General features: G+C 46.5%; 4 protein-coding genes across 5 annotated transcripts in view; 2 read left to right on the plus strand and 2 right to left on the minus strand.

Annotated features, from left to right (window-relative positions):
- LOC126548502 (uncharacterized) overlaps positions 1-2798 on the minus strand; it is a 19806-nt gene extending 17008 nt beyond the window's left edge. The window contains exon 1 of the mRNA XM_050196717.2: positions 2779-2798. Coding sequence (XP_050052674.1) covers positions 2779-2781 — 3 coding nt within the window. The 5' untranslated portion in view covers positions 2782-2798. The remainder of the gene's footprint in view (positions 1-2778) is intronic.
- Positions 2799-14064: 11266 nt separating this feature from the next.
- On the plus strand, positions 14065-57103 carry LOC126547975 (glyoxylate reductase/hydroxypyruvate reductase-like). Its single transcript, XM_055063445.2, has 9 exons — positions 14065-14320; positions 19342-19472; positions 19757-19829; positions 20380-20496; positions 27951-28042; positions 29454-29531; positions 33844-34003; positions 34971-35101; positions 56825-57103. Exons 1-9 carry the CDS (start codon positions 14241-14243, stop codon positions 56947-56949), a joined length of 987 nt encoding a protein of 328 aa, XP_054919420.1. The 5' UTR covers positions 14065-14240; the 3' UTR covers positions 56950-57103.
- Positions 43039-44752, plus strand: LOC126543181 (uncharacterized). Its single transcript, XM_050190319.3, has one exon. The coding sequence runs from the start codon at positions 43064-43066 to the stop codon at positions 44207-44209; it is 1146 nt and encodes a 381-aa protein (XP_050046276.3). The 5' UTR covers positions 43039-43063; the 3' UTR covers positions 44210-44752.
- Positions 57104-70086: 12983 nt separating the features above from the next.
- The window catches only part of Nmdmc (NAD-dependent methylenetetrahydrofolate dehydrogenase), a 68021-nt gene continuing 66360 nt past the window's right edge, over positions 70087-71747 (minus strand). For both annotated transcript variants that reach the window (XM_050196726.3, XM_050196725.2), the window contains one exon: positions 70087-70212. In XM_050196726.3, the coding sequence (XP_050052683.1) occupies positions 70097-70212 (116 nt within the window). In that variant the 3' untranslated portion in view covers positions 70087-70096. The remainder of the gene's footprint in view (positions 70213-71747) is intronic.

Raw genomic sequence — 71747 nt, forward strand, 5'->3', positions numbered from 1 at the left:
AAAACAAGACAAACGGAAGTTACATTAACGAGACTACGTTGTCGAGTCCCATCTCTAAATTTTTACATGCACCGATCTGGTCTGGCAATATCCCCATTGTGCCATTTTTACAATGCATTAGAGACGATTGAGCACTACTTACTGGAATGCCGGCGTTTCTCCTTCATGAGGAAAATGACATTAGAAATTAGAGTGCGACAGCTTGGCCTGCCATTGAACACTCCGGTACTACTGTCTTTCGGAGCGTCTGTGCTTGGGCACTCACACAGGAATGTGTGCTTCGCCTTAGAAAAATTTATTATTGAATCAAACCGATTTCATTGATGACCGTATTATTCTTTTCATTCCTCCTCTATTGCCTCATTGATATATTATAGATAATTATTTTTTTTCCTCTTCGTAGCATGCCAGTCTAGTGAACCGTTTCGATTTTCCCTCGCCTAAATTAATGTAACAAAATTTTAGATTTTTGCCTCCATTTTCTGAACACATAAGCAAAGTCTGCCCGACTCTTGGCCAATCCCCGCGAGTGGGTAAGCGCCAAACTCATCAAGGACATCATCATCATCATCATCATCATCATCATCATGATCTTCATCAATTTAGGCGCCCGTTCCTGGGTTGAGCATCGCCGTACCTCGGCATAATCGCGCGAACGCACTCGTGCCACTGATAGCGCGTTGGTCGTCGTCTTCTGCCACAGCTCGCTCCAATGCCGCTCATCATACCAGCGTTCCCATACTTCCGCACGCGCCCGTGCCACTGCTCGCGCCTTCGTCGTCTTCTTCCACAGCTGGCTCCGATGCCGCTCACCAAGCCAGATTTCCCATACTGCCTGTCCCTGTGCGAAGGCGCTAACGGCACTGGTCCACTGCCAGTCGGTGAGGTGAATTCGGTCTCAAATTCTTTGTCTCAGTATATCGCGAAATCGAAATGAAAACACGTATACAGCTGAAATCCAATTTCGCATTAGGGCATACCCTAATGCGAAATTGTCGCCGGAGATTCTTTTTCATTGGGAGCTCAACAACCATGACAAAAAAAAAAAAGTCCTGACGAACATGCTATACAGTCTTGGCGTGTTCCACGTACACTTTGATGGCCTGAAACATATATCGCATCTATGCCACAGTTTTTAATAAGAAACAATATGTCACTCTTTGGCAAACGCGGACACTGCAACCGACGTTGTGCCCTTCTCTAATCTGAACAGCTCTCTCTGGCTCACTCTGACAGCTTAGCAGTACAGATGATATGCCACGGAGATCGACAGCGAGGCGAAATCAAGTGCGCTCGATGCTCCGAATACAGTCAACGTCGACTATAGTCATCGGGAGCTTGAACTTAGTTCATTGTCGCTTCTTTTACTGACGATGGTTACCGTCTTTGCGAACGAGGCTGTGGAGCTTGAAGACGATCGTTTCGAACAACCGAAAGTTTGAGGCTTTTCTCCACAGTGAGCACATTTCACTTCAGGCTACGTTAGCAAGGAACAACGCGCAGTACGAAACTGGAGCCAAAGTGAAAAAAACTTTCCATTCAGAAGGAATGTTGCCGTGGGCCATGTGCCTTCGCTAATGCGCATGCTCACCATCATGATTGGCTGTAGCATATTCTTACGAACCAATGTAGCGTATGAACTTCTTTGTTATCCATTGTGTTTTAAGCACCAGCCAACCCACAGACTAGCTTCTCTATGCCTTACATTGTGGACAAGACATGGGGAAGCTTTGATGTCCTTTCCTCTGTCATTTCCTCGGACCTCCTGCGCCTCTTCCTGCACTATACACTGTCGGAGTATATAAAGATGAAACGTGCAAAAAGAAAATACCTCATTTAACGTTTGCAATTTTAAACACTGAATAGCTACATTGACTTCATGCATATCCAGTTTTCAGAAAGAGTTTTGATGTAAACTGACATCCTCTGCCTCAAGCATTTCCGAGATAAAGTCCGAGGCTTCAGTCCATTTGATGCATCGCCGACCAAGATTCCGAGTGGGCATCGCGCAACGACCGATTGCAACTCATCCTTCACTACCCCAAAATCGACGTTCAAATAGATATGGGACTCTCAGACTCTCTCTTTCAGCCGTTTATAATTGCAAATACTTTAGTCAGCAGGCAAACGTCCTGACCAAGCTCGCAATGGCTCGCCGAATGGATCAAGCGTTAGTGTTCTCAGGACACGCATGTGTCGTATAGGTAACTTCCTACATTTCAATCTCATTTCGTCACTGAGAGCGGCGCGTAGAAAGGTGAATGGGAGAACCGTTCATTCCAGGCTATGTCACTGGTCCTATCCACTAGTCGATGCTGCGGACAGCGACGGCATGCCATGTATGTCCGGTGGGCAGTCGCTGCCGCAGGCGATAACCGAAGAGCAGAGAACCATAAGCCGCTGAAGGGTCGAGCGTACGTATACCACACACAGAGAGACCAGACGGCAGTGGAGGGCGCACGCTCGAAATCGTAACCTAGCAGGAATGCTACTGACTGGGTAAGACGACAATGGTCCTTAAACAAGGCTTCAGGGGCCGAATTCACAAAGCCTTTCGTTCGTAAGCGTTGTTTATCATTGGCTGATCGCATTTGCTAATGATAGTCCCACATCACTATTGACTGGCTTGAACACTTTTAGTGCAAAAACGTTTTTGTGAATACGGACCCAGAAGCGGACCTTCCTCGAAGCACGCTAAGCTTGAATTTAAAGGGGATTTTCTACGCTTCCAAACGACCAGCGCCGCACTGAGCGCATTAGCAGTAGGGGGGCACTCACCATTGGAGACGGCAAACTGTTCCCGGACCACTCCAAAAGAGCGCGTCCGGCTTTTCCCCGTCGGCTGGTCAATATACGAAATCCGCCTCGTCCCAGGAGCCAATCGGAGAGGCGGGCTCTTTTTCATTTCGGCTAACGAAAATGTGGACCATTCGCACTTCCCTTGCCACATTTCCTGGTGTTCTTTAGACCGAGCATTTGCTTTTAGTTTTCAGGGCAGCCGAGATGGCACCAATTCCTGCTAACGGGGTAAAGAAGCACGTGATCCTATTTTGTGTGTTCCGCGGAGCAGAGAGCGGAGCCGTACACCGTTGTCGCCACCTACCACCGCCGCCGCCTTCACGCGTGAATGCATGCCTTCAGGCTCTAGCAAAGCGTGACTCGTGTAACCGCCCTGGAGATGCGCGGCCCGTGGACGGCTTTGTACCGACCGAAGGCAAGAGAGGAAACGAACGGCCTTTCTTAAGGAGTTCCCGCGGACGCGTGCATTGCTGCGGTCGTTCCGCAAGGCTTTCGCTTGGCGCCTGTCGTCACCAGCACACAATTCCTGGGGTTGCTGTAAACTTGAACGACGTTTTCGTGAGGGCGGCTGTTTGATGGGACGAAACGTTGTGACGGGCAAGCAGAGCGACAAAAGCCGCACGCGTTGTCCATATCCTCCGATGCGGTGCACGGTGAAGGCATGAGCTCGCAGCGTGAGGAGGGGGAGGGGGGGTGAGGGGGTAAGTGCGGGCGATTAATGGGCAAGCTTTTACGTAGAGGATAATGCGTAAAAAGCATAACAACTCAGAAACCCAACCGGTTCGAGCCACGCGCCGTAAGAAAGGCTAAGGGTCCGCGACAAACATTGAGGCGATGCACTGAAGTGCCTTAAGCGCGAATGTGCCTCAAGCGCAAATGTGCTTCAAGCGCACTGAAGTACTAATGCACTGAAGCACGGCATTTTGGATGGTAAAGTTATACAGTGCCTTTGGCTGTTAGGAATTACTCTTGATAACGTGCTATGCAGTTTTCATGCATACTATATTCTCGTTGTTGTGTATGTTATAGTCGGTCTGCTGAATAGTAAACAGCCATCCACCTGCATAGCTAAATATTTCCTCGTCCTCCCTATCTGCGTCGCAAACAACAATACCCCCGCGAGAGAGGCACTAATGTCGGTGAGGCAGCGTCATGAAAAGCCATTGCGTCGAAAAGGTATTGTTTTGATCGCGTGACATACATGCAATTACGTGACACCACGACTCAGCAAAGCAGGGTGCATGTCTACAAGAAAGGGGCTGTGATGACGGGGCCTAGGTAAAAGGCGATCGCCATTGACGCTCAGCTTCTTTGTTTCTCGCCTGATTGTACAATGATCATCTTTAGGTATCTTTTGAAAACTCGCCTCAGAGTACTCTGCTTGCCCAAATTTACGAAGCAATTGGTATACTACAGCGGTTCGTAAGAACAGGTGCTGCCAAGCGTGCTAGCGAATGTATTATTATCGACGGTGGCCGGTTACCTCTAAAAAAAGAAAGGAAAAGAAAAGGAGTTCTCGAGAACGAAAAGGTACGTGAACGTGTCCTTTTCTCATTTTCAAAAATAGTCACGCCGGTTGCGTTTGTCGTAATGTTTTTCTTCTACACTAAAATTTAAATACCGAAACTCAGACCGGGACGTCATGCATTGCGGATTTTAGTATTTATACTAATGTAGTGCCCCTCGTCGTCGAGCTTTTCATGCTGAAACACATATCCCTGACAAAGCCCTTTCTTCCTTTCCTTCCCCTATCCTCGCTATCATCCTGCTTTCACCGTTGCAAACGTTCTTGGTCACACTTGACACTGCACGTGCTTGCCTGTTTGCTATTCGCATGAGTGAGTGAGTGAGTGAAACAACTTTATTCGGTCCACAATAGACGCGATTAAACTCAACGTCACCTGGCTAGGCCCACTCGGGGACCATTAGGTGAAACCTGACGGCCCTCTCGCGAGCCCTCTGGACTGTCAGGATTTGAGTGGTCTGGTCCTGGGCCCTAATGAGCTTCATCATTTCCTCTTGGGTGAAAGGGGGACCGGCAGAGGCGCAGCCCCACAGGACATGCTTGAAGTCCGCATAACCACCACAAAGAGGGCAGTGCGGGCTTGGGAACCGTTCAGGGTACATTGTGTGCAGCGCCGCGGGGCTCGGGTAAGTGCTTGTTTGCAGAAGTCTGCACAGCGAGGAATGCGGCAAAGGCAGCTGTGAGTCTTCTTGATAGATAATTATGTTTGCAGATCTTGTTGTACGAGCAGAGAGGCTCGGGTCGCCCAGGAGAGGACGCGTTACCCAGCGCACGGTCAGTCAAACCTCGTGCAGGCGAGTGCGCCTCCTCGTTGGGGTTGAGCGAGGCACTCTCAATGGTTCCAAGGTGCGCAGGGAACCAGGCCAATGAATGATGTCTGATGTCTTTAGCATTTCGGGTGATACGTAGGACCTGGGGAGCCACCATTCCCATCTGAAAGGCTCTGACAGCGGCCTTGAAATCTGAATAAATCGTGTCATGTACACTGTCCGTCAATGCAAGAGCAATAGCAACCTGCTCTGCAACGCTGGAACTAGAAGTGCGGATGGTAGCACAGCTGAAGACTTTGGAATCACAGTCGATGGCCACTGAGGAGAAGACTTCTTGAGCGTATGAAGCAGCGTCTACGATGCATGTTCTATCCTTGTTCAAGCGTGCACTGGCGAGCAGAGCTTTACCCCTGGCTCGTCTTCGTCCCTCGTTGTAGGTGGGATGCATATTGCGTGGCATCCGGTGTATGGAAATAGTAATGTTTCGTTCGTTCTCTGTCCTCGCTTCACCGTTGGAACTTGAAGCTTCTCGGACGATGATCGGCAGTTGTTGATCAAACGCAGGCAGGAAGCGATGAGATCAGATGTACAAGAAATATTTATAGTTGAACTTTTCTATATACATGGCAGGTAAAACAAATACATTACAAACATGAACAATTGAGAAACAAAGTCTCACTCATCGACTGTCTCAATGACTGTTAGAGCCCAGACTCGTTTTAACGTACATAGTACGGAGGCTCACTGATCTATCAGCAATCCTGATTTCAGCCAAGTCTGAGGGACAGCATGTCGTCCCGATTTTTATAGCCCAAATATACAAAGAAAAAAAAGGCGGTAGGGCCGTCGGCCCGTCCCACAGGTTCAGTTGCCAATCAGAGTCAACCGTTTGTTAAGCCACAACCCAGAGGGATGGGCTTACTCTTAAAAATAAACATATTGGAAAACAAAGCTCTTTTCCTTTTTCCCCAAAACTCCGTTGCCCTCTCGTTTCTACGTAGTTAGTGACGGGCTCAGCAAAACACGCCAGGCCCGAACAAGTTATCGCTAGACCGCCTCAAATCCCAACGGCGTCTAGGCCGCAAATGTCTCGGAAGCAGGGGCATCGACACCACGTAGTGCCGCTGTACTCAAAGTTTGGTCGTGTGGGAGACGGATGGCCCTCCTTGTCCTTCAAACTTATTGTCTACAAGACAAAGTTCTCCGAGTGCGTGTTTACAAGACGCCGCCGTCCGAATGCACTCTTCACGTGTACACCGCACCCCTACAGCGTGCACTGTAAGCTGACCTTCGACACCCCACAGGCAGTCGCACCCAACAACACGGCTGGCGATTTCGTTCCGGACGCGTAGAAGAATAGATTCCTTCTCCGTATATGCGGCACGGGGTCAAGTTTGCTAAGCCCTTCTTAACCTCGCCGGCGCCTCCAATTAGTCAGGCACTCGGGCGCCAGGCCCACGATACCGTGTACAGCTGTCCCTTTCAAGGCAGGTCGGTGCGGCTCGTGTGACCGTCGGCAGACTGCCAACGCCCTGCGCACAATACCGACTTTCCGGAATCGGCACTCGCCCGCCTGGCGCCTGCCGCGACGCGTCATCCAACACCACGCGGTCCGTGACCCCACATAATACAGAAACGGTTGCCCCGCTGACATGGGGGGGGGGGGGAGTGAACCCCCTCTCTATACACACCGCACGTGGCCGATTCGTGACACTTAAGAACACGAACAATCAGAGCGACCTTACAGAAATCTTGGACCTTACGTCGTTGGGCAGCTTCACAGCGTCGGGACCGACGGCCGTGGGGTTACGTCCCGGCTTGCCAAGTTTGGCTCGGCCCGCTGTGGTACTGGAGAGTCTGAAAAACTGAGAAAACTCTTGGGCTTCAACAATTTCTTCGAACGTGTTGTGAATTCCCAAGTTGAGGAGGTCTTTTGTGTGCGTTCGGACGGGAAGGCCGAGGGCAAGCTTGAAGACTCTTCTGATTAGGGCATTGGTCTTCTTGCGCTCCGACACGAGCCAGTTGTGCATAGCCCCTGAATAAGTGAGGTGGCATAGCACGAAGGCGTGGATAAACCGGATCAGATTGTCCTCTCTGATTCCGTGGTACCTGTTGGCGATTCTTCGGATCAGGCCGAAGGCACTTTCGGTCTTGGAGCAAATGCGTTTGAGGGCGGCTCCATTGGCACCATTCGACTCGATAAACATTCCTAGGACCCTGATAGTGTCTACCCGCGGTACTGGGGAGCCATTACCGGTGAATAACGTAATGTGGCTCTCCGTTGCTGGCTTCCAGGACCGGTGAGAACCGCCTCTGGGCCTCTTCTTGTAGAGCAAGAGCTTGGATTTAGCGGGCGAGCGCCTTAGCTCGGTGGGGATAAGATACCGCTCCATCACATAAATGGCCTCTTCCAAAGCTCCCTCGACCTGACCCTCACATCCGCTAGGGCACCAGATGGTAATGTCGTCCGCGTAGATCGTGTGGTTAATGTTCGGGATCTTGTTCAAGGCCCTCGACAGGTTGATCAGGGAGATGTTGAACAGCGTCGGGGAGATCGCCGCCCCCTTTGGCCCAAGCTGAATTTTGTGGGTCAAAAACTCGTCAATCTTGATTCTAGTGGGCCTCGAGGAAAGGAAGGAGCGCACGCAATTGTACACCCACTTGCCGACGTTAAACTCTGTCAGGCTCTTGAGAATAAAGGCGTGCGATATGTTGTCAAAAGCCTTTTCCAGATCCAAGCCGAGAATTGCCTTAGTGTCAGCGGAGGTGGAGTCAATGACCTGGTGCTTGATCAGTCTCATGGCCTCCTGAGTCGAGAGCCCCGACAGAAAGCAAATCATGTTGTCTGTATAGTATTAGTTAGACTCGAGATGGTCAGCGAGGCGGTTAAGCATGGCGTGCTCGGCCATCTTCCCAACACAGGACGTCAGGGAGATTGGCCTTAGATTGTCAATGTTCGGCGCCTTACCTGGCTTGGCTATGACTACTGTGTAGGCCGCTTTCCAGCTCTTGGGAATGTGGCCGCTGCACCAAATTTCATTCATCTTGTGTGTAAGGAACTCGATTGAGTCGTCGTCGATATGCTTGAGCATTGTATTGGTTACCCCGTCGGGCCCAGGAGCAGATTTGCCTTTGAGGGATGCGAGAACCCGCTTGACTTCAGCCACGGTAAGATCCTCGTCCACAGATGGCACGTCGCGCCCTTCGTACTCAGGAAACGGGGGGGGGGATGCACCGGATCGTCCGTGGCCGCCAGGTACTTGTCTATGAGCTGCTCCGTGACCACCTCATCTGGAGTTGAGTCGGTGGCCAAATGGACAGCTTTCGCCAAAGCTCTATTCTGATTGGACTTGGTGTTGTCATCGTGCAGTAGGTGCCTGAGGAGACTCCAGCTTTTACCGTTCTTGAGCTGGCTCTCCACCGAGTCGCACAGCTCGTCCCATTGCTGCTTGCATAGTACCTTGCAATGAGCCTCTATCGTCTTGTTGATCTCGGAAATTTTCTTGCGTAGTCTTCTGTTACGGCGCTGAATCTTCCATCTCGCGAGCAGTGCCTGCTTGGCTTCCAACGGATGCGCGAGCCTACTGTCCATCCTGTCCACCTCCAGATCTGTTGTCACCTCCTTGGTGGCTCTAGCCGCATCCTCTTTTATCTCGTCGCACCAAGAGTCTAGGTCTATATCCTGGTTGAGGACGCGCTCGGAGCGGTTGACTCGGAACAAGTCCCATTCAGTGAACGTAAAGTTCCTCGTTTTGTTAAAAGCAGCCTTGATCACCGCTTCGATGATGCAATGACCGCTACCGAGGTCCATGGCTGTGTTGGTCCACTTGGCGTTTTCACATGTCAGGTCAGGTCTTGTCAGTTTATTTCCTTAAAGGCTCCTTTATCAGGGGTGTTACGTAAGGGGTGGAGTACATCTTGTGACAACAATTCAACATGATAACAAATGAAACATTTGAAAAGTGGTATATACCCTGTATAAACAAGTACATACTCGTGTCAAATTGTCAATTAGAAGAAAAAAGCAACAGTTATTTTGGCCGAAGAGAAGAAACAGTGGCAATGGACAATTGACTTCAGTAACTAGTGGAACATTTGAGAAACATGAGAACATGTGAAAGTTCCTTGTGGGCCAAACTTATTACCCTTACGCACTTCCCCAAATGGGCCTCGAGCCATCATTTAATTATATTTTCTGTCTCCGATGCTGCTCTTTACATGGAGCTTATTCACTATATACAAAGGATGGGCCAAGAAGCGAGCGAATAAGGACGAGCTGAGGTGAAAGCTTTAAAATTGTCAAACGAGGGAAAAGTGGAAAATTGTACAAATGACACTAAACATGTTAATTATAAATAGACTGACCCGCCGTGGGGGTGTAGTGGCTTTGGTGTTACACTGCTAAGCCCGAGGGGGCGGGAGCGAATCCCGGACACGGAGGCAGCATGTCGATGGGGGCCTAATGCAAAAACACCCGTTTACAGTACATTGGGTGCACGTTAAAGAACCCCAGGGGGTCAAAATTAAACCGGAGTCCCCCCCCCCCCCCCCCTTCACAATCATATTGTGGTTTTGGCACGTAAAAACCCAGAATTATTTTTTTTATTTTAAAGAGACTGACATTAAAAACGTTTGGGGAAGGGGTTACGATAGGAGAGAAAATTTGCTACGGTTTTTCAAACAATGGTATGGAGGACAATAATAGCACGGAATAATAATAATACCACAGCTTGGCCGGCGAACTTAGTGGGAAAAAACATAAAAGGCGAAGAAGCAAGAAAAAAAAAAGCGCTAGTAGTACAGAAATAACAAAGACGTACTAAATATGACCAGTCTGGTAATAGTGATGTAAAACGAATTACTTAAACAAAAAGACGATTTTCAGGCATTTGAAATATGAAGTCGATTGCCGCCACGAATTTTGAGGAGGACCAAATTATAATTTCAGGAAGGGAACATGGTGATCGGAGGAAGTCCTGAATGGCCATGCAAACATTGTAGTTGTTTTAAACCTGTATTCACATTATTAATCTCGGGAGGCTGCGGTAAATGGGTTTTGGAAGAAGGAATAAGAAGGAAAGCAAGAATAAGATTTGTGGAGAATTATCGTCATCGTGGGAATCGATGCGCTGAGCGGCACTCCCGAAGCTTCGTGCCAGTGGCCAGAGCCACAGGGTCGTCCGTGATAGTTGGAGGCCGCATGCTTCGGTACAGATTCGGTATTGCCTATATGTCTGGAGTAGGGTTGGTCGTCATTCTGTCAAGTGCTAAACAACGGCCCTTTGTAAAGGGCCAGGGTGTAGCGGGCAGGCCCAAAATAGGTATTCGAGGACCGCCCGTGTGCTGCAGGTACCTGTATGCGAATGATCGAAGCCACAAGGGTCTTCGTTACTGCGATAACGTTACACAAGGAAGGGAGTAAAGTACCTTCCAATTTGTACCTGCCGGAGCAGAACCTGCTACCCGCGGTTTGCAGCCTGAGAGGGAACGGGAGGAATATCCCGTATGTTGAAAGTGTAGAGAAGAGAGAGCTGTAGTGGGGGTATCTGGCTATACAGGGTTGTTACTCCCATCGGATAGTACTGGTGACTATGTATTTCCATATCTTCAGGTAGGTGGTTCAGTAATTGTTCGGATGAATTTAACTGACCTGATAGTAGCATGACACGTGTTAGTCGACGGGCCCGTTTATTTACTGGTATGCCCGCGGGACCCTGTATCTTCTGTAGGTGACAATCATGTCCTCGATCACGAAGAAGACGCACGTGGAGGTGGAGTTGTTTCAACACTATGGGTGAGTGGCTTAGGAGGCACGAAAAGCATCTTTCGAATCCATGAACACTCTGCAGTAATGTTTGTAATCTATTGCTGATATGCGATCTGCAAATTCAGCGCAAATTTGGCCAAGTCCAGAATGGCAAACAGTTGTACCGAAAATCCGTGGACGACGTCTCCACACGGCATCTTCGATATTTGTCGAAGCCATCGTGAACATTGACTATCGCTCTTGCCCTTCAGCAGATGCACCCACATAAACTGTATGGACCTTGCCAGAGAAATCATTGCCCTCGCGTAGTTCCTACTATTTTTTATCGTTGCGATTGGCTTACGTCTGTTTCCTCGCCGTTTGACCTTGTCCTCATGCTTTTCAGTAGCGGCTTACGGCTTGCAATTGGGATGCGATACGAGGGGGTAGAGGGAAGTACGGGTAGTCCAGGTGTCGTACATAATTTTCGCCAGGGCGATCCTCGTTGTGTTTGTGGACTTGAGGCGCAAAACGGGCACGATAATATCGTGCGTTGCGATGAGTTCAGCGATGTCACCCAACACATCGAAATGTTGAGGGCCGAGAGTGACGGGACCTATGTCAGTCCGGTTATTACCCCTCTGGCCTCGTGGCGCTCTACCTAGAGTGCGTAGCTGTGCTTTAATGAGTGGGTGGAAGGGGTCGCCGTCAGGATACGATCATGTACCAAAGTCTGCACAAAGTGCCAAGTGTCTTTTTCTTTGACACACCTTGCACTGTGTTGGCGATCCTGCGGAGAAATTGAGTGGCATGCTTGGTAACTTGTGCTTCAGTTGGACTACGTTGAGGCTGCACACTATTCATTCAAAAACATTGGCAGTATGTGGGTGACTTACTTTGTGAGGATGCGTGCCTGTTCGATCGAGAGATGGACGCTTGTTTTGTCTTGGTTATTTGAAGTGGACCTGCTTCCACCGTGGATAACCACGAACTCGGCTTCTTTTTTTTTTTCTAGCGCTACTGCGAGCCTATATCCTCTGTATGAATCTCTCGATGATAACAAATAAGGGTGTACGTAGGCCTCTCTCTTGATCCTCCAGGGAACCTTGCTAAGTCCATAGCTTCACAACCTCTGCCTCAATCGCATGCTCAGTGTCTGTGATAGATTTTTCTAGTTTTCCAAGAAGAACTTCTAAGATCGGGATTGAATAAAGTAGGAGCGATTACGGCTCCCCGGGGAGCTCCACCTCGGTTCTGTTGGTCAGAACTGAGTCTTGAAACGGTTGGCCCTCAAGGAAGACAGCAATGAAATTGTACCTGCTGTCTTTGATGCTCATTGCTTGTTCGACCAGGACTATGGAGGAGTGTGAAAGGCTGTCGAAAGCCTTTCTGGCGTCTACCCCAGTGACTACGCGAGGCCAAGCAAACGTTCCCCTTTAGGCACAACATAACGTCTTGAGCAGAAAGGACATTCCGGAACTCGTACCGAGTGCTCGACACTGTTTTCCTCTAACTACCATATTCCATATACCATACCATATACCATAGTATCTACATGTAAAAACAACATAACAACGGCATCCTTCAAAGCCAAATCGGCATGCGTGGCAGAGGCTCCAGCCATCGCCTTGGCCATTCAGGACACCGAGCGCCGAACCAATTCGGTTGTCATATTATCCGTCTCACAAGCGGCTTGCCGCCTGTTTCTAAATGGAACGGCAACCAAATCAATACTCAAAATTTTAGGCAATCAACTAGAAGGGCACCACACTATCATATAGTGTCCGGCGCACGAGGGACTGGCAGGAAACACGAGGGCTGATCGTATTGCTCGATAATTAAACGTCCTAGAAATGGCATGGCCTAGCGACGACCTTCCACCGAATTCTCGTGACGTCCTCCTACAGCAAAGGCAGGAGCGGAGACGTTTTGGACATCCTCACTCCGATTTAAACAGCCAACAGGAGAGGGACTGGCTTCGTATCCAGACGAATACTTACCCCAACCTGCACCACCTACGCAGAATGCACCCCACGAGGTTCACTGACGAGTGCCCGTGGTGCACAGACACACCAACAATAAAACACATCACATGGGAGTGCCCCAGGAGGCCTGCGCACATAGACAGCCCCATAATACATCAACATCCACTGATGAGGAATAGGCAGTGGGATGCATGGCTTGCGGACAAGGGTCGGGAGAGCCAATTGGCTCTTCTGGACCAAGCCCAGCGAGCCGCTCGTGCCAGTGGGGCCCTGGAATTGGGGCCCCAACCATCGTGTCTTATTTTCTTTATATTCAACCAAGTTTTTACTCACTCACTTACCATATCAATCTTGCGTTCGCCATGCTTTCCAAAAGTTTACACTGGCATGACGCATGAGAAACTGGTCCTAATGTGCACGCATATGCATCATTATTTGTACTAGCTGTACCTCTACAAATAGAACGACAAACACGAACAGCACATGGGACGCCCGCGATAACCGGCCAGTCGTCGTCGTCGTCGTTGCTGTTTCATTCAGTAACAGCTACATATAGCCTTTACGGGCTATTCATGTGCAACCACGCTGCGCATTCATTTTCTTTTTTTGCTTCCTTGAGCTTCTGAGCGTCTTTTTTTGAACAATTTAATAAGGAAGTGTTAATAGTGGCTAACAAATTAAATGACATCTCAGTGCGCATACTAGCACCAATAAAGACGAGGAAAATTATGAAGTACTGCAACGTTATTGACCACCTTCTTCGCAGTGGCGCTTCTGTGCGCAATATGTTTATTTCCGTAGCACCATAATGTCCTTGCGCTGTTTCCAAGCAGTGGCAACAGGAGTAAGAGCGTGAAGGTGCAGTGTTTTGCTGTCTAACGAGAAAAATGCGAGTGCATGGCACGGGCATGAAAACAAACACGCCACGTCTATAGTCATATGTAGTTCGGCGTCCGTTGCCCATGTTCAGCTTTTTCGCGAAAGAACCACCCTCAAACAAAGATATAGAAGAGGCGCTACATCTACTGTCGGATCCCCGCAGTAAGCATTTACCGGTGACGCTAAAGGTGCGAACTAAATTTAATTAAATAATATAACTCTGTTATTTTTCAGCATCTGCGCGCGTGGTCATCCACTACACTGATTTTGAGAATTAATCCAGAAAATATGTGCCTATAACATGGAGAGAGCGTGTTCACGGCATGGAAGCTTCGAGGCAGCAAACATCATCAGTTTAAGCTCGCGCCGACAGCTATGGCGCCCATTCTCGACCACCACACTTGAGCAGAGCGATGACAGATCGAAGCAACCATGCCTCTGGACTAGTGGGCGTAGCCAGCGCCGAACGCAGATCGCTCAAGCTCACTTTCATCGGCGACTTGGAAGGCGTGCGACGCCACTAAAGGATCAGCCACATGGCTATGCCCACCAAGTACAAGGTTTTCGTGAGCAGGACCGACATACCACCCAAGGCCATAGAGCTCCTGGAGACGAAGTAAGTCATACTCATGTGTCTACTACTATGGACCACACTACTACTGACCTGCTAGAAAGTCAGTGCGCAGAAGCGGTGCACACCAAAAACACAATTGTGACCTAGTTGTGGAGCGCCCGCCTCGGCTGCGGGACGGGCGGCTGTGGGTTCGATTCCCACGGCCGCCGGACCCCTACTGGTTCAAATGGTCACAAAGGTACACCCCCCCCCCCCCCTTCCCAGCCTGGCGTTCCGCTTTCTTCAGTGGTGATAGGCTTGGGAAAGGAGCCTGGCGCCCTAAATTCCCATCGAAACCCTTGTGAGTTCAACAGAAAGGAGGTTTGGGCCACTCCCAGGCGACAATTTCCCATGTGACGCCCAAATGCACCTCTTGAGGTGGGGATGACAATAGGGGCATTTGATTGCTGGTTGGACGCCTTGACGTTCTGTCACGGCGTCTGGCTCTGGTCTTGCCTTTCTCAACGTCTCCAACGTGCAGCTTAATTCGTGTATGCATAGGTGTCACGAAGGCAGCAGGCCTGGACGTTAGCGGGGGTACAGCAGCGCAGTCGCTTATCCGCGCCGCTAGCAGCTTCCAACTTGCGAGATTGGACTTTTCGGAGTAGCCGACTGTCAATCTCCTGCCGTATAGTAGCAATATTAATAAACGGTGTTTTGTGTCTTTTGATGCTGACAGGACGAATTTTTATGATGACAATACGAAGCTTTCTCGGATATCATTCTATTAATTCCGTCCGTCGATCACGATAGGTGAAATTATGGTGCTAAGAGATGCGTCTGCTTCAAGCAAAGCAGCGACTGCTTGTAACAGCGCCAGACAGATGTCGTTGGATTCTTTTACGCGAACCCGCGGTGAAGAGGCTCAGCAAGAAGACGGGATGAGACCGTATTCTTGAGCTGAGATCTGAGATTTTCAGCTGGGGTCGCCTTACCCTCCAGCGTTTGCTTTTGAACGCGTTCCTGGTACTGACATCAATATGGCGTATAATTCTTTGACGACTGCGAACTCTTGTTCAAGCTTAACCGCGTTTACATGCCTATTGACAAACAACTTACCCCAGGGAGGCAGGTTGACCCAAACTGGGCTGACATTCCTGGCCCGGCCGGCTAGCACTCACATGGGCCACATGCACGGGCAAATTTAAGCCCTGCAAGCCGACTCGATCTGGTTTTATGAAGTTCATGCAAACGTCCGTATTCATGAGCAGAATTAGCGTGGGTAACATCAAAGTAAAAATATCAATTGGTAAGAGCAATGAATCCCCCTTCTTCATGACCGAAATATTTTTGGTAGTTTGGCAGTCCGCTGATCTCAACTCCCACTTACACACATCATCTTCGTTGGGGTTAATGTTTAGCGAATCTCTATCGCGCCGGAACTTGCGCGAGTTTTGAAATCGCGGATGGCGAATATTTATATCGCAGCTCAACGTTGTAGTAGTAGTAGTAGTAGTAGTAGTAGTAGTAGTAGTAGTAGTAGTAGTAGTAGTAGTAGTAGTAGTAGTAGTAGTAGAAAACTCTATTTATTATTTTATGATGAAGTCCCAGAGGGTGGAGCACTCAGTCTAGAGCCCCATTGCTGCTGCTATCCCACTGGCCCGATCAATCAGGTAGAGTCACTACAGTCAGCAGCGAAAAATATTCAGTACCAAAGGATATACACTATATACTGGCCCAGTTTGCCACCCTTCTGAGTGGAATATTGTCTGTACAACATCATGGACGCTATAACGTAAAGCTATTCCAATCTGTAACCACCGTGGTTGCTTAGTGGCTATGGTGTTGGGCTGCTAAGCATGAGGTCGCGGGATCGAATACCGGCCATGGCGGCCGCATTTCGATGGGGGCGAAATGCGAGAGCACCCTTGTACTTAGATTTAGGTGCACGTTAAAAAACCTCAGCTGGTCCAAATATCTGGAGTCCCCCACGATGGCGTGCCTCATAATCAGATCGTGGTTTTGGCACGTAAAAACCCATAATTCTTTTATTCCAATCTGCTTCCATTCTATTTCATTCATTTCATCCACTAGCCCTCCACGATTTCTGAAAAAAATGGGCCACACCCACTACGCGCGTCTGTCACGCGATGTCGCGAAAACCGCAAAAAATCCCCATTTGATATGACGTGCATGATTATGCGTGATTAGACATGATTACGCCGAACAAAAGAAAAATAATCTTTTACGATTCTACGCCTTTCTCGCCTTTATCCCTTCTCTATTGTCAAAATTTATCGGGCTGCGCCTACTACACCTGTCTGTCACGCGACGTCACAATACCCCGAAAACTGACTCGTCAGAGTGATGTGCGAGCACTAAAGTTGCATTAATATGCCGAACAAAACTGTTTTGTGTGTGTGTGTGTGTGTGTGTGTGTGTGTGTGTGTGTGTGTGTGTGTGTGTGTGTGTGTGTGTGTGTGTGTGTGTGTGTGTGTGTGTGTGTGTGTGTGTGTGTGTGTGTGTGTGTGTGTGTGTGTGTGTGTGTGTGTGTGTGTGTGTGTGTGTGTGTGTGTGTGTGTGTGTGTGTGTGTGTGTGTGTGTGTGTGTGTGTGTGTGTGTGTGTGTGTGTGTGTGTGTGTGTGTGTGTGTGTGTGTGTGTGTGTGTGTGTGTGTGTGTGTGTGTGTGTGTGTGTGTGTGTGTGTGTGTGTGTGTGTGTGTGTGTGTGTGTGTGTGTGTGTGTGTGTGTGTGTGTGTGTGTGTGTGTGTGTGTGTGTGTGTGTGTGTGTGTGTGTGTGTGTGTGTGTGTGTGTGTGTGTGTGTGTGTGTGTGTGTGTGTGTGTGTGTGTGTGTGTGTGTGTGTGTGTGTGTGTGTGTGTGTGTGTGTGTGTGTGTGTGTGTGTGTGTGTGTGTGTGTGTGTGTGTGTGTGTGTGTGTGTGTGTGTGTGTGTGTGTGTGTGTGTGTGTGTGTGTGTGTGTGTGTGTGTGTGTGTGTGTGTGTGTGTGTGTGTGTGTGTGTGTGTGTGTGTGTGTGTGTGTGTGTGTGTGTGTGTGTGTGTGTGTGTGTGTGTGTGTGTGTGTGTGTGTGTGTGTGTGTGTGTGTGTGTGTGTGTGTGTGTGTGTGTGTGTGTGTGTGTGTGTGTGTGTGTGTGTGTGTGTGTGTGTGTGTGTGTGTGTGTGTGTGTGTGTGTGTGTGTGTGTGTGTGTGTGTGTGTGTGTGTGTGTGTGTGTGTGTGTGTGTGTGTGTGTGTGTGTGTGTGTGTGTGTGTGTGTGTGTGTGTGTGTGTGTGTGTGTGTGTGTGTGTGTGTGTGTGTGTGTGTGTGTGTGTGTGTGTGTGTGTGTGTGTGTGTGTGTGTGTGTGTGTGTGTGTGTGTGTGTGTGTGTGTGTGTGTGTGTGTGTGTGTGTGTGTGTGTGTGTGTGTGTGTGTGTGTGTGTGTGTGTGTGTGTGTGTGTGTGTGTGTGTGTGTGTGTGTGTGTGTGTGTGTGTGTGTGTGTGTGTGTGTGTGTGTGTGTGTGTGTGTGTGTGTGTGTGTGTGTGTGTGTGTGTGTGTGTGTGTGTGTGTGTGTGTGTGTGTGTGTGTGTGTGTGTGTGTGTGTGTGTGTGTGTGTGTGTGTGTGTGTGTGTGTGTGTGTGTGTGTGTGTGTGTGTGTGTGTGTGTGTGTGTGTGTGTGTGTGTGTGTGTGTGTGTGTGTGTGTGTGTGTGTGTGTGTGTGTGTGTGTGTGTGTGTGTGTGTGTGTGTGTGTGTGTGTGTGTGTGTGTGTGTGTGTGATAGCCGGAGACTGCCTCGTTCCGAAAGAAATAAAAGATGGCTACCAGCCGATCGTTGTGGCACTTGCTACTCGGAGCTGCCTAGGAGAATGACTTTCTCTGCTTATCATAAAAACTTTTGCATGTCAATATAACCTTTTCGAGCCCTTTCGGCACGTATGACATCGCTTTACCAACTCTTCTTTGCCGAGAATCCGTTTTAGCGGAATTTTTATTCTTCCGTTGCACGCCGCCGCGATTTTCGACCAGCCACCGCAAGCTAAGCAGGAGAAGCGGAATAACTGCGCACGCCGGCACCACCCTCCCCGTCCGGTTGCCTTACTTTCACTGCGCAAGCCAACCCATCGAAACCTTCTCCATTTCAACACGTTCCTCGTCTCTTGTCAGCCAATTAGATAAGAAAAACCTTTCAAGGTAGGCAATGATATTCACTTTGAAAGCAAACAAGCCACACCTCCTATAAACGAGGAGAGCGTTTGATTTGGCTGTTCAAACAACGCTGCGGGTAACCACCAGATGCTTCCGTTGGCGGTTACGTGAGTTTGAAGTAAGAAGATTTCAATAACAGAATGGAATAGTTTTACGTTATAGGGCCTCATAACCGATGCCGCGATGTGAAACAAAAATGCTCGGACAAGGAGGGAATGAAAAGAAAATAATCGTTGTTTGCTTCCTTGTTAATAAAACTGGATAAAACTGGAAACGCCACCTTCCTTTCTGAAGCGTGTATATTTATTGAAAAGGCGAGGCTGCCTAGCCAGGTACGGTATGCAAAGACAGCCAGCCAAGCGTAACTCAACAATGTAAAGATATCCTCCATCACAGCCGTTTCAGATACCTGCACCAGTATACCTGCACCAAAGAAAGAATTGTTTCGGGCTTTCAACGCACCCGACGTTCTGCGAAATAAGGGGGAAATAATCCTGCACTTTAGTGCAAGTGCGTTCAGCACAATGATGAATTTCGCAGCAAATTCGTAAGTACTTTAAGAGTCATTTAGGCAAACTCAGTTATCACTGGCGTGGAACCACATTTGTTCTTTCCAGAGCAACAACAGAAAAGAAGTTCTTGAATCATGTCATTACTAAATAGCCATCGTCGTTGGTGGCAACAAACGCGTATAAAACATGAAACAAACGACTGCAAGACAGCAGAGGCGTACCAATTGTCATTGGAGCCTATCAATGGAGAAAAGAGAAGTGGGAGGGGAAGGGACACGACACTTCCTTTTATGCGCCTCGCAAGTTATGAAGGTGAATGAAACGAAATTCAAAACGAATGGCACACTGTGCAAGTGGTGTGGTGACGCAGGTGCGACGTGACCAGCGTGCCTTGCACACCGACCAACTGGCTCGAGCTATGGGGCAAGTACGTGCACGGGATGGAGGCGCTCTTTATCCAGCACTTCGAAAAGATCAACGTGAAGACACTCGACATGGTCGGTAAGGGCCCGGCGCCGACAGCCCATCTATACCCAACTAAGGTTAAGCCCGCCCGAGCAACACGAATGGCAACTTACAGCTGCAGCTGTCGAATTCTGTATGCAGGCAGCAAGGCAAACTCGCAGGATGTACGTAGATCATGTTCTTTCGTTATTTCCCTCCAAAAAATGATCCGGTTCAGATTAACAATATACCGTAGGCCGTGAGGCAAGCTTTACCAGCTCTCCAAAATCAAAATACAATAAGTTGGCTGCTGATATTGAAGGGACCATTCTGCGGCACAGGCTCCCGTCTGCGAGTGGTGGCCACCATGTCAGTGCACCACGGCAACATCGACCTAGAAGAGTGCCGCAGACGGTAAGTACACCATTGCTAGCGTGCACTCTCTCCACAGTAAACAGCCATTGATTCTATACATATAGCTTGGCACCAACGAAAAAGTATTGAACCAGAATCGGTGTTGCAGGCTGCGCTTTCTTATAACCCAAAAATGTAAATCTACTTACGCATCTTTTTCGGGCCCGTACACACACACACACACACACACACACACACACACACACACACACACACACACACACACACACACACACACGCACACGCACACGCACACACACACACACACACACACACACACACACACACACACGCACGCACGCACGCACGCACGCACACACACGCACAAATGTAGAAATCTTCGTGAACTCGCCCCTTGGTTTGCACAAGGAGCACCCAGCAGATATGCATGGAGCTATAGGCACAATCTCATGGAGCGTTCCGCGCTCAGTATTTATACCAGAAGGGCACTGGTAAGCGGGCGAGCCGTTGCCCGAAGACGGTGCAGATGGCTTTGTGCCCAAAAGTGTTTGCCTCCAACCAGTCGTGTGCTGTTTTGTCTTCATCACAGCGGCATCCACGTCGGGAACACGCCACACGTGCAGAACGACGCCGTGGCCGAAGTCGCACTGGCGCTCACGATTATGGCGTCAAGAAGGATCGCCGAGGGATTCGACGCAATAAGGGCGTGAGTCTGAAGGCTCCTCTTTACATGTCGCTCTTCGTATCGGAAGAAAGCTGAAGAAAGTCATTGGGAAAATGCCTGAATATTCGGGAAAGTGACTGAATCACAGGCATTAATGTGAATTATTTAACTGCACTGAATGTGAATAGATACACAACTGAGCAAAACTGAATTATTTGTGTTCGCCTGATTGTGCGATAGGCACATGAAAGAAAGCATAGCCTGACGCTAAATTTCGAAGTTAATATAGTATAGTTGCTTGGTTCGGTTAATTTTCCAACCTAAGCCTGTTCCCAAGTTTCCTATACGTCCGTGTAATTGGAATGCGAGTGTAATTGGAACCACAAGGCATTCAACAAATTGGATTTGTAACTAGAATTTGATCGCAAAAACAACATCGGGGCTCTGATGCCTGTATGGTACATCTTAATGAAATCTGCAGTGGATATCAGACAGCCGCAGAGGACGATAACGTCTTGTTTCCGATTTCTCATAAATATATGATGCGCTGTTCTCACGCTGCAAGAAGTTATCTAAGACTTTAGGGTAATATCAGGAGCACCGCTTGTCAAAGATTGTGTCTCAGAGACAACGTCCTCGCCATCAACACGCAGGACGTGCCCTGAACTGCTCTTTTGCCGGCGTTCGCATCAATTTCTGTAGATTTTTCCTGCCTTTATGTTTGATCAATCCTTATCGCTTTCTGAATAACTTCAGAGGGTTCTTTCTCTAGCACGAGCAACGTGGAAAGCCAACAAAATGTTGTTTGACAGGTCCGAGAGTCCGGCTTATTACAGTTGGGATTGACATAGTTTTATTGTGGTCTGTGTCCGTGGTGTAAAGTATGGTCCCCTCTTAAAAAAAAAAAAAAAACACCCAGTTATATCATTCCGCCATCGATTACAGGCCGACTACAGATGATATACAGGGTGATCATTTTTAAGGCTGACCGAACTTTTCAAAATTGCCTGTGGCAGGTAGCACAGTTTTTGTCTTTGAGCTGAATTATTCGAAGAGACGGACATTTCTAGCGCGAGAAGTCGAAACACATAGTTGTCTAATTACCAGAAATTCACTAATAGACTTCTTAATTAATTACTTTGCGGCACATATTGCAATTTACGAATTGTAGCCGGTCAGTTTGCAAGACATATCCACTTGAAATTATCTTCCAGAAGGACAACAGTTTCGAGATAGTATATCCCAAACTGTGTGGGACGAAATTCATGGGCGTTCCAGTTACTTTTGTGCTTGAATGCATAAAAAGGAGTTTTCTTAAAGAAGTGCGTGAGACAACAGTGCATTTTTAAGGCGAGTTTGATGGCACATATCTCAAACTTGTGTCGTTCTGAAAATTCCTTCCAAGTAAATTCGCAAATTACAATATGTGCCGCAATGTAGTTAATTAAGAAGTTTATCAGTGGTGCATTTTAATTCGTTGAATATGTGCTTCGATTTTCCTTGCAAGTAATGTCCGCCTCTTTGAATAATCTAGCTCAAGGGCTAGAATTATGTTATCATCAACAGTGTTTAGAAATTCCGTAAAACTTAAAAATGATCACTCCGTATGACATGCTTATGGGATGTCTGGCTTCCGCGTCATATCAAGTTCTTCTTTAGCTAAGTTGAAGTAATATTGCAGTTTATTGGTTATGCTACAGTTTAAGTGTTCCAAAGTGCACCACACTTGTAAACATGCATGCTTTCTTTGTTTCAACGTAACGATAGTCGCTTATAACGCTATTTTCACTTTTACATGCAGCCCACCGCGGGTGCTCAGTGGTTCTAGCGTTGTGCTGCTGAGCATTGGCGTAGCCATGGGGGGAGGGGGGGGACCCTCCAAAATTTTCTGACGACCCTCCCCCTCTTTCCCACGGAACAGAAATTTTCAGGAGGTGAGCTCCGAAAGAACGACATGGATGAAAGGGAAAGCTTGAATGTCAAAGCAAGGCGAGGGCTAGTGGTGGTCTGAAGGGGGAGGAGGGAGTTGTCATGTCATCGTACCTAGAACTTAAGTTTATCCAGTTTCTGCGCAACCACTGACGTGTCTATGGGGAACCAGCGCTGGATAGGCGGCGCGTCGAAAAGAGTGCGTTGCACGCCGCCCTGGCGACGAAACGCGGCATATTCAAGCCTCTCGACCAGACGACACGTCCGCAGCCGTTTCATAGTTCGCCACACGGTTCGCCATATGGTTCGCATGTTTCCGTTTTCGCGCCGCTTCAAGTGGACAGTTTTCGTAAAGAAGCTAGCGTCATCAAGTGAAGAAATGACGAAAGAAGCTTTTTAAGCTTTATATATTTTTCACAGTGTGTCGCGGCGAGCACGTGCGTTTATTTAACGGTTGCGCCGTGTGCCGTTCCCATGCTTGTGTGGCAGCCTGCCTCGCAAATCTAGTAGCTACGGCGCCGATCTTGCTGCGCTATGGTTTCGGAAGTATTAGTTGGCCTGAAGACATTCCATACTTCTCTGGCTGGACATAAGAAATTCTGATGTTACTTGGCCACAGCAATCAATGGAGAAGAAAGCTTTATCGCATCAGCTGACTCGGGCAAGCAAAGGTTTGAGTGCTCCGCTGCTTGATCCGTAACAACCCTGGCTACATTTAGCACTAACTACATAAATTTACCGGATGCATCTCAGCGCCGAGTCCTCATCCGCATGCGCATTTTTAAAAACACAGGCGGCTTAGTCGCGCGTGCGCCGGCAGTATGCGCCCACAACTCGTATTACACGGCAGCTTCCCTGCCACATAACTCTTGGCAATGAAAGGAAACTATTTACCTTTCGTATCGTTCGCTTGGTGTGGTGGCATTGGATGGAGCTTGACGGTGGTATTGCGAAGGAAAAATGGTTGTTACACATGCCGGATGGTGCATGCTATTGCTCATTTTGTTTCCGACGAAATGCCGACTGCAGATTCTGCTGTTTGGCACTGGCTGCCACGGCTGACCGTATTCACTATCGAATAAACCAAGCATACACGCGGAATTCGATTTAGAAACCAGCCCGACGCCGCTTGACAGGGCGACAAGACGGGAACTTACTCCACTCGCCTGACTGCTTGGATGCAACGCCGCCTCCGTTCTTGTTCGTAGGGTTTAGATGGAAAAACGCAGAAGGATACATCTTCCCTCATTCCGACGTAGTTGTGACACTTGTATACGCAACAGTACCGTCGGCGTCCTTTTGTTTTCCTGCGACTTTCAGCGCACGCAACCACGCTACCAGCAGCAATCTTCGACCGCGGGAGCGGCTTCATTGTGCACGTTCTGACCGCCAGGGTGGCGCTGCAGGCGTCGTGAAAACTCCAGCGCTGGTTCCCCATAGTAGTATCTTCACCTTTTACCTATTCCCTCCACCACTTGTATGGGAACTGCGAGCGAAGAGTGACAAGGCTTTTATTCACTCGTTTCACGACTGCGTCGGTTCTACCCATTCTCTGCCTCCTTCCCACCTCTCTACCATTCTATCTAGCTTCCCTCTGGACTTGGGTATAGTAAAAGGGTAAGCGCTGCAATTTGTGCAGTGGTTTTGCGGGAGGTCACGGATAATTACAGCTGTCAAGAGGTTAATGTGGCGAACGACGGCCAGGGAGCTCCAGAGGGCATTGTGCACATTCGACGCGTTGCAGAGGTCCAAATGAGTTTCTCGCGTTTTCTTTCCTCTCTGCCACGCTCCTTCCATGTATATACACGCTCGGAACCACCCCTGACAGGGGTAAACTTTCGAGAAAAAAAAGCTTCGCTTTAAAAGAAGGCTGATTTGCGCATGACAAAATATATCAAGGACAGAGGTGCTCGGCCAGGGAAGCTAAGAAGCCGCCACAACAAACAGGTGGGAGTGTAGGTAGGAGAATGGCCTCGAAGTCCACGCAGAAACATAAATATAGAAATGTTAACGGCCGCCCAGCCATTCAACAAAGAGGTGAATGTTGAAGAGTGTGACAGTGACTAACGGAAAAGAATGTTAAGAAGGGGATCGAGGGGAGTGATCAATACGAGGAGGAGAGAACGCGCATAAAAGGCATGAAGAAAGAAGTTGCCGGATAATTATGGGGAGCATCTCGTACACTGCCCGATCGCTCAACACTGGACAGCCGTGGCCAGTCGCCTAGCTGAGGCTCACCTACCACATAGTAACATGTGTTGCTTACTGCGGAGAGCCTATACGCGCCGTGCACGCCGACGGACGCGCCACTGGTGGCGGCCTTGCGCAGAACACTCGGGAAAGCACGGCCGTGGGGAGAGGAGCCTGACGCGCGCCGCAGTTTGTGGTTTCGTTGATCGTGCTTCTCTGTCTTATTCACGTTTTCAGAGCAAGATAGGCAACACCATTCGCACGTGTGGGGTGGCCAAAGCTTCAGGGAATGTCGAAAAATAATTGTTGCAGGTTGGGGGACTCAAATACCGGTGAAAACGTGCCGGCGAAACGGTTCTAATCATTCCCGGCAAAGCCTCATCAGCGGAAGCAACGGTAGCAAAAATGGATCGTCGCTTCGAAGGGAAATTTCTTGTTCTCATCCTTTCCTTTGTCTCGTCGGTGTATTTTTTTCACTCGATTATAGTTAGACGCGTGAGCAACGAAGTTCGTCTGCAGTGCAGCATCAGGTTTAAAGGCATTTCGCTAAAGTTCGGAATGCTGGTTGCCGCTTATATTGTTTTCCGCTTCTTTACCGCGTTGCGCTAGCTAGGCAGCACGACTGCACGAGCGCATTGCGTTGTATGTTAAAGCTACTGATGTTTGCAAGAACTGAGATTGTTGGTTTCATGTGGCGCGGTAAATCCTCGCACCAGCTGTCGCGCACTTCATGTTTTTACATCTATTTTATGCGTGGCTTCGCACATATTTAACTGTTGCTAGTTGCTCCATGCATAACTCTTGTCGATTCTTTTGAGCTGCGAAGTTTTCACCCGGCCTTGTTTGTAAAAGGTATAAATCACGCTGTGTCTTATCGGAATGATACCAAGGAAGTGCTTCTTTAACAGCTTTATTTTTTTCGCCCGAGGGCATCTTAGATATTGTTTGCGTTTTTGGAAATGTGTTTAGAAAATGGGTAGTTCAGGGCGAGAATTGCTAATAGCTGCTGCATATGGTATTTTTGTTCCATTTCTCGCTGAAAAGTTCGCGTCCCGTTTGGGAAGTCATCACACCTCGATGCTGCCTGAGCAAACTTAACACGCCGAGTGATTTGTTTGTTTCACAACGTACTCCAACTGAATTCTTTCTTATACTTACGCTGCAGACGACTAAACCGGGCCTTGCCGCCAGCGCTCATGTACTTTAACTGGCGCTGCTCTGCCTTTAAATATATCATGTGGCACCTCTCTCTAGTAATATAAAGTACTGAAGAGTTAGTCAGTCTTTAGCTTTATACGTTTACAAGCAGCTCCCTTGGGGAACTTAAAATTACAGAAACTGCACGGGGACGGTAGTTCATCGGCGTATGCAGCAGAATTGCATCGGCGGTACAGCACTAACACGCGCTTTTATTAACGCGTGTGTTTGGTGACTTCGTTGGCTAGTGTACGCGTTTCCATCAATAAATTGGCAATTACTCTTCTTGAGGCGACTTCGACTGCAGTTATTTGGCGATGTCACATGTATTCATCGCCAGAAAAATCACAACGGCATATTCAGAGATTGTACCGTGCGGATTTGATTATATAGGTCTGCACTAACGACGGGTGCTTATTATTCAGGTACAGAAGCAGCATTGCGGCAGGGGTAGAATAAAAAAAAAAACATCGAGAGATCGCATCACTCAACAAAATTTATCGGCTAGTCAACATGAGCTCCACGTCATGTACATGGGATTCATGGCATTTGTCTGCGGGACACATGCACCTTGCACGTATGTGGACCATGTTATCCCAAACACCGGTAACATCGTGTTCATACCCGCTTGCACAGAGGTCAGCATCTTCCCTACAGCTGTCACCGCAGAAGCAGCCTGGCACCCGAACAAAGGAGAAATCGCAGCCGCGAACTTCAGCTATCCTTGCTGCAAAGGGTTGTCGTCTGCTACTGCTCCCGCGTGTACTGTTGGAAGCGCCCGCTAGGTGGCTTTCAGTGGCGCCTCTATAGGCGGTGCACGAGGCGTATATATCCTCACTAAACGTCTCGGCAATTTTCAGAATAGACGGGTGTCTGGAGACACGACGCTTTCAAATCTCTTGGAGCTACTAGCCTTTACTTTACTGCGAACAACGGATGCCGTATAATTTTCCCAAAGGCTTCTGAACAGGAAGCAGCCCTGCTTCGGACTGTCGACCTCATCAGTTCCCGAGTGTGATCAAATAACAATATGCGTCGCGTGATGACTACAATACCATGATCGCAAGTTGCTTCCAAACATCTCTTTAAACAAGTCGGACAGCAGATCACCAAAAGTGAGTGAAACCTGCATCCTATGATACTGAAGTTCTAGCGCAAAGCTTCGTTCCTTTATTTCTAAGTTTAGAATAATATAGCATGCCCACAACTCCGAAAGCGCGATTGAGAGACAGGAAATTTGCAAGATAGTGCCCGCTCTCTCCTGTACGTAGCCGTGGCCGCACCACTCAATAAAAGGTCTAGCTGAAAAAAGAAACAAAAAAACAAAGATGATCTCCGCTGTTACCTAGGCTGCAACAAGTCTGGCCTGCAAACGAGAAGACACACGCTAGTGCGCTGTCTTGTTTTTGTAAGGCCCCGTTTTTAACGCTGCTAATGTACCAGCTAGGTCATCGACACATACATAAATGCATAAACTCGTAAACGAAATTTTGGTTCATTTATTACCTTTTTTAAGAATACCAAAGGATGATAGCATAATTTGACGCGAACTTTGTCTTTGCGTATTGTGTGACCTCCATATATAAATAAATATATATATATATATATATATATATATATATATATATATATATATATATATATATATATATATATATATATATAGAGAGAGAGAGAGAGAGAGAGAGAGAGAGAGAGGGGGGGGAGGGAGGGAGGGAGGGAGGGAGGGAGGGAGGGAGGGAAAAAGGTGAAACAGGGGAAGGAGTGGGGTAGGTGCAACACCTACCCCAGTTCTCTAGAGGGTGTTGGTAGGTGTCGGCGGAACCCTCCTCCCCCTTCCCGAAATAAATTTCTCCCTACGCCACTGCTGCTGAGCACGGGGTCGCGGGCTCGATCCCCGCCGCAGCGACCGCATTTAAATGAAGGAGAAATGCAAAAGTCCTCGTGTACTGTGCATTGGGTGCATCGTCAAGAGCCCCAGGTGGTCAACGTTCATCCGGAGTCTCCCACTACGGCGTACCTCATAATTAGATCGCGGATTTCATTTAAATTTGAAATGCACCATATGCTGTAAGCGAACAGACTTGATCCTGTATTAAGCCGAATTCAGACTGGAATCATAGCTGCCGTAACTTGCGCGTTGCCGTTTTTGGCTAGGCATGACTTTCTGACCGTTACAGGGGGAACTGGACTCCAACCATCAATCTGTCCTGGATGGTCGGACCTGAGCTCGTAGGCAAGGTTGCCGGGGTCATTGGCCTGGGAGACATCGGTGCGTAAGCTGCTCCTGGAGCTTTTGAAATAACACTCACAAGCCTTATGCAGACACTCGCCTCTACGGCGCATTTTAAGCACCGACGTTTGTCTCCAGCGTACCAAAAACGCTACTAGCAGCTTTGCGTAAGTTTCCCGGACTTAAATCAGCATTTTGAGGTAGCCAACTCAGCGTATCAAAAACGATGCGCTGGGCTTTATGGCGTGAAAGTCACTTGGTTAAGGTAAGCTAGGCCGCTTACCCTTCGAGAGATGCGCCAGAGCAGCCACGTATCTTCGCTGGTATTGTGGCCACTGATGGAATCTCTGTCGCCGAAACGGTTGTCGGCCCCTATCACTGTCGCAAACGCCGCTGTCACCACTGCTGCCCTTTTCTTTAGGTTGTAGAATGCTGAAAGCCAATAAACTGCTAGAGTTGCAAAACTGCCTTGAGCGAAGGAGGAACCCGCAGTTCAAGTGCACAGCGCTTCAGGAAGAGTATACATTGAAGGCGAATATATTTTGGAGATCTTTCGAGAAACATGTAAGTTTAAATCAGGAAGTTATTTTGGGCGTCCAATTTGCACGAAGAGTCGGCGTCAGCAGCTTGCGGGACGAAATTTGCGTGATAGAGCCGAATTTCAGCCCATATTTTGCCCGCAGTCAGTAAAGCAGTAGAGCAATATATGCTTGCCGTGTACACCACTGCAAGTAGTAAACATATGACCTTATTCACAAAAACGTTCTAACGCTAAAACTGTTCGTAAGAACTAATGTCAGCCAATGGCAATGTTGGAGGTATTATTAGCGACGGCGGCCAGCCAATAATAAATGGCATTTACGAACAAAAAGCTTTGTGAATTCGACCCCTGAATTCCATGCTGTGCGCTGAGGGTCATGAAACATTCAGCTAGTTCGCAGACCCGCGCCCCGCAAGCTTTATACATCGAGTGTCCCTGTTGATTTGGTAGGTATACATCAGAATGTTCAGGAAAGTTATAAAAAAGAAGTTCAATAAATTTAGCGTGCAGCTTAAGTTCATCACAATCTCTGAACACCGGTAACGGGTGCTAGGAAGCTAGTGCCGGTTGAAAAAGAAATCAAAAACAAACAAAAATTCTACACTGATTATGTTTAACATACAGCGGTGTCTGCTGATGCTATAGTTACAAGACCTGAATTTATAGTACTCTTCTACTGGTCGAGGTTTTGATTTCCGGCCACAGGAGCAGCATTCCAATGGGGACAGAATGCAAGAAATACCCATGTATATAAAGTTCGGTGCATGTTGTGAAATTATGTTGTTACCTTCCACCACGCTGTCTCTCATCACCGTGATGCAGGTTCGGGAAGTGAATTGTCATTCCCACAGAACAACAAAATATACGCAACTGCACGTCAAGTTGAATTTTGTCATACGAATGTTCCAGGAATGGAAATTGTCAACCGGCTGAGGGCGTTCAAAGTGCGAAGCTTCTTGTACCACAACAGGCGCCCCAAACTGGACCGTAAGTAACTCTCGCGAGTTTATGCCATTGTTGAGAGGGCAGTCATCTCGTGTACACTGCACAATGAGCGCGCTCAATTTATTACGAAGGTTCACGCTCTCCCGCCGGGTGCCACAGGCACAGTCGAAAGAGGAACAGTGCCGTATTTTATTGATCAGGGTTCGTATTTTACAAGAATTCCTTTCCTCCGATTATTTTCATTTTTTATCATCTGTACGGCCCAGTGGCACATCCCGGAGAAATAGATGGCGTGCGGGCAAATCAAGAAGGGTAAAAATTCTTAGAGATTTGGAGAAGCCACCATTCATTGAAAGTTACGTCCGGGAGGGCTGTAACAGGAAAAAAGAGGACAAGAGAGGAGGCAGGATCGGTCATTCTCATTTCTCAGACTGGCAGAAAATAACGCTTACTTGTAACCAACATTTCCTGTTCGGGAGACACTGTAATTGCGGAGGATAATGTAATCTTAAACTAGCTTATACTTGCGCACAAGAAATAAGCGTGGGCAAGTAATCAAATAGTTGGTACAGTGTGAAGATACCAACAGTTCAGAGCTAAGGCAGGAATTAGGAATTATATTGCTAAAGGATATGAATGCCCGAACTGAAGATTTGGATGGTCTCGCAGTCTATCACGAGAAAATACTGCTTGATTTTATTGACCGGCAAAATCTCGTGATTATAAATAGGCAACCTAATTGTGATAGGAACCTGTCAACAGGCAACCGTTGATATATTACGCTCTGATGCCCAAGGAACTCTACAATGAATTCACTAGAATAAATATAGGCGAAGAACGAACTAGAAGCTTAGGATGGTTGGGTGATCCTAAAAAGGTTACCTTGCGCATGGATCACCCAGCAAAGAAAAAAAAAGCAGGAGTACAAACGCAGTACATTAAATTTAAATGACAAATGAACATACCAAAATATAGCAGCAATCATTCAGCAGGTCATTGAAAGTAGACCAAAGGATTGGGATTACGTTGAACTTGAGGGCGTCGTGATGGGCAAAAATTAAAAGAAAATGTCCAGTGAAAAAAAAAAAAAAGACGCAGTTTAGCCCGAAAGCCGAAGCATCGATTGCGATAGCAAATTAGTAGACAGTAGTACTGAGTAAGAGTAGTAGTTCTATCGGCCGTATAAACTTTGAAACATTCGCTTACTAACCGAATTAACAAGCACGGTGTCAGCGCGCACAAGCAAACATGAACACAAAGCTTGATGAGCGCGGACACTCACTGTCAAAGCGCTGGTGTGAGCAAGCGCGGCAGCAGCAGCAAGCGAAGTGACCTTCGTGCCGTCTATCGCTTCGACGCAAGAACGGCTAGAACACAGCGCGCACAAAGGTACGAGCCGTCTGCAGATCGCTTTCAAGATACAGCGCACGCGACCGCGACCGCCCGTGCAAAGTACGCTCTTGTTGACGCTGTTAGGGTGGCTAGGGTGGCCGTTTAGCCACCCTATGCTGTCGAGGCCGCCCCCCCCCCCCTCTCCCTCCCACGCTGCCTCCCCGCTTTCCTCCATATATTCCGCGTGAGATTGAGCCGCGATCGTCGGTTCCCCTTGCGCCCAGGCGCGAAATGCGCAGTTGCTGCCGGAGAACAACGCCGCCGCCCCTCCCTCCCATCTCCCCGCAGCCTTTCGCGCGACGGAAGACGGCGCGTTTGCTCTCCGCTTTCTCCACCGCACGCGCCAGATTGAGCGGCGATCGCCGGCTTCCCTTGCGTGCTTTCACTCGCACGTACAGCATATGACGCGCGGCGACGGTGTTATCGCCCTTAGATTTTATACGGAATATCACGGCGACGCGGCCGGCAAAAATTTCCTGCAGTGTCAATATAATTGCCATGGCAATAAAACCATGCAATTGCTGAAATAATAGAATCTTGGTCGCAATCGATGAGCGGTGCAAAGTGTCCAGAGAACGCAGATGAGTAAAGATGGCAGGACTGTCACAAGAGGAAATAGACTAACAATGGGAGACATATCAGCGCAAAAACGGTAAATTCAGATACTTGTTCAAGAAAAAACTAACAGCTCAAGTAATCGCTGGTTGTCGGGAAGGTGTGAGAAAAACAAGAGCGCACCAAAAAAATTCTGCAACTTCGTTAAATCTCTCGAAAGAATGAAGTCGCCCCTTATCATATCGACGACGCAGACGGAGGTACCTTGGAGGGGCAAGACGCGTTTAATTTTATTGCAGAAACCAATGTCGAGTAAAATAAAAACGGTGACGGAAACATATGTAAAAAAAAAAGGTGAGTACAGGAAACGAGGCAAATGCAGAAGAGAGATTAGAGCAGATTATTCTCAACTGAAAAAAAAGGCAAAACAAAAAAATTAGATCTCCAGCGCAAAGGAAATAGACGGAATACTCATGAGGCTAATTAAGAAACTAGGACCACATGCTAAAATTAAAAGTATTGCTAAAATCGTCAGAAACGTCATACCGGACGAGAACATTCTTGAGAGTTGGCGCCAGAGTAGAATGAGGAGCATGTGGTTCCTTCCGCACAAAAACATCTTTTATGCTTGTTTTTAACGATGAATGACCTGTGTTGTGTCAAATGTTGGGGAATGGAATGTATAAAAGATGGTTTTCACGAATAATATTTCAGTTGATAGTCGAGCACCGCTCCTGTGTGTATACGTGCGTTTGCTCTTTTCGTCGTTTCGAGGTGTTCAACTTGGAGCAGAATGAAGTCAACTTACAGCAGTAATTGAGATAAAACCAACATTAAATATTACGGACCGATTACGATGCCATCCTCAGAATTCATTCCAAGTGCCTTGCAATCTGCCCGGCTAAAATTCGTGAATTGCAATATTTGCCGTAAGTTGAAAGCTAAATTGTGAAATTTTGTTAATTAGCTGGTTACGCATTTTGATTTCTAGTGGAAGTAACGTCCACTTTTTCTAGCAGTCCGGTTCGAGGATTGTAATCGCGCTATTTGCCACAAGCGATATTGTAAAAATCATATAGTAAAAGAAAGCACCTAGTATGTAAGCCCGCCTTATTACATGCATCCGCTCCGTTACAATTACACGCGTTCGCGATCAATGCAAGCCCTACGCAGTCACAGCACTATCCACTAGTTGACGCTGTAGTCATCACCAGCGTTCAGCACGCAGCGTGCGCACCGCGCGCGATCTCCTAGGTAGTTTACACGAGAGAGTAATCCACTGCCCCAAGGGGAGCACATCACATAACGATATGATACATTTCTCAGACGTCGCGACCACGTGGAACTTCCGCTGAAGATGGGATAGTGGTACACTAGTGACCGTATATGGGGGTGCCGTTAGTCCGAGAGCCACAAAAAGCTTCCGCGGCTCGGAGGAGATTAGTCAAGCCTTGGGTTGTGCGTCTTCTCGGCGGCAGCACGCCGCTTTACGTATTTCACGCGAAAGAACGGAGAAGAGGTTCGCTGCAAACGACGTCAGGATAACCCATCCCCTGAGCTCCGCCGAGCGAATACGCGGGTACCATTATGGCGCACTTATAAAACGAGGCCAATCATAGAGGCGTGCTTCTCCCTGCAAGTTATTGTGGGGGAAAAACAGTTTTGAGCACTTACACCAAAGATTGCTCGCCTATAGGAGTGCTTTCGAGTGAGCAAAGCTATGGTCCAGCCATGGCGCGGCTCATGGTTGGACTCCTGTTAAGACACGTCGCAAATGCCGTATGCAGGCTGCCTTCCGTAAAGACAACCGTGCATGTTTATGCTGTTATGCTTGTTGGCTTCTCATGATATTATTAATAAAAATCGGGCCCTTCGGTTAACCCCCTTTCTTCTCGTTAAAGAGGCCCAGGCGGTCAAAAGTATTCCGAGACACTCTACCACTGGTGCCGCCCTCATGTAACTTGGACGTTAAAATAATCATACCCCCTAGGGATTAGTGCAAAGCATTATAACGAATACCTTAAACAAAGACGTGCTGTCATTTTATAATTTTGCAATATCAAGAAGGAAAGAATGTGTTTTCGATGGTACAAAATATTACGGATTGCCATATTGCTGCAGCAGCATATCAGTCAGCGATGGACTGCTTGCATTTGCTAAATAAATATAACATCAAGGACAATTTATTTGCATGAGAGTTTAGTTTTACAGCGACAGAACAAAGTCGACCGTTAAGCGATTAAGTTCGTCATTTCTTGGCGTAAAGCATGCTCGCATACCGCTATCTGCGATCAGAATCCATTACGCTGCCCTCTGTTAATTGTATTTAAATGGCATGAACTATCGACGCACTCTGACTGAAAACTTACGCGGCCTGTCGTTGTCCCTTTGCCGAATGGTGGCCCAGCGCTGCCGCACGACATCCAGTACACCACGCTGAAGCATTTGCTGTGCAACAGCGACATCGTGATCGTGTGCTGCCCGCTCAACGCGGATTCGCAGCAGATGTTCAACGAGAAGACCTTCCACCTGATGAAGCACACGGCTGTCTTCGTCAGCATCAGCAGGTGAGCAGAGCTTGTCAAGTAGATGTGCACGGGCCGACCGCAGAACATGCGCTTATCTGGTAAAGGATAACAGTCGATTAAGGAGCCTTCATGCCGCACTGGCAAGACTTGTATGAAGGCTCCCTAGAGTCGGTTGGAATTAAGGTTTACTCACTATGTGTGTATCAAGAAAAACCTCTCGATTCCCATTAGAAACAGTTTGCTTTTTTCGAGTTGGGAAGCGCTCCATTAATTACAATGCAGGAGCGCTGGCTCTGACGATCCGATTAGTTTACTCATGCCACCGTGAGTAGGATCGTACCCAACTATACACATGCGGTAGTCTTCATTACTCGTAAATGTTCTTCTCGTGTACCTTGAACAACTGAGCAAAAACATTGCGATTCGCGATGTACGCCGCACACCATCCATTTGCGACGACCACTTGCGAAACAGCCAACGCATGCCGACGGGCTGGGGGCGCCTCGAGGCCTTGACACGCGGGCTGCTGAGCTGTCTTACTGTCACCTCTGCTCGTGCGATGGACACCGTGACGAACGCTTTTGCAGCTGCCACCGTTGTTGAAGTTATACACGAGAAACCATGCGACTCCATGCGCTATGGTGTGCCAGTCAAAGTATCAATATCAGAAACCGCGTTCCCAGTTATATCTTTCATGGCCACGACGTGGTGTTGCGCAGACTCACTGGTGCGATTAGTGTTACTGTATATGCGCCCTCTGGGAGCGTAGAACAGTCACTTTATAGGCGCCGTTAGGGAGCATTCATACGCACACGCGCTCTAAGGCGTCGGCGTGCATATATAGGCGCCATGGCTGCGGAGCGACATCTGTCAAACGGCATCTGGAAATTCGAGTTAAGTGTGTCACCGCGCAGGATCGCGATGAGCACGAATGAGTTCATCGGGTCGAGAAAAATAAAGAACCATGGTGCCGGCGACTAGTCTCTCGCCTCACTCTGTCGTGCAGGCGAGAAGTGGTGAACGAAGAAGCGCTCTGCAATGCTCTCAAGTCCGGTGTGATCGCCTCCGCGGCGCTCGACGCTGCTGGCGACACCCCTATGGCCAAAGACAACCCACTCCTCAAGCTCCCCAACTGCAGTGAGTACGCGCAGTGTTACCCATTTGAGCCTCTTAGAGCCTGCGCTCGTCACGACGTCACGTGCGAAGGCAGAGAGGCCTTTATGAGAAGGATATACAGGCTGTCCCACGTAACTTGAGCAAAACATTAAGAATATGCAAATGCCACGCGTAGCTGGACAGAACCAAGGTAATGTTGTTTGCCGTCGTTTGGAGATACTCAGATTATGTCTTTCTTTCTATTTCACCTAATTAGTTTATTATTCTTGATTAATTATTCATCTGCTCAAATATGATAATTAGATGAAAAGTGTAAATGAGAAAATTGTAGAGCAACATAAAAACTCCCGATACAGCTTTCTGTTGCTCGATACGTGCTACATAAAAGCATTTTTCCGAGCGTGAATGAAGCCCGCAAATGCCCGCAAAGTGCCTCGAGCGGGCAGTCGCGCGGCAATCTTGCGTATATTTGTGGGCTTCTTTCACGCTCGGAAAAACACTTTTATGTAGCAGGCATTGAGCAACAGAAAGCTGTATCGGGAGTTTTTAATAATAATAATAATAATAATAATAATAATAATAATAATAATAATAATAATAATAATAATAATAATAATAATAATAATAGTAATAATAATAATAATCTTTATTACATCCAATCGTGTCGCAGTTACAAATCCAGCCCGCATAGGCAACATTGCTTGTGTGCGAGGCTGGGCAGTCAGCGAATAGTACTGATATGTGTACAAACGGAAATAAAACAAAAAAAAAACAATAAAAGAGAAATATTGAAAAAAAAAAGGCATTGACATTAAAGATAACTTCACAATCAGGTTCGTACAAAACAGGTTCGGATAGGTAACAAAATGGAAAAAAATGGTACATAGTATAAAGCCTTCTGAATTGTTCCGTCCTTGTATACATGCTTCAAAATGCCGAAGAAAAGGTTTAACAAATATGGGCATTACGTATCGCCCATGACCTTAAATGGGATTTTATTTGTTTCAATGTTCCTGCGATATCATTCTCATTCAAATTATTGAAATTAGCCGGCACGTAGAAAGCACGAGTCCTATTGCCGTAATTTGTGTATCAGAATCAGTTTTTATTGAGATGATTAGAAAGATTACAAGATGTTAATATACAGAAGAAGGTCCCGAAGTCAAAGACTGCAATGGGACCTCCTTTACAAAGTAAACGTAATAAAACGAAAATTACAGCAGTTTCAACAAATCGTTAACATGGAATAATTACAGGTTTTAGTATGAGCAGCGTGTTTGAAGAATTACACGTGCATAAATGTCAAGAAAAAAAAAGCACTGTAACATAATTTCGTTGACAACTAATAAAGTAAATGAGAAGCTGACGTGACACAGTATAATTTGCTAACTCGAATGTATATGTAAGGCAGAGACAGAAAACTAATGGTATGGCAATGAAAATGAAATGAAGGCACCCTGAAAGAATGGTAGTGAGTATGAACTAGGCATCAGTATTCGACAGAATGTACTATTTTAGTTGTTTCTTAAATTATTGAATTTTAAGTGTTTTTATATGTAATGGTAGTGCGTTCCAGAATGCGATAGATGAAAAATAGACGCTCTGTTTGCCATAATTAGTATGTATTTTGGGTAAAATGAAGTTCCTATTTATTGCAAACCGGGTAATATTAGTATTTATTAGATACGATTGTGGTATCAAGCTATCGCATCGTGTGTAATTGATTTGACGGAACAAAAAGGCACCTAGGTTACATTTAACGAGTTGCGTGACTGAAAGAATGTGATTAGTTCGTAAAAGGTATGAGGCGTGTTTGTTATATGGGCTAAATGTAATTATCCTAATAGCCTGATTCTGTAGGATTTGCAATGAGTTTAAATGGGTTACGTGAGTGTTTCCCCAGCAAGTAACGCAGTAGTTAAAGTGGGAATGAATAAATGAAAAGTTTAATGATAGTAATATTTCATGGTTAAATATGTTTCGTGCTTTTAGAAGTACCGTAATCCCGTAGGTAATCTTCTGTTTTACTTTGCTTAAGTGTTCAATAAATTTAAGATTTATGCCAATGTAATTACATGAAAAACTTGCAGTGATAGGACTTACGCCCAGAAAAATAGGAGGAATTGAGCGAAGTGTTCGTTGGTGGGAAGTGAATACAACAAATTTTGTTTTCGACGGGTTTATCTGTAGCTGGTTAGTATGGCACCACTCCAGCAGGCTGTGTAAATCACCATTAAGGTTAGATACTAAGGTTGTAAGACATTTATCGGAGTTAAAGGGAAGCTGAAAGGTTTTCCAGAAAAAATGAGTGAACATCTGTACATAATGGTTTTCAACCCTCCGAATTCGAATATCGTATCGAAATTGAGCGAAAGAAAGCGCAAATATATTTTATTTCGACGAAAAGTGCAGCAGCGGACACGCCCAGCTCGCGCGTCTCGTTTCCGCCTGTGATTGGTCGGGCGCCTCGTGACGTCAACACTAGTAACCGACCGCTGCCGCTACACATGAAGCGCGGTGCCAGGTAGTTTGGTGCTGTTTTTCTGAGACGGTAATGGAAAATTTAGAGAGACTGCGTTTTTCTGAGGAGTTCGGCGTTACTCCCTACATGTACGAGCCGATTGCGAAGAGCCGGCCTCTCGAAGAAGCAAATGATGCTGGTGCGAGCAGTGCTTTCGACGCGAACGAAAGCAAAGTCTTGGGATATCCTCGTGTTGGAAATGCTCTTTGGTGAGTATGTTTTTTGCAAAGCGATCTAGTGATCTCGCCGATCTTTCGCCGATCTAGTGAGCTCGTTTCCGGTCAAACAACTGTAGTGTTGTGTTCCTGCATGCCTCCTCGTGGAACGTAAGCGGGGATGCGATCGTCGGCATTTGTGCGCTGTCCAAAGCTGTCGGCAATCTACAAAGACGGTTTAAACGCGTGAAAAGCTTCCCGGTTCATGCAGTACGTGTAGTGACCTTCATCTGTTGACTACCACGTTGACTACCACTCACGTTGATTACCACTCACGTTGACTACCACGCACGTTGACTACCACTCTACATACACGCAGACGCACCAACAAAGGAATGCAGGGTCGATCGAAGCAGATTACGATGGCACGCACGCAGAAACAAGCGCGGTCAGGCACGGTCGCGGACGCTGCGAAGGAACGAAACACTAGAGTTGACGTCACAACACCGCGGTTTCCGGTCTCCGCTCGCATCGTCAGCGTCAGCAGCAGCGCGCGGCATTCGACGGGGTGCGGAGCTACAGCGCAATTTCAACCGACGATTACGTCGCTCCTAATTGAAAAAAAAAACCCAAATTTTACCTACATGGTTTATAAGGTTCCCGCATCCGTATATGAGCGTCTTATTGAATTCGACAGACTCTTCAGCTTCCCTTTAATGATGGTAGCATCATCTGCATAAAGTATACATTTCGAAGAAGAGAGGCAGTTAGGCAGATCACTGACGTATAATAAAAATAAAAGCAGACCCAATATGGAACCCTGGGGCACGCCAGTATTAGTGAACATGGTTTTAGAATGAACGCCTGAAATAGTTACTACCTGCATTCTGTCTGTTAAAGGAATCCATGGATTCTGAGGCGACACGAATTTCTTTTTGCATTTAACTTGATGGGAATGACGATCAAAACAGGACTTAACACACGAGGTACCACATATTGTTTAATCTGACGTAAGCTCCGAGATGTCACGTTCAAATTTTTGAAATTAGTAGAAAAACAACTCTTAGACATGGCGTCAAACAAAACTTGTTGCTCGACAGACATGTCTGACTGGCACATGCTCAGCAAGACATCTTCTCCATGACCAAGTGTGCCATACGAGAGGCTATAGGCCATTTTTTTAGGATGCTGTTAATTATCCTAAGTCTACTAGAAGAAGCAAAGGCATACATTGTAATTCCGTACCTTATGATCGATTCACCAAGTCCTTTGTAAACCATTTTATGAACATTTACATTACAGAAAGATTTTAGGGCATACAAATGAGCGCACACAGCACGTAAGCGTATTGACAGTTCTTCAATGTGAACATTCCGTGACAACGTGTCGTCGAAGTGTAGCCCCAGGTATTTTGTGTTTTTTACCAGAGTTACCAGAGGACATGAGCATGCAAGGCAGTCACTGGTGTGGAGATAAACAGGGGAAATATCCGTGACAACTTTATATGGGCTGTGAAAACATATCATGTTAGTCTTAGATTTATTAATAAGCATTTTGTTGTCAGTGAACCAATCAAGTAGTTTAGAGACATCATACTATAGTACTCTAGCGGCTTCGTTCGAAAATTTGTTCGATACAACCAAAGCCGTGTCATCAGCGTATAAATAATTTTTTTAATTTTAGTGGTAATCAAGCAAGATCATTCATGTAAATGTTAAACAAAAGCGGTCCCAATACGGACCCTTGCGGTACCCCTGATTTAACACACAACAAAGAACTATAGGACTCCGCCACACGGACACATTGCTGTCTACCTGTTAAATATTTTTTAAATGAGTAATACTGCCCTCTGAAACCACTTCTGCTTAGTTTTGATAGTAACCGTTCATGATCTAATGTGCCAAATGCTCTTTCCAACTCAACGAAAAGAGTCAAAACTACATTGTTTTTATCGATTTCGTTACAGATACAGTCATTAAAATCTTCTAACAGGCCCACAGTACTTTGTCCTGAGCTAAAGCCAAACTGCGCTGGGTTAATAAGGCTAAACTTTGCACAGAATGAGACCATATTAACATAGACTATATTTTCCAATATGCTTGCCAAAGACGAAAGAATTGAAATTGATCGGTAATTCTTGTAAAGCTTTCTAGATCCTTTTTTATAAAGAGGTCTCATAATACTAACTTTCATGTTTTCATGTATCCGACCGGTTTTTACTGTTTCATTTAAGATGTAAAGCAGCGTTGATTTGAGCACATCGAAATTCGCAGCTATATCTATTATACTAATTTTAGCAGAACCTGGAGATTTTGTTAAGCTCATGGATCGTATTATATGCCACCATTCGGCTTCATCAACAGTAGCCAGAAAAGCAGAATGAACGTTAGAGAACGTAGCATTGTTTCGGAGATTTGCTGGTATGCACTGTAGGATCTGGAGGACAATCCCAATTGCTGTCCCCCAGATATTGGACCTTGCCGTTGGGTGCGGGAGTTGGTCGAGGTTGAGGAGGACTTTGAGATGAAAACTGGAGGTTTATTTACATTATTTACAGTGAGAGTACAAAGAAATTAACAGTCTTAAAGTCATTACGGGCCGGCAGCAACTCGGACGCTGCGGCCCGTGGCAAGAAGCTCGAAAGAGATGAATGAAGGAATGCTCTCTTGCTGCTCCCGGTCTCTGGCTTTTAAACCCTTCGGTGTCTCGAAGACACGTCACGTTCGGCCAATCGGCGAGCCCGCTCAGGTGACGCCATTTTCGGCCAATCGGCGAGCCCGCTCAGATGTCGTCATTTTCGGCCAATGGTAGGCGCCCGTGCGATTGTGTCACACCCGGCGCCGAGGGTCGCTCCTTGGGCCCCAATTGTCCTAGTGCTTACATCTCTCTGCGGTATTGCCTTGCTGACTTGCAAGCGCCGTCACAATAGGCGGAAGGGGGCGACGTTTCAGTGCTACAAAGCAGCTTTGCTCGGGCCCTGCATTACCTGGAACCGTGCCAGGCTCCCGCTACACTTTCGGGAAGAGTCAAGCAGCGAGTAGCTCCACCTGCGGCGCACGAAATGGGGGACGCCAACTCGTTCGCACGTGCCGCGCCTCGGGAACGGGGTAGATGTGCTTCTGCGCTCCTTAATTAGCTGTGGCGCGATTCGATGTGGTCTGGTGAACTCGAAGGAGGCTCAGGAAAAGGTCCCGTATCTAACAGCACCCATTTGTGATGTTATATACTGACTCGATAAAGTGGTAGTTAAAATCATTCGCTATCTGGACAGTAGGTGACTGGAGAAAGGCGTCCGCAAGATTATTATCAATACTCTTATTTGCAGGTCTCCCTATTAGAGTGTTAACCAAGTTCCACGTTTTACCGGTATTACGACTGCAAGCTGAAAACTTGCCTGTGTGTTAGCGCTTCCTGGCTAGTCTTATTTTAGTTTTTACTTTGTTTCTAATTTGCCTAATTCTTCTCTTGCATCTTTGCCTAATTCTTCTCTTCTCTTTCTAAAAAGTTTGCTCTTAAAGCAGGAAAGCTCCATTATTTCGTTATCAATCGACGGGCTCTTTCTATTACTTCTTTTAAGCTTTATTTTCTTTTCGTGGCAAAGGTAAACCTCTCTAAATTCCTTTACAAACAGTTCGTAAGCCTTTAGCTGGATGTACCGTGTTAGAGAATCCCAGTTAAATGTTCTCACACGTTTATCTACTTCATTAGAATTCAAAACATAGTTCTCTTCAGTCTTTGTTTCAGTTAAAGCAACAGCGTCTCCTGAAACTGCTATAGCGATGAAGTAGTGGTCCGATACTTTTTCCTTAATAACACAGCCAAATGATTCATATTTGCACATTTTTGTGCATATACGGTCTATACACTACCTTGTTAAACGATGACCGAGAATTTCCTCGCGTGTATAACTCTGAATTTTGTTTTCGAGTCCGTAGCTTGCCAAAAGTGTTAAGTAATCAGATGTTGCAGGCTTATTTGTTGCAAAAATGTCTATCTTAATATCACCGGCCGAAATAATGCTACTTATGTCTGCGTACTTTTGGAGGAAGCTTGCCAAATTGCCTAAACCTTTTTATGTTAGTGCTCGGTGGCCTATAAACAGCACATACTGTAAATTCCAGATGTGCCTTAGTCATTAGTATAGTAACTACTTCAGCATCTTGAAAATCAAAGGACACTCTTTCACAATGCCAATCACTTTTCACATGGACCACTACGCCACCACCTCTTTTGTTATCCCTGCACAAAAATTGTGTTGCTCTACAATTTTGTCATTGACACTTTTCATGTAATTATAATATTTGAGAAGTTGAAAAATCAATTAAGACTAATTATCTAATTAGGCTGCATTAAAAAAATAGTCTGAGTATCTCCAAGCGACGGCAAACAACATCATCTTGGTTCTGTACAGCTACGTGGCATTTGCATATTTTTAATGCTTGGCTCAAGTTACGTAGGACACCCTGTATATGAAGGGGGGCGCGTAGTACAAGTAAGGCTATTTTTTTCTTAAGATTGTGATGAATTCGTCCTCTGCCTCCTCGCGTGACGTTACATCTCCAAGCGCGCAGGCGTTTCATTATCAAGGAGGTGTCGGTGGCGCAGAGTTCTAGAGCAATCTCCGAAGACCACGAGCACAAAGATTTTTTACAAAATTCAAATACCGCATAATTTCCTGAGACATGAAACCACTGCAAAAAATTGCAGGATGCTTAAGCTTCGCCTTCAAGAGTGGAACGCGACAGTGTTCCCGTCGTCCCGCCAAGGGGTGTAATACAATGCGCTACGGCGCAGCGATCACTTACGAGGCGCCCCGCATCGGACTTTGCACCCACCAATCACGCGGTGAGCGTCGAGCAACGCAGCGTTCTGCGCGGCAACGAAACGTGCGCCTGAGCAAGCGGAACGAACCAAAGAACTCGGTGTCTCCGAACGTCGTGATCGGCACGGACAACCGGGCGGCGACGCGCCTCGCACCGGTCCCCGCACAGCCCCAATGCGCGCGTGGCGCGCCAGCTGTCGGGGCAGCTCCGTACATTGCGAGGAGGGGGCCTTCTGTGTTTGCCGCAAGATGGCTCTGCGTGTGCAGAAAGCGCAGAAGAAATGTAGCGGAAACGTACTTCGCTACGCGTTCAACTGCGACTTCTGTAATTTACATGCTCGTAATTACCGATATACACTGCAATATAACTTTCTACGGCCGGTTGTAAGTCAACACCGCATTCACTAGAGGCGTTTTTGTCCCACTTTGATCGATGGAACTCGTGGCTCATTCTGCTTCCGGCCACGGTCGTGAAAGGACGCAGGATGGCTGGCTCTTCGCGAGCAGTGATAACGGCCGATTCTGGCCGCGGAACATCGTTTTTGGACGGCCTGAAAGATTACAGGATTGTACTGCCGCCGCTGCCAACCGGAGAAGGACTGAAAACAATGGTTGTTCTTCACTGCGACACCGCTGGAAGGCCTTACAGGATAGAAGATTTCCGCCAGCCGATGAAAGAAGCCGGCGTCATTGAACAGGTGGGCGGTATTGGAGCGTACCAGATGTCGCACGTCTGGTTAGTCAACTTCCGTAGTGAAGAAGCCAAGAAAAAGTTGCTCGACATCGGGCATATTGTTGTTAAAGGGAAGACTTGCGTTGTCTTTGACCCTGAAAGGCAGGAAGTGCGGCTGAAGGTGCATTGGTGTGCCTTCAACGTCAGCAACGAAACTCTGAGGCGGGCGTTCGCCGAGTACGGCGAAGTGAAAGAAGTTTCGAGCGATAGATGGAAGACCGGCGGGTTTGAAAACGCCGACTCGACTACTCGTGTTGTGCGGCTGGTTCTTCGAGAAGGTGTAAGCCTCGAGCGCATACCCCATCAGCTGCGTATCGGGAACGGTACAGTATTAGTCGTCGTGCCCGGGCGTGCGCCGATATGTCTCCGCTGCCGCAACACAGGCCACATTAGGCGGGACTGCAAGGTGCCCAAGTGCAGCGAGTGCCACGCCTTCGGGCATGAAGAGGCTGAATGCACGAAGTCATACGCCCGCGCCGCGACTCGAGGAACATTCGGCGATAATAGTGAGCTGCACATGGACGAGGATGAAGCTGAGCAAGCTGCCTCCAACCCAGTGGTCGAGAGCCCAACGGCCGCAGCGCTGAGCGATGAAAAGGAAGGCGCCACGCCAGGGACTCGTGAGTCAGCGCCCAGCACCCCCAAGTCGGCAACCACGAGCATGGATACCAATTCACCGCAAGATATTCCACGCCCTTCTGAAAAAAGCAACGAGGAACCCATGGAGTCTGACCCTGCGGCTGCGAAACGACGCCACGACGATGTCAGTGCAATGAGCCAGGAGCAACGACTGCGTCTCCTAGAACGCCAGTGGGGCGTAGGCGAAGGGAAAAAGCAGCGTGTCACCAGCGGGCTACGATCGTCGTCGCTTCCTCGCGACGACAACCCGAAGACCTAATAATGGAGGGACGGCACTACACGGCGCGGCGTTGTGCGCATGAAGGTAAGCGCCGTACTGGCGGCCTGGTCTTGCTTAACGATGGCGGCATTTGAAAGACACCTCGTAGTAGCCACGCTTAATGTCAGGGGTCTTTCATCCAGGAGGAGGCAAAATCAGCTGCTGAGACTCGTGACTGAGCAGGAATTGGATATTGTAGCGATACAAGAGACCAAAATCGAGAGTCAAGACCAGACCGACAGAATGGTGCTCTCGTTCAGTAGTCGGTATGATGTTTGCGTGTCTCATGCCGTGGGTACCTCGGCAGGTCGCATGCTGTTGATTCGCCAGTCTCTGGGAGCGATTGTGGAAAGAGTTGTGACTTGCGTTTTCGGTCGATGGATTGTCTGTGACATCACACTTGCTGGTTTGGAATTGCGTATTATCTGTATCTACGCACACACTAACACGGAAGAGAGGCGAAACCTTTTTGAGATAGTCGGCAACCATTGTGACACAGACCGTCTGCTTGTCTTACTTGGCGATTTCAACTGCGTAAGCATGGCACGAGATAAAACTAGTGCGACGCCCTACCGAGATGCGAGTACTGCCTGTTTAAGTGACATAATTGATCGCTGTCATCTAGAGGATGTTGGTGATTGTCTCGGATGTGGCTCTGGCGTTCGGTTTACCCATTTCCAAGGAACGAGTCACGCGCGTCTGGATCGGGCGTACGTATCTGTTGAACTGATACCGTACTGCGGCGAATACAGCGTACAACCAGTGCCGTTCAGTGACCATTGTCTTGTTGTCTTCCATGTAGGTAAAAGAAAAGGAACGAAAAGCAAATTTGTGTGGGAAAACTGGAAACTTAATGAGAAGCTTCTAAACGATGATATCTTCGTGGATCGCGTTACGTCGGCGATACACGAACTGCCAATGGCGGACAACGAACTTCTGGGAGCGAAGTGGGAAAGATTTAAGCAGGCAATGAAAATGATGGCAATTGAACGATCGTGCGCTATAAAGCAAAAGCAAAGGCTGCAGGAAAACACGTTGAGAGATGACCTAAAGTTTTTGATAATGCAAGAAGGAAAGCAGCCAGGCACTTGCACCGAAGAAATGCGCACCGTCAAGCAGAAACTAGAGGCAATAGATACGGAGCGATATCGAGGAGCGATCGTGAGGGCGAGGGCACAGCGGCTGTTAGCGGGCGAAATGCCCACAAAACGTGCTTTCGGCTTGGAAAAAAGGCACGCCCGCAAGAATGACATACCAAAAATAGAGTGGAACGGTGTAATCTTCGTAGACAAAGGAAATATAGAAAGGGCCTTTTATGAATACTACAGCGGGCTCTTTGGTTACACCAAAGTAAGAACCGAAGACTTCAAGACCCGTTTCCTCTCTTTAATGCCGCGGCTTAGTGATGATACGAAAGAGCGGCTAGAACTGCCCATTTCAACAGAAGAAGTGCGGAAAGCCATAGAAGACCTCAACCCGGGAAAGTCCCCAGGACCAGACGGGCTAGTAGCACCGCTTTATAAGGCATTCAAAGATGATTTAGCACCGGTTTTGGCTACACTGTTTAATGAGGCTTATGACAAGGATATGCTTCCTCCTTCATTTTTAACATCCCATACAATTTTAATACCAAAAAGCGAAGATGAAGCTAGACTGCGACAGGTTACCGCTTACCGACCCATATCCCTGACTAATGTAGACTACAAGATCTTCATGAAAATTCTGGCTAAAAGACTCCAAGCCGTGATGCAAGAATTAGTGGGACCACATCAGACCTGTGGTATCAAAGGTCGCACCATATATATCAACATACACACAGCCCGGTCCGTGCTCGAGTGTTGCGACGCTTTGCATGAAAGCATCGCAATGCTCCAGCTCGATCTAGAGAAAGCCTTCGACAGGGTGCCGCATGACCTCTTGTTCTCTGTTTTAGAGCACGTTAATGTCGGATCAGTCATCTGCCAAGGCGTAGCCATGGCGTACAGAGGATGCACGACGCGGTTGTTAGTAAATAAGGGGGTGGGAGCGCGCATCCAAGTGCAACGCTCTGTGCGTCAGGGTTGCCCCCTGTCACCATTGCTTTTTTGTTTGTATATTGAACCTTTTTGTTTGAGCGTTATTGAAAGCAACAGCGTTCATGGTTTTCGTTTGCATGCGGCGGAGGTCCGCATTCTCGCGTATGCTGATGACATTGCCGTATTCTGTGCTGACTACGAAAGCGTTCGTGTTGTGGTTCAAATTGTGAAAGACTTTTGTTCTGTGAGCGGGAGTGCTGTGAACTGGGCTAAGTGTTTGGGGTTCTGGCACGGCGACTGGCCCTTAACCCCAACGAATTTCGCAAACATGACTTGGACAGCAACCCCAGTAAAATATTTAGGAGTGCCGCTGGAGAATTATCGCGACAGTGAGCCATATTGGAAATGCCAAGTTGCTGAAATGCGTGAGAAGGCCGACAGGCTCAAAGGCTTCAGCTGGTCTATTTTCGCGCGTGCCACAATTTGTAACCTTTTTTTTGTAACCAAGCTGTGGTATGTCTTGCAAGCAATTCATTGTTCTCGCGTCAATGTGCAGAAGCTGCACCGTGTATTTGCGGTTTTTGTGTGGGGAAGCACTTGGGAGCGGACACGACGCACCAATCTGTTTCACCGCGTCCGCTCTGGAGGACTAGGTTTGGCCCATCTATATCTGCGCCAGTTGGTTAACCGATTTATGTTTTTTCGTGACACGAATGACCCCTTTTTGCGAACTGTGTGTCAGGTTAGGTTGGGCAGGGTTTTGCCAAATTTGGTTGTTAGTTCGGAGAGTATGCAAGGGAGCATTTTTGGCTTTCTTAAAGAGGTGTACATGGCATGTCGCGTCTTGCAAGTGCGATTTTCGTTTGAATATTTGTCAGTGGTGTCGCGAAAGAAACTTTATAAGGACCTGTGTGAGGTCTTTCTTCCGGTACCGTTGTACAGGTCGTTGTACTGTGCAGGTCCATGGCAGTCAGTTCTAAAACGTGTGAAAAGAATGACTGTACCAGGCGGAGTTAAAAGTTTCTTCTTTAAGCTCCATACGAACACTCTTGAAGTCAAGACGTATTTGGAAGCGAAGGGTTTCTTTGTGCCTTGGGGAAATCATTGTTTCATATGCCGGAAGCCGGAAACTATCGAACATGTTTTCTTAGATTGTTGGGAAGCCCTTTTCTTTTGGGACATTCTCCAACGCACGATTAAAAAAGACTTACCGGTTGATGCTTTCGGAATTAGATTTCTACCCGTCGAGAGTGAAGACGGGGTTCCTTTTGACATGATTATGATATTGGGCCTGCACAGTATTTGGCGATCCAGGATGGCGGTCAGCCACGCAGACATTGATGCCAGGCCGATAAGACAGTATTTTTGTGAATCTGTTAGTAGAGCTATTGAAGGATACAAGATACAAGACCCAGTGCCTGAGTGGCTTCCAAGAATGGAAGCTTTGCTACACATGCGTGAATTTTAATCTCATCACGTAACCCCAAGTGAGGGTGACGTATTTTTAGCATACGTGTTGTGTTCTTCGCGCGGACTGATTTTGTAAACTGACGTGTTGAAGTCGGCAATAAAGAAAAAAAAAAAAAAAAACTCGTGGCTGAGTGGTAGCGTCTCCGTCTCACACTCCGGAGACTCTGGTTCGATTCCCACCCAGCCCATCTTGCAAGTTGTTTTTATTTATGAATTGCCTTCCGGGATTTTCCGCTCACGGTCAACGCCGCCGACGATTCTGCGACACGAGCTCCTTAACGCTTTCGCGTTAAAATAATTTTCAATGCATATACACACAAAGCTCCATGCATGGCGGCAGCTGCTGAAGTGCCTGCCGCCAGCAACTGCCGTTATCAGATATATTTTGGCGTTTCTGGCCAGCTCCTGTTAGACGGTAAATTCGCGAAATGCGCAAACTCGTAACACACCAATTCGGGACAATTGAAACGTGGTCATCAGTCACGTGAAACGATTGACGAAGTATAAATATTAATTGAGCACGCATAATGTGAATATAATTATGTACAACATGCAATCACTTGGGTGTTTACCTTCAAATTTTTGTTTAGATATCGCGCTTGTACTGCTGCTTTGTTTTTGTTGCAGTTTCGTAGGAAAATAGCATTTTATGGTCCCGATCATTCAAATATACTTCTTGGCACTATTACTTGCCGGGTTTGCAAGATCCCACGCACTCTAGGAATTGATGTACGCGAAGCTTTGGTGAGCCGGCAAGACTAAACCGTACGTTTTGCTACACCGATACAGCGTATCTCGATAAGAGACGCCCAGGCAACGAACGCCTCCCGCAACCGCGCCAAGGCCGCGGATAAAGCTTCTCTTTAAAACGGGAATGTAATGCCTTCGTCTGCGTCTCTCGTGGGGTCCGCATCACACCTAAGACCATAGGCGGAGAGTTTTCATTTTTCCGGGGGGGAGGGGGGGGGAGGGTGCCTGACCAGCCTTGTCATTGACACTTTTCATGTAATTATAATATTTGAGAAGTTGAAAAATCAATTAAGACTAATTATCTAATTAATATATATCTAATTATCTAATTAATATATATATATATGACTCGGACGAAGGCCGGTCCTCCGGCCGAAATGTCAGTAAAAACATAGGCCTTAACGTTCATCTTCTTTTTTTTTCTTTTTCGAATGTCATGCCTTCGGGTGAGACGCGAAACCCTTCGTCTTGTATTTCACAGCCTGAGCCTTCTCGGTAACGTAATCTTCCTTCGCGTAATTGTCGCATACATGGTTATCACTAATACCGCTTCGCCTTTCCGGCGAAACTGCAGCCTCTCTTTCTTTTTTCTTTCTTTTCTTTTTCTGTGAGTCCGAGTATAAGCGCTGCTGCGCATGACTGCTGTTCATTCTGATTTCGAGCGAATCCAACTTGGCATCATTTCGGTTACTGAGTGAATTATACAGTGTTCCCCAACTATCATGCACCAAGACTTAAAGAAAGAGCAGTTGCGTTAGTCGAAGAAAACCTATTGTTTCCAGTACAGTGGAGTAGCCGCCAGTAATTCTTTCGTTACTGAGATTTAATTCGGTAATTGCAATTAATTATCTAACTTGATAAGTACTGTCCTAATTTTCGAAGTGTTAATGAGGCATTTGTAGGCACTAAAATGACATCTGTCTGTGGTGTTTTCTGCGACGTACTAATTGCGTACAATTTTTTTTTCCAAATGGCAAAGAAACCTCACAAAGTATGAAAAATACCATGCACGTCAGTGCGCTCCCACCAGCATCATAAAGCAGCGCTCTCAAATAAGCTGATTGAAAGCAACTGCATTGCCTCTTGCAAGCCTGAAGAGACAGCGCATCACCTTGATAATGACACGGAAGGAGCACCAACAGCAGGTTTCGCGGCTTCGCAGCTATTCCTTTCTCTCAATTCTAGGCACAGTTATTATCCGTCTCTCAAGGCCGACTGATCACATTAATAACAAAAGCCCCTTGATAACGCGGCCGAAGCGCCGCTCTGACCTCGCACTAAATGCTAAAAGCAATGTAATAGGCATAGAATGTTTCAAAATCCTGGTTTTGCTCGCACCGCATCGAAAGAGTGCGCGCGAAGCTATATTTTCCACCAGAAACTTGCTTCGGACCAAAGCCAAATTAAAGTGACCGTTTTATTTTTCATGAAAGTGTATACGTGCTGCAAAAACAGGTTTGTAAACAGACCGGGAAGCGACCAACGTGTAGGGAAAAGGCAAAACCGGTGCGTTCAAGAAAGTAAATATACCACTTCTAAATGAGCCGAATCGGCAATCACGATATCTGCACACACGAAAAAAGAACAAAAAAGAACAAACAAACAAAAACATCAGATTTCAGTGTGCTTTTATTATCTATGAATTCGTAAGCTCCGTTGAACAGCAGCTGCTGCCTAGAGGACGTGTTCGAATAGATCTCCTTCTGCAGATACGCAGTACTGTGTCCGCTTTATCACATCTTCAGTGGTTTTCTTGATGACCGACGCCGGAGTGCTACGGCAGACATCTGTTATCCTTGCCTTGAACTAATCTGACGTCCATCTCTATCGCGTACGCGCGATCTTTCACATAACCTCAAAGAAAGAAATCAAGTGGAGAGAGGTCAGGTGGCCTAGCCGGTCAATTTACAGACCCGTGCCTTCCAATCTATTGTGCATGCAAAGCCGTATCCAGCCAGTTTCGTGCTCGGCTGCTGCTGTGAGCTGGCGCCCCATCCTGCTGATACCACAGAAGTGGAAGATGTGACAGCGGTACTTCGCTAAGAAACTCTTCCACCATTCCTTCAAGTATTTCGTCCACGTAACCCTATCCAGTTAATATGTGATCGACGAAGGTGGGACCGATTATAGCACCGGCGTAATTTCCGCACCACACATTGAACGACCACTGGTACTGGTGTCGAGTGCGCTTTACCCAGCGTGGATTGGAGTCACTCCAACAGTGTGCATTATGTTTAACTTACCTGGCCGTTTCTGCAAAAATTGGCTACATCTGCGCACATGATGTTGCTCAAAAAGTCCGGTGACTCATCGGCTTTTGTGAGGACCCAGTTCGAGTAATCTAAACGATTTTACAGGCCCCTATCTTCCAAGCATTGGTGCTGTAAGGTTGTATGGGTGAAAGGCCTTCGTGTAGAATCCTCCAAACTGATGACTTGGAAATTGGTGCCTGGGCGGCCACGTCCCGCACGTTAGCATGAGAGTTTGAGGCTATAAATGCTAGAACATCCGTCCGTAGGCTAGGACTCAAAGATGGTGTTCTCCGCCGCTGCTTCTTGAAGCTGCCGGTTTGTCACAGGTTTTCATCATCTCTGATGACAGTCGATGCGTTTGGTCTACCGCCACACTTCCATGTCTGATATATATATATATATATATATATATATATATATATATATATATATATATATATATATATATATATATTTGCGGTCTTCCTTTTGTTGCCATTTGCAGATCCCAAGGGAAGGATCATGTTTACCTTCTGCTCATTGGAGAAAGACATGGCGACTGGGACGAAACAAAACGCACCTTTAAGCCTTTGCACTGACGTGGTCAGTTTTGTGGTGATAGGTGTCGCGGAAAAAAAAAAAAAACATCCGGGCACTTTCTCTATGCTAAGACAATAACTATCACAGCTTGTTTCCAACTAACACCAAACGCGACGTATTGCTTCGGCTGGGGCGCGGCAGAAAAGACACTAGCTCGATTACAATGTCGTTCTTGATTTCCTTCATATTGTTCTGGATAATTCAGAGGGAGCCTGTTCAAGGGAGCTGCATTATGATTCGGGTGGAATCGCAGTCACGTGGTATTCTCCATATATCGCGGGGTTCATTTATCAGTCGGAAAAAAATTAGTACGCAATTAGTACGTCGCTGAAAATACCGCAGTTAGATGTCCCTTGACTGTGCCTTCAAATGCCTCGTTGACACTTCGATAATCAGGATAGTACGTCTCGAGTTAGATAATTAAATACAATTACCTAATTAAATCTCAGTAACGAAAAAGTTACTGGCAGCTACTGAACTGTACTATAAACAATATGCATTAGGTTTTCTTCGAGTAACGCATTGCTCTTTTTTTTTTAAATCTTGATGCGTGATAGTTATTGGGACACCCTGTATATATTTATGACCTTTGCATGTAAGTGACGATGTTTCCATCCCTAATAAATGTTGTAAATTATTAGAAATGTTTTTTTTTTCCTGAGTCGCTAGTATTACTTACTGGAAAGAGAAGCGAAAGTGAGACACATAACATTCACGTGCATTTCACACGCCATTTGAGACTCTGCCGAAGGGGTCACTGAAGTCTATAGGTTTTTTTTTTTTTTTTTCATGGTCAAAAAAGCACGCAAAGCAACTTGAAGCGTGGTGAACATACAGCAACATATTCATTCTCTAGGCATAGGCTATCCGTACTTCTCGAAATAATTTTTAATTGGCTTCCTTCATTTCTTTCAAAAATATAATAAACTTAGTCATGTGTGTATATTTAAATATATTGTGTATGTGCACAGTGGAAATTTAAAACAAGGTTGAAGTGAGAAAATACGTATGAGGCAGCCGCCGCTAGTGTTTCTAATGCGCGTGTCCTCCTATTGTCAGGAGCTGCAGAAATAAAGCGAAAGTATGAATTAAAAGCCGTGCATGTCCGCACCAACAATGATGCAGCAAGCTATTAGCCCCAGTAAAATTTAAAGTGAAAAGTTCGCGGAAAGTCAAAAGAAACCTCAAATGATGTGGGTGACAAAGCTCTGGTAATGGCACTTTAGGTGTGTATGTCTGGGGGGGGGGGGGGGGGACGTTCGGCATCGCCCCGGGGGTGGGGGGAGGCTCAGCCCCCCCGCGGAAAACTCCGAAGGCGGCTCGGTCCCCGGAGGCCACCGTAGTCGGCGCCTATGCCTAAGACCGTGCTTTGCCGCACCACAGCTGTCGGAAGCGACCGGTGGGTGGCGTCATGGCCGCTACGTTTTCGACTCCACATAACGCGAGGGGCGCAGAAGAAGGCAACTTCGAAAGTCTTTCTTGCCAAATCGGTCAAGTAACCGTACCGAGTGTTATACTGAACGATGGGGGCCATAATATACAATCTCACTGCGAAACTGGAGCAAGAACAAAGCAGAGGTGCGCTCAAAAACTTTTAATTCAAGAGAGTAAGCAAAAACGCCGGTCATTGGATCGTAAAGCTTAATTTTAGAGCTACTGGTTCACGTCGCGCCGTCCTAAAACGCCTGATCTGCCTGTTGCCATATGCAGTTCACGAAAATTTCTGCATACAATGTTCCCAGTTGAATGTTTACCCTTTGATTGGCAAGATTGGCAACATCTTAGCTAGTTCCGCAAGACGTCCGAATGAGCTGTATTTTCACTTATACCATGCGAAGTGGATAGTACTTTGCGTCTTCAATATTCGATAGAGAAAGGTTCTTTTGATTCATGGAGTTGACTCTTTCTTCTACCGAATTATTTCTTACTCCAGGTTCTTTAAAAAAATATTTGTCATACGGCAGCTTGCGCAATCCTGACGCTGCTTAAGGGAGCGATTAATACTTGTAAGAGAAATCGCCGCGTATATCGTCTCATAATTAGTAAGGTTCTATAAATTAATTTTTAATCATTTACTAACATTTTGCAATTGCCAAATTACGTCGGCCTTACAAGGTGGCGTCACCGTTCTCACGCTAGAACCGTTTGTAAGAGCAGATACTAGCCCATCGCGATGTTGGACACACGAAGGACTCTGGACATACTATCAGCGAAGGTGGCCGGCCGGTAGCAAACATCACTTACAAACAAAAAGTCTTGTGAACATGCTCCTCGAAGCAAGAAATGTGCCCAGTCGATGATTATCCCCGAGCATCGTAGTGTAATTTCTGAAACACGCGCGGTCGTCATTTATTTCCAAGCACTGTCGTAATGAGTTTCCAAGTGAATTGCTTTCGCCGTTCTTTTGTGTGTTAAAAACGATACACATTGAGAAAAGCTGCAGACCTAGGATGGACGGTCGAGACATGACAATTTCAGCAGTGCCGAATGCTCCGCGGCTGCCAATGCAAGGCAGTTTTGTTTTGTTATTTTCCCATTCTGCATGGCGAAACTAGCCGCTGTCCGTCGCAGAGAAGAGGGGAAGCCTGCGGTAACTAACTGAAAAATAAAAAGGACACCAGTGATACGTCATATACAGTTATACCTTATCGGCTGTCGTTTATCGCCGCCACATCCACGTTCGACATCCAAATACCGAAGCCTGCTCACCAGGCACGGTGCTTGGTTGACAAAAATTATTGATAGGATTTTACTCCCCATAGATTCGTGTAGGCAATGAAAGGCATTTCTCGTTTCAGTTACATAAAGCTTTCTTTTTTTTCCTTTGCGCGACCGTCGGAATGCGGCCGCAGCGACTTGCCATGTGACACACGACCTCGTGCTCAATAGCACGACGCCGTATACGCAGCCATCGTAGCGGGTGGCGTGGTTGAGAGTAGGGGCACGTATACGTGCATGCGAACACGTGATTGCCACCTGAAACTTGCGAGGCTGCTGGCGCAATAGCGACAGAGAGGAAAACGAAAAGCTCATGCAGCGCACTCTTGCAGCTTAAATGGGTACTGCAACATTTTTTGACAGCAGTAACACAACGTTCGCGATCTGTAGACAATGCTGCCACGAACGTGAGAGCCAAATATTATTTCACTGCATGCACGCAGCAGCACACAAACTCGCACAAAAGATCACGGCTTTCGGGGCTCCCTGTATTTTGCCGCGGTCGATGACATCACTGATCATACGAAAGCCCATGGACACCAGTCATTGGCCTATTGTTCATGACCATGAGTTTACTCCCGAGCGAAAGCATCGCGCGTGCTGCACACTCCTCTACAATCTTCTAGCAACTGGGAAGCGGCGGTTGTCAACGCATCCCGCCGTTCTGTCACCGCTCCTTTGTCACTATCGGGCAGTTTTGTCAGACGACAACCTCGAAGGGTTACAAAAGTGCACCGTGGAAAGAAGTAAGAAAGGAGCAATAGGCAGGACATTGCTATCGACGCCGCCCTCCCCCCATTTCCCCAGGTGAGAGGGAACGGGGAAAGCAAACAATGTGCTCGTTGTATTTCCGTTATTATTAAGTTGTTTTCAAAAATTTATTCGGAAATACATTCATTTAAAGGCATCGCAGTCACTCCAGTGTGTTCTCCCTTACGATGAAAAGATTTTGCGGGACCCATTTAAGGGGAAAATAAAAGAAAGAGTAGGCAACTTGTGTAGTTAACCGTGAGAATAAAATGATATAGTACTCACCTTAAATATTTAAATTATTAGCCTTTTATACCGTCCCGCTTCGATGCTAGCTCCTGTTCACAAACCAATTGTAGCTAATGAACTGATGTATTCAATGCAGCGCAGATTATATAAAACTGCACCCAACTGCTCTTTTACTGCGCTAAACAGTCGTGGGGCAGGAAACTGGGTCACCACTTCCCTGACTCAGTAAGTCCGTTACGCCCGCAAGGTGTCCGCATGTGGTGGCTCTGATTTAACGTACGATGCAGCAGCGAGGAAGTTATGGTTAATAGACTGAGGGTAGGCGCAGTGGTGTTCATACGCGGCGGCGCTGAAGTCAACGCCGAACGGGACGTCATCCAAATTTCGTCCAATTTGTGCCCGCGTCCAGACGGTGCAATTCGCCCGCAGCGGCCGTAAACGACAGTAGTAAAGCAGCGAGGCCTTTGCATGAGAAATTGCGGGGCCCGATGAATCCGAGGAGGGCAATTCGCACTGGCTTGCCTATGCTGGCAAGACGAGGTGCGGCGTGCTACTAGAGTGTGAAAAGCGTCGCATAGAACTTGCGCATCGTCGCGGCTTGCCCGAAAGATGCGTCGAGCGAGCGTCTTGTGGGGTCGATGGTGTGTATGTGGATAAGTTGTGCGATAATTACGCAGATCCAACGCAAATGTTGGTATAAGCTTTAGGAAAGTGGTAAATCCTATGCACCTAAATGCAATGCGTACAATTACGTTTATTTTCATTTTATGCAACGCGTAACCTCATGCAATGGTTATGTTCATGCACTGCACCATTCACAATCTGTGGCGAAATGCAAGCACCAAATGAGGCGGATGCATACGTGGAGGCGTCGACGCGGGACGCCACGAGGACGAAGGCAACGTATGGTGCTTGTCGAGGGAAGAATGACAGGTGTATGCATAGAGTATGACATACCCCTTGTGTCACAGTAGCGCATACCCATTTTGCCAGGATTGGCAAAGAATGGGCATATACCCAGTGGCATATACCCAACGGCCTAACAATAATGTATAGCTCAAATATAAGAAGTTAAAGAAAATCAAAGAACTCGTTCAATATCATGATCTGTGCTACTAAGATGTCTACGTGCTTTAGAGGTACCTATGAGCCGACATCACGTGTATAATTTTTATGCCACGATTTTTTTTTATTACGCATAACAGAGGTGAGCTCACTGGCGTTACTTTGTGGTTCATAATTCCGTGCTATATATGTCGGAGCATCCGGTGGCGCATACACACTTGCCAGAGAATTCTGTAGGCCAATTATAAGAAACTTGAGAAAATCAGAGAAGCCTCGAATATATCATGCGCTCTTCCAATAACAGACCTATGATTTAGTGATTACTATGAACCGGGATTGTGTGTACAGGTTTTGTATAGCGATTTAATGTTTTACTGCGCCGAACACAGATGGGCTTACTGACACGATTTCGTAAGTCAATTCCTTGCTCTATATATAAGCCGATTTGCTAGGTCCTATCGCGCAAAATACCGACCAACAGGCACGACACCGTTGTCGGCTATTCAAGGAAATCTCGCTTTAAAAGGTGGTCGAAAAAAATGTGTCCGGTGAAGTACGTGAGGGAGAGATGGAAGTGGTGCAGGAATCGTCTGTGCTTGAGGTGTGACATCGAAAAGTGAGTTGTCTAACGTAGTACTTGACTCGGCGTTTCCATAGGTCTGCCACCTCCGCCCCCCCTCTCTCTCACTTCCATGCTTATGTGTTTCACGACTCGAGCTTTGCAGAGAGTATTTAAGCGTGACTCATTCTCATCTTAAATTTCCCAGTCATCACGCCCAACATGGCCTCGGATGGCAAGGACGCCAAGGTCAAGACTGCGGTAATGTGCGCTGAGAACATCCTGGCAGCACTTGAGGACAAGTACCACGCCGCGGCCAGCCTCCTGTGCTGACAGTCGGGAAACCTCAGCTCCTTTACAAGTGCCGTCTCAGTGACTTCAAGCGCTGAGACTATTGGGGATCACGTTAAAAACAGAAATTAAAGGTCGGGAACTTTCTCGGGTGATATTTCCTTACAGTTGACTTGCATTAAACGACTTTAAGAAACTCAAATTCTGGGCTTTTGCGTGCCAAAGCAACGATCTGATCATGACGCCACTTGGGGGTTCATTAACGTGCACCTAGATCTAAGTACACGGGCGTTTTTGCATTCGGGCCCCGTCGAAATGCGACCGTGGCAAACGGTTTGGAAACGGTATAACGGCTTCGATCGAACCCGCGACCTCGAGCTCAGCAGCGCAACGTCATGGCCACTGGGCTACCGCGATGGGCACTAAGCGACCACGCCGTTATAGTAGATGAAAAGAAAACACAGCTGGAATCGTGTATGCAGGTTGGCAGATTGTCCATGAATATCGCAAACTGCATATATTAACAGTTCAGATATAAACTTGTGTATTTACTAAGGTAACCGCAAATAGAATCAGGAACACCTTAGCCTTCTGTCAACCAAAGGACCAGGCAGGATTCCGTAAAGGCTACTCAACAATAGATCATATTTACCCTATCAGTCAGGTGATAGAGAAATGTGCGGAATAATAACAACGCTTATATATAGCTTTCATTGATTACGAGAAAGCGTTTGATTCAGTCGAAACCTCAGCAATCATGGAGGCATTACGGAATCAGGGTGTAGACGAGCCGTATGTAAAAATACTGAAAGATATCTATAGCGGCTCCACAGCCACCGTAGTCCTCCATAAAGAAAGCAACAAAATCCCAATAAAGAAAGGCGTCAGGCAGGGAGATACGATCTCTTCAATGCTATTAACAGCGTGTTTTACAGGAGGTATGCAGAGACCTGGATTGGGAAGAATTGGGGATAAGAGTTAATGGAGAATACCTTAGTCACTTGCGATTCGCTGATGATATTGCCTCGCTTACTAACTCAGGGGACCGATTGCAATGCATGCTCACTGACCTGGAGAGGCAAAGCAGAAGGGTGGGTCTAAAAATTAATCTGCAGAAAACAAAAGTAATGTTTAACAGTCTCGGAGTTTACGATAGGTAGCGAGGCACTGGAAGTGGTAAGGGAATACATCTACTTAGGGCAGGTAGTGACCGCGGATCCGGATCATGAGACTGAAATAATCAGAAGAATAAGAATGGGCTGGGGTGCGTTTGGCAGGCATTCTCAGATCATGAACAGAAGATTGCTATTATCCCTCAAGGGAAAAGTGTATAACAGCTGTGTCTTACCAGTACTCACGCACGGGTCAGAAACCTGGAGGCTTACGAAAAGGGTTCTACTTAAATTGAGGACGACGCAACGAGCTATGGAAAGAAGAATCATGGGTGTAACGTTAAGGGATAAGAAAAGAGCAGATTAGGTGAGGGAACAAACGCGAGTTAATGACATCTTAGTTGAAATCAAGAAAAAGAAATGGGCATGGACAGGACATGTAATGAGGAGGGAAGATAACCGATGGTCATTAAGGGTTACGGACTGGATTCCAAGGGAAGGGAAGCGTAGCAGGGGGCGGCAGGAAGTTAGGTGGGCGAATGAGATTAAGAAGTTTGCAGGGACAACATGGCCACAATTAGTACATGACCGGGGTAGTTGGAGAAGTATGGGAGAGGCCTTTGCCCTGCAGTGGGCGTAACCAGGCTGCTGCTGCTGCTGATGATGATGATGATGTGTATGGAAGTCCGGAGAATGTCGAAAAATAAAAACGAGCCTTTTTACGTTGCGGCATGTTGAATATCGCAGGCAGCGGAAAGTCATGCTCTCTTTCCACCATCTTTCTCTCTCACCAGCCTTTATGGGAGAAGTTGCTACGCGGAAAAGACATGAGAATGTGCAGAATTCAAAATTGATGGTCTAAATGTTTGGCTCAACTGCTTAGTGTGTCTAAAAAGTGGCTTTTCAGATTCAGGTTGACAAGCCTCGCTCGAAACGTTTCATTTAAGCAGCGCGCACGATAGTGCAGAAATAGTATATACCTCCTGTCACACATTGCATCATACAAAATAAGCAATTGTGATGTAACCGATGCTAGTGGAACGAAATAGACATATGCATATATGCACTGTAATTATGAAAGCAGAGACAACTAACGCAAATCTATATTTCAAAATATCTGCCATGATATGTGGAAGACAGCACTGAAGTGGGAATATTATGTTTCGTTAAAAATATTTTAGGCTAAATATCGCCATAATAATTAGCAGTGCAGTAACAACCAATAAACATAGTCTAGTACGCGTAAAACATAGAAACAAGAATTACACCTGCGCGAATTTATATCTATACGTAACAGTACAAAAAGAGAGTGAGTGAGTGAGTAAAGACCTTAATTGGAAAACAAGGTATTGACCGTTGACCTTGTGCTTAGGAAGCCATGAACCCCTGGGCCCGGGCGGCTTCTTCAGCTCTCTTGATGACCTTGGCCTGCAGGTCAGGGTCGGAGCTGAGCAACACGGCCTCCCACTGCTCAGTATTACTTATTTCGTGATTTGTGCGATTTTCCGCTTGGCACAACCATATAATCTGGAACAGACCCGCCTTTTTCTTACAATGGTTACATGTATTAGGGTATTGGTCCGGGGGGGGGGGGGGGGGAGGGGTAGTAGTAGTGATAGGCTACGAGGTTGGGGTAGGTGTTCGTCTGAAGTCACCTCCAAGCTGCTACTTGTCGCTTGTTAAGCGATTTGTGTGCTGGCGGGTACACTGCCCTGGCTAACCTGTAGTGCTGAGTTATTTCCTGGTAACTGGCCATGCGATACCTCTCTGATCCTAGCGTGAGCCGTCCGGATGCTCGGTTGGCGAGTCATCGAGCGGCGGTGTGGGCGGCATCGTTGCCGGGTAGGGAGGAGTGTGCAGGTCTGGATTGGTCGTGATCTGAATTGGTCGTGGGTGTTGGTTGGTGTCTAGTATGTGTTTTACGGGAGCCAAGACCCGACCTTTCGCAAAACTGCATACTGCTGCTCTGGAATCGCTAATAATGTAATGACAATGTGTGGAGGCTATTGCCAGAGCGATAGCCGCATCTTCCGCTGTTTCATTGCTTCTGGTTCGGATTGAACCACCAGTGCGCATTTGACCTGAGGAGTCCACCACTGCGAAGGACATATAGTTGCGTTCTATGTATTCTGCTGCGCCGACATAGACTACGTCTTTGAAGGCGTGGAATTTCTTATGTAGAGCTTTGGGCCGTTCGGCCCTCCTTGTGGAATTCGGGGTGCATGTTTTTAGGGAGTGGATTAATTTTGAGATGGCACCTCTGATCGTGAGGAATGTCTGCTTTAGTGCTTTGCATCGACTCGTAGTTGATGCCGAGATTCTGGGGGAGGTTTCGCCCGGCGGCACTCTGAACTAGCCTTTTGTATTGAGATATATGGTGCGCTTCCACAAGTTCCTCGAGGGTGTTGTGCACAACTAGGGCTAGCAATTTAGAGTTGGCCGTTCTTATAGGCAGCCCAAGAGCCTGTTTATAGGCCCTCCGGATAATTCCCTCTATTTTCTCTTTCTCATTCGCTTTGAGGCAGAAGTACGGGGTGATGTAAATGATGCAGCTGAGCGCGAAGGCTTGTACCATCCGTATGAGGTTGGCTTCTTTCATGCCAGTGTGTCGGTTGGCAATTCTTGAGATGAGTCGCATCGTCTGTTGGACGCACGCTTCTAGTTTATGAATGGTTTTGCCGTTGCGCCCTTGAGCTTGCATGAAGAGGCCGAGTACAAGGATGGTGTTCACCACCGGGATCGCGCCTCCTCCGGCTTGCACAGTGATCTCTGGGGGTGGTCCAGCGTCGGATTTGCGGTTTGTAGGGGCTCTGAGTAGGAAGAGATCCGATTTTTGCGGGGAGCAGGCGAGGCCTTTGTCGGACACATACTTTTCAATCGTGTCTACAGCTTGCTGTAGCATGGTTTCTATATATCCATCGCTACCTTTAACCACCCACAGGGTGATGTCGTCGGCATAAAGACTGTGGTATAGATCTGGAATCTGATTAGGTTGTTCCGGTAATCGGATCATTGCTAAATTGAAGAGGAAGGGGGACAAGACTGATCCCTGCGGCATGCCACGACTTCCGAGAGGGATCTTGTCCAGTTGTAGTTCCCTATTCTTAGTTCGGCTGTGCGGCGGTTGAGGAAATCTTTGATGTAGTTGTAGGTCCTCTGGCCTACGCCTAGGTACTGCAGATTCTCCAGTATAGCATGATGCACTACGTTCTCGAAGGTCTTTGTAACATCAAGGCCCAAGACAGCCCGGGTACCATTCCTGGATATGTGGTCTAGAACTTTATGTTTAAGCTGAAGCATGACGTCTTGCGTGGAAAGTTTGGGACGAAAGCAAATTATGGAGTTCGGGAATAGGTTGTTGTCCTCCGCAAAATTGTGGAGGGGATTCAGTATGACGTGCTCCACGAGTTTTCGTACGCACGAAGTCAGAGAGATTTGGCGTAAGTTCTCGAGCTGTAATCGCTTACCATGTTTAGGTATGAATATTATTTGTGCAGGCTTCCATTGCGAGGGGATAGAACCTGTTTCCCAACAGCGGTTGAAGTTCTCTGTTAGGGCAGTGATAGATGCGTCGTCTAGATTTCGAAGGGTCTTATTGGTTATGCCATCGGGGCCTGGTGCAGATTTAGATCGGAGTTTCAGCAAGACGGCTCGTACTTCAGCCTCTAGGATGGGTGCGTCTAGGTTAAGATTCTCCGGACCAGCGTATGGCTTCTGGGTGATTTGTGCACTTGTGCCTATGTACCGGGTTCTGAGCTCTGTCAGGAGCTCGTCGTCCGTGCCCTGGTATTGGTGGGTGATCTTAGTGAGGTCTTTCCTCTGCTCGGATTTACTCTTATCTGGGTCCATAAGATATCGGAGGAGATTCCACGTTTTGGCTAGGCCGAGTTGTCCCTGCATGCTGTCTCATACCTTCTCCCATTGGCGTTTGGTTAATTGGTTAGCGTATTCTTCGATTTCCATGTCGATTTGCGCGATGCGCACGCGGAGTGTACGGTTCAGTTTATTCTTTTTCCAGCGGGTTTGTATGCTCTTTCTGGCTTCCCACAAGTGTAGGAGGCGGCTATGCACCTCCACCAGACCATGGTCTTCAGAGATCTCCCTCGTGGCGCGTTTCACACCATCTCTGAGATCCAGGCCTCGAGATCGTTTATATGCTCGGTGGCGGTTGCCTCCCGAATCTGGCGGAAGCGGTCCCATTCCGTGAGCGTGACTCGTTTGCCCTTCTAGGGGGGTGGACCCGCCTGAATGTGGATTTCTACGATATAATGATCGCTTCGAGGCTTTCCCTGGTGTTAGTCCAATAATAGTTGTCTATGTTTTTGATCAAATTTAGATCGGGAGTGGTGCGACACTATTCTCGATACAGGTGGGTGTCTGGGGGTCTGTGATGAGAGTCAGTCCCTCTTGTTGGGCTTCTAGCCAAAGATTACGCCCTTTGACCACCTCTGTGCTGTATCCCCATGCAGTGTGGGGAGCGTTAAAGTCACTTAATAATATTATGGCCTGTTGTTGGGAGATTTTGAGAGCCTTCCTGAATAGAGTTCCGAACTTGTGGCGTCGGCACTTTGGGCTACTGTAGACACTGAGGATGAATATGCTTCCATCCTCCTTACGTTTAGGGATGAGTTCAAGAATGACGTGGTCTATTCCAACTTCTTCAATATCATGTTTAATGGCTGTAAGATTTCTGTGAACTAGAATAGCGGTGGTAGAATCCGACCCACAAGCATTATAGAATGTGTACCCTGCCAATTTTACATGGCTTCCCGTCTCCCGAAGGGCTATGATATCCGAGGTCTCCTTGCACCGAACGAACTGCTAAAGGTTTCCGCATTTCCGGCGAAACCCACGGCAGTTCCACTGCCAGATCTTGTAGCTATAGGAGCGTGAGCCATGTTGAGGTGGCGGGGGTTCAGCGGTCGGTTTAGAGACTTCGGATAGGGATGGGCGATCGTAGGGTTTGGATGCCATGCCCTTAAGGGAGCTGGAGGCCGTGGAGGTGAATCTCGACTCTCAACGGAAGACATTGGCTTCGGTCGCGGCTACCCGGGCCTCTACGTTGGTGGTTCTGGTTTCCAGAGCGTCTAGACGTGCGCTTATTTGCTGCAAGTGGGCACCATTCTCCTGATGTTGCTGAAGCATTTGGTTGGCAAGTTCAGTAACCATATATCTTCGAGTTTCTCGAATATTGGGGATATGTCTGAAGAGTTGTCTGTATGTTCTTCTGCCTTACGTTTCTGTGGTGGTGCTGTGGTGTTGTGCGAGGGAGTAGATGCTGGGGTTGGGCGCGGCGTGTGACTGCGCTCCTGTTGTCTTTTTAGTAGTCGGGTGATTTCTGCCCGCTGCTTAGTGATTTCGGTTCTCTGTTGTTCTATTAACTGCCTCCTTTGTTGGAGTTCTGCCTCGAACGCCTGCATCTTAGGATACTGAGCATTGGGAGAAGAGACCTTGTTAGCCCAGCTCAAATGTAGAGCGCTGTGGAGAGAAAAATATGGTCAGAAAAAAAAGTACAATGCTCAAGAACACTAGGAGGGAAGGATCAAGAAAGACGACACATTCATTGCACAACAAGTACGGATAAAATATCTAGCGTTAGTCGAGAACAAGAATTACTTTTAACTTACACCATAAAGAACATTGAGAGTAATGACTTAGTATTTCAGGACAAATATTATATAATCACATAGCCGAAGAAAAAAAAGCAATTCTTCATTTTTTTTGCGTCAACTTTTAAGCGTAAAATACTGTTTTCTTCAAAGAATTCTGTATTGCTTGTGTTGTAAGGGTTTCGAAGGGAAAGCGTATGAGTAAGCACACTTGTGTGCATTATGCTTTTGAAGGCTTAAGTTCGAATGTTCAGTGGCAGGAGATGTATCGAGGCTAAAAGTGATATTCTAACTTGCTGGCTTTGCCACCGTAAGAATACTTCAGTGAACTCAAGCGCGTTATATTGATGTGACGAGAAATCTTTCGGATGCCCACATCATGATGTATTTGCTGCTGCTTTCAGACGCCCGCATGCCAGACATTTTCAGACGCCCGCATGCCAACTTAGTATTTGAAAACGTCTCTTCCTCGGAACCAAGTAAATGCTGACAAACTTGTCAGCATAGTGCTTCTAACTCTTAATATTGGGCGATGTTGTCCTAGATGTTTAGTCCCGCGCCCCCACTCACTATTTGTCGTGAATCATTAACGAGCACAACTTGTGTGGAACTGCAGCAATGTACGTCGAGGACGTCAGAGTTAAGGCTAAGCGCTGTTATAAAGCATTTTTCTGTCTGAGTTCAGTAAAATTCATTTGTAACGAGTATAAACAGCATAAGACTATTTGATTTAATGCAATTTTTCACTAAATCCCGCGTGTTTGCTAAAGTCTCTGCTATTAATACCACACACATTCGGTCTCGTAGTGGTTGCGGTCATTATATTGCGCATGTCGTTTTCAGCAAGCGTCATCGGATTTTTACGCAAAGCGAGAAGCGAATGACACTTTTTGGGTATACCAGTCGTGAAAACTTTGTTGTACATGACTTCAGTCTGTACGCAATGTGTTGCGAGCGACAGCCCTGCCTCTTTCGTGTGTGTTCTTCACCACTGCAGTGTCGTCGCGGCTACGCCTCTGCCACGCGACTACACCGCCATCGGACGCTACACATGATCAGCGCTGAGTATCGTGTGGGCGCGCTGCACTGTGCATTTACCGTTACCACGACGTCGTTCGTGCTTGTATGCATACATAAGCAGTTAGAATATGCCGGCCGGCCATCGACCGTGAAACTCAGGGTCTTCCAGAAGCGGGCTTCTCCGCACTGGGTCTCTGATTGCGGAAAAGCCAGCTTTCGTAAGAATTCGCAACGAGTTGTAGATTTGCGCATACTCGGGCAATTTCTGAGGCGCCGTCTCAAGTACCCTATAATGCTAAAGTCTACCTCGTGTTCTTTACTCCTGCACTTCAATCACCGCCGGTATATTGACGTTTCCAAGACCTCCGAATTCGTCGTTTAGCAACCACGTGACTGCCTCGGCCGAGGCGGTATGCCGAGCTATTCCGCGGCAGAAGTAAGCACCAGCACTCGAGGATTCCCAAGAGGTCTACCTTAAAAGTACTCTTGGTGGTGGTCTACCATAGAGTTCCCTAGGAGAAATTCTTGTAAGCAACTCAATGTAGTCTATTTTTCCAGCCCACTAATATTCAGCTTCCAGTATTTTGCGAGAGCGGGCGTATTCTGCATTAAATGACCGATGGTCAAATGTGGTTAATCTCGGCACCAGGTAAGTAGGCTGATGATGATGATGGTCAAATGTGATGCTCATTTTACCGTCTAATAAGCAAAAATACGTGAACCTACGGCACTAGTGACGGCCACTCACGCAGTCGCATTGGAAAAAACGTTACAAAGCCAAGGATCGCTCCTATTGGAGCTGAGAATGCAAACGAACGAACGCACAAAGTCATCGCAGCACTATTCTACCGTGCCTGCCGCTTTTCACCATCAGCAAGCGGAAGAGAGATATATAATCTTTACGAAATGGCTCTACACCTATTTCGGAAAAAGGCAAATACATAAGACAAAGCTCTCAACGTCCCCTTCCCTCCATTTTTTCACTTTGAGCGCGAGAGAAAGGCAGAAAGCAGCAGTTACGTATGGTTATGTTTGCACCTTGTCACTGCGCTAATGCCTCGTGACATCTTACAAGTCAATTACATCAGACGTCCTGTAGGTTGATGCTCGGTATTTAAAATATTTCCATTCCTGCCTAGCGGACTCAACAGCATGGTTATCTCCCGTTTTAGTTAATGTCACACTGGTTTAACGCACCAAATCAAGCGCTCTCATGGATATCAGTCAATCTCCAAATCAGGATCCCAGTCACAGATGTAGTTCAGTTGCTTTCTGAATCTGCTGCTGGACCCTGGTATCCTTGTCAACTCTATAAACTAATGAAAACTGTCAAGCTGCCAATGAGAAATATTAGGATCTATCAGGCCAGGACAACATTCTTAATGCTACCAAGCTATACCATGACACTGGGAAGGGTTATGTTCCAAGAGTTCTACTAAAGTGCTTAAAATGGGTTGGCGCAATTGTGTGGGTTGTGTGCTACAAAAAAGGGGAAACCATCCCTAGGTAGGAAACTGGCAGTAATCATAAATAGTATATTACAAAAGGTCTGTGCACCCACTCAAAGATAATTTAGGCCTCTCTATATGCTGTTGCCCAAGGTATGGCTTTACTTCAGGGCTACTTTGAAGAGTACCTGTTCAATGGTAGCTCCAAGAACAACAACACTGAGCTGAATCCTGTGCATATTAGTAAAACACAGAAATTTCGAATGCCACTTGTATAGTTCCTTGCATAGTCAAAACCTGAACATAAAGATAATTGCAAAAATTGGTGCATGCAAATAAAGATTGCATATTCAATTTACCAATTCAAAACAAAATAGACGAAAATAAAGGCAACCCCTTTAGTATTTCACTTGCCCACCCAGTGATGAGAGATAACTTGCAAACCAACTACAGATGTATCCTTCAATTACACACTAGAAGCTTTCATTACAAGGTGGCCTTATCACCAGCCACTGCTCATAGTTTTTTGTACTTGTCTTGGGGTGCAGGTGGTGCAAGCAACAACTCCCAGAGCATATCAATGCTTTCGTGGATTACTTGCGTGCTGAATGACTGATGGCATATGACACTTCTGGCAATATTTAAGCAAATGGTTATCTAATAAGCAAAACTTTAAAGCTTCAATGGACAATCACCATGTGTTGCAACAAGGATTGTGAAAACTTGTGAATACTGACACCAAGTGCAAGTGGATAAAGCAAGAAAGGGTGAGGACTCGAAACGATAGGGCCACACTTATGCAGTATATTTACAAACTGAGATTGAGGTAGAAGTGTTCACAATGGGGCAATGTGAATGGCCTTGTTTATGGTGTTTGCAAAGTGAAGTTAGCCGTAATATTAACATAAGCTTGTCTCACATGAACGAAAAGAAAGGGGTTAACCAAGGGGCCCAATTTTTATTAATCATATCATAAGAAGCCAACAAACAAAGACACCAAGGACAACATAGGGGAAATTATGTGCACTTAATAATTAAACAAATGATAAATTATTGGCAATGAAAGTGGATGAAAAAACAACTTGCCGCAGGTGGGGAACAACCCCACATCTTCGCATTATGCGTGCGATGCTCTAACCAGAGAGCATCGCACGCGTAATGCAAAGACGTGGGATTGTTCCCCACCTGCGGCAAGTTGCTTTTTCATCCACTTTCATTGCCATTATTTCATCATTTATTTAATTGAATTATTAAGTATGTGTAATCAGTACTATGGAGTTTCACTGTCAACAATGTTACGGATCAACATTTGGCCATGCAAAGGGAACAGAAGCTGCATATTGTACAGACAACCTCATGAACTGTACTCACAAGATTACCCACACATACTGCAGTGCTGCATGGGACCTACGCCCACACAAGCCACAGGTGCACCTTAAGCTATGGTCAAGCAGCATCAGTTTCTGTACAACTGTGGAAGGAAACAAGTGGTAAGCTGTGGATAAATGGGAACTACTGACAAATTGGAAAATAATCTGTGAGCAGTAGACAAAAATCTAGCAGGTACAATTTTTCAAAGCCACACAAAGTAGCATGTAAAAAAAGAAATGGGACACCATCCTTCCCTAGAGATTCCAGTAGTTGTTTATGGGTCCACAAGTCATGCCCCTTCACCAGTTGGTCACACTGTGGTGTTGCATATGTTCGTGTAGATGGCAACCAGTCGATATAGCCAGGCAAAGCAGGCTGTACACTATATTTCAGGACTGAGAGGCAAACAAGCAGGTGACCAGCTGATATTCAATGATGCTTAGTGGTCTGGTGGTTGTAGGGGGTGGGGAGTGTTTGAGGAAACATACAATGCATCACAAGAGGCATCATATGACTACGTCACAGAATATTCTCCAATTTGAGCTTGGGTAGGAAAGAGCTTTGTTAGATGCAATAATAATAACTTGAATGCTGTCATACAAGGCTAGTGTACCTTGACCAGCTGCACCACACAACCACCACATTAGAAATATACCATGTGTACAGCATTTTATAGAAGTCTAAAAGACATTGGACATGTAATTGAAAGTTTTGCTAAGTACCACATTGGTCCTAGAATTACACCTTTGGTGTGCCAAGGCTCTTAAAATTGGTGGGCAGTTTATTTCACTCTCTTAAGCTCAGATCCCCAGGAATTCTGGAGAAAACTGCACTACACAACTGAGCAACAGCTTCTATCACTTGAAAGTGGATTCAGAACTTGAAAAGACTACCAAGAAGTTCAAGTAAGTTAGAATGTGAGAAAAGAATCTCAGGAATAAAGGGACACTCTAAGGAAAGCCTGAAATGATACTGAAAACAATGTAGCTTGCCCAATGACAAAGACCAGAATGATGAGTGCTACTGGTATGATGACAATAATAATGGCATGAAAATTATATATTGGAAGACAAAATTTCGAAAATGCTTAAGCTTTGCCTTTAAGAGTAGAATGTGATAGCATTCAAAGATCCCTGACTGCTTATCACGCCTCCCGGTAACTGGAGCGTATGTAACCATAATGTTTATAGGGAAACGCTAGCCGCGAACGCTATGTACAAAGGCAGGCTTTGTGGTAGAAATGCAGCCTCTTGCGTCGGCCGCGATGCGACGGAGGCGAGCGCCAGCTGGAGGTATTGCAAGGAACCAAGCGTGCTGCTCTGTGGGCCCCAAGACACCTGCGCGCCGGCACGCACAAATGGCAGATGCTGCAGCTGGTCTGTGAACGGTAAAAACGCTGCAAAAGGGGTTTCTTTGAGTTTTCGCATAACAGAATTATGTTTTCCCCTATAGTCAAATTACAATCCGAGAGCTATCATGTCTGTAGTCTGTGTGTAAGTCATAGTGTATGATTATTCTACATATTTTAGCTTCAGAAATTGAATTAGTTCAGTAGTTCCTTGGGTCACACGGAAGGCCTGTGTATGGGTGGTTCAAAAATCTTTTTGCCGAAACGACGTACGACACTGGATGCCGACATGGGGTGCCGGATTTTCTGCCACATGGGCTCCTTAACGCTATCGCATTAACACAACGGAACAGTTTGCATGTTGAGTACTTGGGATCCAGTCCTGAGTGAGGACAAATAAACATATTCTTTCCTGGTGGTTTCTTTCTCGAAGAAAACATAATAAAAGCAGTGATGATACCTTCTATAAACAACACAAAAGATCAGCTGCAGTACCCTTAACGGCTATATTTGTAAAATAATTTCCGACTAGGTAAATTGCTACTTGGTATGGTGGCATCATCATATCTTTTTATAGTCCCTCACAAGAGCTGTAACTTGACATGGAGGCTTCCAAGCTGCTGCTCCAATTGTTACTCGTGCTGCTTGCAGTATCCCATAACAAAAGGTGATTACATCCATGTCTATTTCTCTTTCTTGATATTACATCCAGAGAGTGGAGCATGCACTTAGATTCTGGTGGTACTTACATTTCACAAAATACAGTTAGTGCAAGCAAGCTGATGTAATGAATGACAACCTATTTTCCTTTGACGTTCTTCATGCAAAATTTTGATATATTCACACTATTACAAGGTTTGGCAAACAGTGTGCTGCTCTTTTTAACATAGCACTTCACAAATGTGGCGACTCCATAGCCAGCATGTGGTTAGCGATTTATTCCTGTAAGCCTTCTTCTGATGCACAGCCACACTCTTCCGTTGATAAAAGATGCACACAGCAGCAAACAGCACCATCTATGTGGTGCATTTTGCTGCAGCACCAGAGGGTAACAAGGCAGTGCCGGCACACTGTCAGATTTCCTGCCTGAATTTGTTTGAGAGTTTGAAATTACGTTGCATAAATATGTTTTCTGTCACTAGTAGACCTTGCCCTTCTTTGATCTGCAATATTTTGTAAATTGTGCAAGCCTACAGGTTAAATATAGGTCTAACATAATGCTTTACAGAAACCAAATTAGTCTAATTCAGCTCCACAATGACAGCAGACTCTTAAGGTAAACTAATAATTTATTGCTCTAGAGTAAGCAAGGAAGGTATTTCTCATCAACATAGCAACAGTCACTGGGCCAACACCTCCAGGGACTGGGGTAATGAAGCTGGCTTTTCTTGACACACCTGCAATGCAGCAAAACAAAAAAAGAAAGGTGTAATGTATGATGGGGTAGGTAAGGTAATTTCTTAAAGCTAAGTTATAAGAAAAAGTGAGTGAAGAGCGCATTCGCTTGTAGTGACAAATATATAAATTTTGCACTCCCTTTAAAGGGGCCCTGCAATGTGGATTGAGCATACAGATTTATTGACTGTTACCATAGTATGTCTTGGCAATACATCAAATGCTACATTAATGGAGTATTTAGAATCAGAGTAATCTGAATTAATGGAGTTTTGAATCGAAGTATTTAGTAGTTTAATTTGCTCTAGAATGGTGCATTCCTCCCTGATCATAGCAGCATGTGGCTGGAATTTTTTGCAGTGGATATGATGAGTATGCTGTCCCCTGTGATTGGTCTGGCAAGAAATTAGCATGTCTTTTCTTTGCAACCAACAAACAAATGGAAAAAAATCAATGTTTTGGAGTTTTACAGACCAGAAACAAGCATTACAGTAAACTATTTAGGGCACTCTGACGTCTGCAAATATTTTTTCCAGGGTTTAGAGGGTTTGAACCTTCATTTAACACAAAAAAGAAAAGAATACCAGTAAAAAATATGACATGTTGTTACTCCTTTTAGGCAAGCTTTGAATAATTTTGCACTCTTGAGGGAACTTTCACAACACAACAACCCACATCTGTGTAGATACTGTGAGATTTATGACGTCACATTGTTTAAGCCTTTTTCTGCAGCACAAGTACAAACGCAGTTTAGAAAGAATATTTTACCAGTTTGAACTTATTTATTATCTCTAAGTGTTCCTTCAACAGCATTTTCTTTCGATGTGCATAACTAATTGATACATTAAAAATAACTGACAAACTATCAAATTGGTGTCTTAATGACTACATTGTCCTAGAAGATAGTAGAGGGTGTAGAGAAATGCCTGAAAGAGCTGTTTCTAACAGGTATATTTATGTGTTTCAACTAAGCATAGCAAACCATTGTTACGTTTTCTACATGAGAAACCATTTCTTAGAGCTTATCCCCTTACAGTCAGCATTCTTTGCTGGCCATTAAAATTTTGTAAGTGAAGCTGTTAGTGCATCTAGAAGCACTCAGAAATGTTATACATGTTTTTAGGCGTAGGCAGAGCTGTTATAAATGATAGATGTGCAAATTGTAAAGTGTGCAGGTTAACAAAAGCCTTAGGAGAAAATAACAAAATACCTGTTTTCTTCATCTTTAGATAGTGTTGTACAAAGCGCACATAATGTTTGCTTGGTGTCCTGGAAAAACTGAATGTAGCACTGAGTTCAGATTTGGAGGAAATGGGGGGCATGTTATGTGTGCTGTGTGAGTAAAGTTGGAAGTGGGCCAAGTTTGAAATGTGCAGGTATTACGCCTAAAGGTGGGGTTCTGAAGTAGGAAGAAATAAAAAAGTGTGTGGGTTAATTATGACTTTTGAAGAAAATTACTAATGCATGCCCTTGAAAGCAACACTTCCCTGGAAATTGAGTTGTGAGTTATAGAGGCTGCACGAGTCTGCTCTTTTCT

This window comes from Dermacentor andersoni, chromosome 1 (genome assembly GCF_023375885.2).
Source record: "Dermacentor andersoni chromosome 1, qqDerAnde1_hic_scaffold, whole genome shotgun sequence".
Classification (NCBI taxonomy): Eukaryota; Metazoa; Arthropoda; class Arachnida; order Ixodida; family Ixodidae; genus Dermacentor; species Dermacentor andersoni.

What these genes read in the sequence shown, in the direction of transcription:
- LOC126547975 (XM_055063445.2), top strand. Translation starts at nt 14,241, where the DNA reads ATGGCTATGCCCACCAAGTACAAGGTTTTCGTGAGCAGGACCGACATA. An exon ending in CATTGGCCTGGGAGACATCG is followed by an intron (nt 28,043 to 29,453) that starts GTGCGTAAGCTG and finishes CGAATGTTCCAG; the next exon opens with GAATGGAAATTGTCAACCGG. An exon ending in GTCTTCGTCAGCATCAGCAG is followed by an intron (nt 34,004 to 34,970) that starts GTGAGCAGAGCT and finishes TCTGTCGTGCAG; the next exon opens with GCGAGAAGTGGTGAACGAAG.
- LOC126543181 (XM_050190319.3), top strand. Translation starts at nt 43,064, where the DNA reads ATGGCTGGCTCTTCGCGAGCAGTGATAACGGCCGATTCTGGCCGCGGA.